Genomic DNA, 72089 nt, shown 5'->3' on the forward strand with positions numbered 1-72089 from the left:
AACTCCTGGAGTTCACTGAGACTCATGTCCATTGAGTCAGTTATGCCATCCAGCCATCTCATCCTCTGTCGTCCCCTTCTCCTCTTGCCCCCAATCCCTCTCAGCATCAGAGTCTTTTCCAATGAGTCAACTCTTGGCATGAGGTGGCCAAAGTACTGGAGTTTCAGCTTTAGCATCAGTCCTTCCAAAGAAATCCCAGGGCCGATCTCCTTCAGAATGGACTGGTTGGATCTCCTTGCAGTCCAAGGGACTCTCAAGAGTCTTCTCCAGTTCAAAAGCATCAATTCTTTGGCACTCAGCCTTCTTCACAGTCCAACTCTCACATCCATACATGACCACAGGAAAAACCATAGCCTTGACTAGATGAATCTTTGTTGGCAAAGTAACGCCTCTGCTTTTGAATATGCTATCTAGGTTGGTCATAACTTTCCTTCCAAGGAGTAAGCATCTTTTAATTTCATGGCTGCAGTCACCATCTGCAGTGATTTTGGATCCCCCCAAAATAAAGTCTGACACTGTTTCCACTGTTTCCCCATCTATTTCCCATGATGTGATGGGACCGGATGCCATGATCTTCGTTTTCTGAATGTTGAGCTTTAAGCCCACTTTTTCACTCTCCACTTTCACTTTCATCAAGAGGCTTTTGAGTTCCTCTTCACTTTCTGCCATAAGGGTGGTGTCATCTGCATATCTGAGGTTATTGATATTTCTCCCAGCAATCCTGATTCCAGCTTGTACTTCTTCCAGTCCAGCGTTTCTCATGATGTACTCTGCATAGAAGTTAAATAAACAGGGTAACAATATACAGCCTTGACGTACTACTTTTCCTATTTGGAACCAGTCTGTTGTTTCATGTCCAGTTCTAACTCTTGCTTTCTGACCTGCATACAAATTTCTCAAGAGGCAGATCAGGTGGTCTGGTATTTCCATCTCTTTCAGAATTTTCCACAGTTGATTGTGATCCACACAGTCAAAGGCTTTGGCATAGTCAAAGAAATAGATGTTTTTCTGGAACTCTCTTGCTTTTTCCATGATCCAGTGGATGTTTGCAATTTGATCTCTGGTTCCTCTTTCTTTTCTAAAACCAGCTTGAACATCAGGAAGTTCATGGTTCACATATTGCTGAAGCCTGGCTTGGAGAATTTTGAGCATTACTTTACTAGCATATGAGATGAGTGCAATTGTGCGGTAGTTTGAGCATCCTTTGGCATTGCCTTTCTTTGGGATTGGAATGAAAACTGACCTTTTCCAGTCCTGTGGCCACTGCTGAGCTTTCCAAATTTGCTGGCATATTGAGTGCAGCACTTTCACAGCATCGTCTTTCAGGATTTGAAATAGCTCAACTGGAATTCTATCACCTCCACTAGCTTTGTTCGTAGTGATGCTTTCTAAGGCCCACTTGACTTCACATTCCAGGATGTCTGGCTCTAGGTCAGTGATCACACCATTGTGATTATCTGGATCGTGAAGATCTTTTTCGTACAGTTCTTCTGTGTATTCTTGCCACCTCTTCTTAATATCTTCTGTTTCTGTTAGGTCCATACCATTTCTGTCCTTTATCTAGCCCATCTTTGCATGAAATGTTCCTTTGGTATCTCTGATTTTCTTGAAGAGATCCCTAGTCTTTCCCATTCTGTTGTTTTCCCTTATTTCTTTGCATTGATCACTGAAGAAGGCTTTCTTATCTCTTCTTGCTATTCTTTGGAACTCTGCATTCAGATGCTTATATCTTTCCTTTTCTCCTTTGCTTTTCACTTCTCTTCTTTTCACAGCTATTTGTAAGGCCTCCCCAGACAGCCATTTTGCTTTTTTGCATTTCTTTTCCATGGGGATGGTCTTGATCCCTGTCTCCTGTACAATGTCACGAACCTCATTCCATAGTTCATCAGGCACTCTATCTATCAGATCTAGGCCCTTAAATCTATTTCTCACTTCCACTGTATAATCATAAGGGATTTGATTTAGGTCATACCTGAATGGTTTAGTGGTTAGTTTATATTAATGTTTCTAACTTAGCCTCACATTGAAGTATGCCTACCTCCATTTTTTAATTCTTCATCCAAATTATATTTCTTTAATAATTCAGTGAAACATTATCACTCTAAGTAAAAATATTGGCTTCCTAACAAAGTTACTATAATCACTAATTCTTTTATCACTAATAATCACAACTTTTCTTTATTTCTTTTAAGCATAAAACAGTAATACAAAGAGTGAAACTACTACATAACATTTGAATTTTCTTTGCTTTTCTCTTTGAATACATCTCACTAAGGATGTCAACACCAATTGTTTTGCCACTCAGTAAGTCTTCATTTTGCATTTTTATATTATACTCACCAGTGTAGGGTCTGGTTCTTTCCTTTTGGTCCATCTGACTGCTTCAGTAGGCAGATGACTGACACTTCTGAGTTCTTGGATGAAGTGACTTTCAGCTTCTCACTTTTTCCTCTTGAGAAATTAGGATTTTTTTTTTCTCTTAATATATATTTCATTATAGTTCACTTACAATGCTTCAGATGCACAGCAAGATGATTGAGTTATATATATGCACATATGTTATTTTCTTGCCAACAAAGGTCTGTCTAGTCAAGGCAATGGTTTTTCCTGTGGTCATGTATGGATGTGAGAGTTGGACTGTGAAGAAAGCTGAGTGCTTAAGAATTGATGCTTTTGAACTGTGGTGTTGGAGAAGACTCTTGAGAGTCCCTTGGACTGCAAGGAGATCCAACCAGTCCATTCTGAAGGAGCTCAGCCCTGGGATTTCTTTGGAAGGAATGATGCTAAAGCTGAAACTCCAGTACTTTGGCCACCTCATGTGAAGACTTGACTCATTGGAAAAGACTCTGATGCTGGGAGGGATTGGGGGCAGGAGGAGAAGGGGACGACAGAGAATGAGATGGCTGGATGGCATCACTGACTCAATGGACATGAGTCTCAGTGAACTCTGGGAGTTGGTGATGGACAGGGAGGCCTGGCGTGCTGCAATTCATGGGGTCGCAAAGAGTCGGACACGACTGAGCGACTGAACTGAACTGAACTGATATGTTATTACAAGATATTTACTATAGCTCCCTGTGCTATACAGTAAACCTTTGTTGCTTGATGCAGATCTATTTTTTAATTATAAACCTAGCATTCTATTCATATGAAGTCAAACAAGTGGAATCAAAATATAATAAAATTTTTAGTTAGGCAAAAATACGTAAGTTTTCTAAAATATATATATTACATGTATGACTTCCCTGGTGGCTCAGACGGTAAAGCGTCTGTCTATAATACAGGAGACCTAGGTTCGATCCCTGGGTGGGGAAGATCTCCTGGAGAAGGAAATGGCACCCCACTCCAGTATTCTTGTCTGGAAAATCCCAAGGATGGAGGAGGCTGGTAGGCTACAGTCAATGGGGTCGAAAAAGTCAGACACAACTGAGTGACTTCTCAAGGCTTGATAAAGCCTTGAGAATATCAGAAAAAAGAAGAGATGGAGAAATTAGAAAACATAAACTAAATGAAATGAGAGCACTGAATATGAAATACAAAAAGTGAAACAAACCTGATAAAAATAAAAGATCATGATATACCCCACTGTTTTTAAACATGGCTGTTCATTAGAGACCTATCTGGAGCTCTGGAGGAAAAAAAAGCAATACCTGGGCTTTGGTATTTTTCAAAAAATTCAAGATAATTCTGATATGCATCTGGGCTTTAAAAAGTGATTACAGGTTTTCCTATTAAATCATAGTTTTGGTGATATCAGATCAGATCAGATCAGTCGCTCAGTCGTGTCTGACTCTTTATGACCCCGTGAATCACAGCACGCCAGGCCTCCCTGTCCATCACCAACTCCCGGAGTTCACCCAGACTCACGTCCATCGAGTCAGTTATGCCATCCAGCCATCTCATCCTCTGTCATCCCCTTCTCCTCTTGCCCCCAATCCCTCCCAGCATCAGAGTCTTTTCCAATGAGTCAACTCTTGGCATGAGGTGGCCAAAGTACTGGAGTTTCAGCTTTAGCATCAGTCCTTCCAAAGAAATCCCAGGGCTGATCTCCTTCAGAATGAACTGGTTGGATCTCCTTGCAGTCCAAGGGACTCTCAAGAGTCTTCTCCAACACCACAGTTCAAAAGCATCAACTCTTCGGTGCTCAGCCTTCTTCACAGTCCAACTCTCACATCCATACATGACCACAGGAAAAACCATAGCCTTGACTAGATGAATCTTTGTTGGCAAATGTCTCTGCTTTTGAATATGCTATCTAGGTAGGTTGGTCATAACTTTCCTTCCAAGGAGTAAGCGTCTTTTAATTTCATGGCTGCAGTCACCATCTGCAGTGATTTTGGATCCCCCCAAAATAAAATCTGACACTGTTTCCACTGTTTCCCCATCTATTTCCCATTAAGTGATGGGACTGGATGCCATGATCTTCGTTTTCTGAATGTTGAGCTTTAAGCCCACTTTTTCACTCTCCACTTTCACTTTCATCAAGAGGCTTTTGAGTTCCTCTTCACTTTCTGCCATAAGGGTGGTGTCATCTGCATATCTGAGGTTATTGTTATTTCTCCCGGCAATCTTGATTCCAGCTTGTGTTTCTTCCAGTCCAGCGTTTCTCATGATGTACTCTGCATAGAAGTTAAATAAACAGGGTGACAATATACAGCCTTGACATACTCCTTTTCCTATTTGGAACCAGTCTGTTGTTCCATGTCCAGTTCTAACTCTTGCTTCCTGACCTGCATACAGATTTCTCAAGAGGCAGGTCAGATGGTCTGGTATTTCCATCTCTTTCAGAATTTTCCACAGTTGATTGTGATCCACACAGTCAAAGGCTTTGGCATAGTCAATAAAGCAGAAATAGATGTTTTTCTGGAACTCTCTTGCTTTTTCCATGATCCAGTGGATGTTTGCAATTTGATCTCTGGTTCCTCTGCCTTTTCTAAAACCAGCTTGAACATCAGGAAGTTCACGGTTCACATATTGCTGAAGCCTGGCTTGGAGGATTTTGAGCATTACTTTACTAGCGTGTGAGATGAGTGCAATTGTGCGGTAGTTTGAGCATTCTTTGGCATTGCCTTTCTTTGGGATTGGAATGAAAACTGACCTTTTCCAGTCCTGTGGCCACTGATATAGATTATATTATATATAGATTATATTTCTTTGACCAACCATATACAATGGTGTTAAGTGAATAACAGGTACATAATCACAATATGAAAGATGTTTATCAGTTTTCACAATCAATAGCCAGACAAAAATTAAAAGATAATTGCAATTGCAAACCATAATGGGAACATGATTAACTTAACAATATAAAATAATTACATACAATTTCGGGGGGTCAAGCAGAGTGCAGTGGTAAGTGGAAGAGCATGCATGCTCATGTTTTCATCCTCCCAGCCAGTCTATGTCTTTTGGTTGCTGCATTTAATCCATTTACATTTAAGATATATATGATCCTATTACTGTTTTCTTAATTGTTTTGAGTTTATTTTCTGTAAAACTTTTCCTTCTTTTGTGTTTCCTGCCTAGAGAAATTCCTTTAGCATTTGTTGTAAAGCTGGTTTCATGGTGCTGAATTCTCTTAACTTTTGCTTGTCTGGAAAGCTTTTGATTTCTCCACCAAATTTGAATGAGAGTCTTACTGGGTAAAGTATTCTTGGTTGTAGGTTCTTCTCTTTCATCACTTTAAATGTATCATGCCACTTCCTTCTGGCTTGTAGTTTCCCTTGAGAAATCAGCCTGATGGGACTTCCCTTGTATATTTTTTGTCATTTTTTTTCCCCTACTGCTTTTAATATTTTATTTTTACCTTTAATTTTTGTCAGTGTGATTACTATGTGTCTCAGTGTGTTCCTCCTTGGGTTTATCCTGCCTGGGACTCTCTGTGCTTCCTGGACTTGATTGACTATTTTCTTTCCCATGTTAAGGAAGTTTTCAGTTATTATCCCTTCAAATATTTTCACAGGTCCTTACTCTCTCTCTTCTCCTGGATCCTTATAATGTGAATATTGGTGTCTTTAGTATTGTCCCAGAGGTCTCTTAGGCTGTCCTCATATCTTTTCATTCTTTTTTCTATACTCTGTTCTGTGGCAGTGATTTCCACCATCTGTCCTCCAGGTTATTTATCCATTCTTCTGCTTCAGTTATTCTGCTATTGTTTCCTTCTAGTGTATTATTCATCACTGTTTGTTTGTCCTTTAATTCTTGTAGGTATTTGGTAAACATTTCTTGCATCTTCGGACTTCCCTGGTGGCTCAGACAGTAAAGTGTCTTGCTTACAATGCGGGAGACCTGGGTTCAATCCCTGGGTCAGGAAGATCCTCTGGAGAAGGAAATGGCAACCCACTCCAGTACTCTTGCCTGGGAAATCCCATGGACAGAGGAGCGTGGTGGGCTACAGTCCACGGGGTTGCTCGTTGGACACGAGTGAGCGACTTCACTTACTACACTCACTCTTGCATCTTCACCATTGTTTTCCCAAGATCCTGGATCATCTTCACTATCATTAGTCTGAATTCTTTCTCTGGAACGCTACCTATCTCCATTTTATTCAGTTGTTTTTCTCGGATTTTATCCTGTCCCTTCTGTGATTGTGGTTTTCATTCTGTCTGCCCTCTGATGGATGAGGATAAGAGGCTTGTGCAACCTTTCTGATGGGAGGGACTAACTGTGGGGAAAACTGGGTCTTACTCTGGTGGGCAAGACCATGCTCAGTAAATCTTTAATCCAATTTTCTGCTGATTGGTGAGGCTGTTTTACTTCCCTGTGGTTTTACCTGAGGCCAAACTATAGTAGGGGTAATGGCAACCTCCTCCAAAAGGACTTATGCCAGCTGTGCCTCCCAGGACAGCTGCTTTCAGTGCCCCTGACCCCGCACTGACCCTGAAGCAGGGCATTGTTGACCCATGCCTCTACCAAAGACACCCAAACACTCACAGGCAAGTCTGGCTCAGTCTCTAACTCCTTTCTCCTGGGCCCTGGTGTGCACAACGTTTTGTTTATGCCCTCAAATAGTCTGTTTCCCCAGTCCTGTGGAAGTTCTGTAATTGCAAAATTCAGACTTGAATTAAAGAAAGTAGGGAAAATCACTAGGCCATTCAGATATGACCTAAATCAAATCCCTTATGGTTATACAGTGGAAGTGACAAAGAGGTTCAAGGGATTAGATCTGATACACAGAGGGCCTGCAGAACTATGGACAGAGGTTTGGAACATTGTACAGGAGGCAGTGATCAAAACCATACCCAAGAAAAAGAAATGCAGCAAGGCAAATGGTTGTCTGAGGAGGCCTTTAAAATAGCTGAGAAAAGAAGAGAAGCGAAAGGCAAAGGAGAAAAGGAAAGATATATCCATCTGAATGCAGAGTCCAAAGTATAGCAAATAGAGATAAGCCTTCTTAAGTAAACAATGCAAAGAAATAGAGGAACAGGATAAAATGGGAAATAAACCTATTTACCTCAGAATGGGACTTGAAACCACCTGGCTGGGACTGGAACCCAGGCAAACCCACGCTACCTGGTTTCAGGACCTAATGAAGCTCAGGTTCTTGATGTCTCATTGCAGAAAGAATTCAGTGAGAGACAAAGTAATAGGAAAATCTAAAGAAATGAATTTATTTAGATTCAGAGAGAAGCACACTCTACATACAGAGTGTGAGCCATGTAGCATGGTTAATTTTTATGGTTTGGGTAATATCATATGTTAATGAGTGGGAGAATTATTCCAACTATTTTGGGGGAAGGATGAAGATTTCCAGGAATTGGGCCACTTCCTACTCCTTGGTCTTTTGACAGTGCCTTGGAACTGTCATGGTTCCTCTGAGTGTGTCATTTAGCTTGTTGATTGAAGATTAAGGTCTAGTTAAAGCCATCTTCCAGGGCTTCCCTGGTGGCTCAGAGGTTAAAGTGTCTGCCTCCAATGCAGGAGACCTGGGTTCGATCCCTGGATTGGAAAGATCCCCTGGAGAAGGAAATGGTAACCCACTCCAGTATTCTTGCCTGGAGAATCCCATGGAAAGAGGAGCCTAGCGGGCTACAGTCCATGGGGTTGCAAAGAGTCGGACACAACTGAGCGACTTCACTTCACTTCATGTTAAAGCCATCTTGGACCCATTTGATTCTAATCTGTTTATGTTGTATCCCTGGGCTATGTCATTCTTTCAAAAGTTGTGCCCTGCCCCTTTCCCTCCTGTTACAGACAGACTAGCAGTCTCTTCAGGAAAATTAGAGATACCGAAGGAACTTTCACCCAAAGATGGGCACAATAAAGAACAGAAATGGTGTGGACCTAACAGAGCCAGAAGATATATAGAAGAGGTGGCAAGAGTACACAGAAGAACTGTACAGAAAAGGTCTTAATGACTTGGATAACCACAGTGGTGTGATCACTCACCTAGAGCCAGACATCCTGGAGTGTGAAGTCAAGTGGGCCTTAGGAAGCATTACTATAAACAAAGCTAGTGGAGGTGATGGAATTCCAGCTGAGTTATTTCAAATCCTGAAAGATGATGCTGTTAGAGTGCTGCACTCAATATGCCAGCAAATTTGAAAACCTCAGCAGTCCTGGCCACAGGACTGGAAAAGGTCAGTTTTCATTCCAATCCCAAAGAAGAGCAACGGCAAAGAATGTTCAAACTACTGCACAATTGTACTCATTTCTCATACTAGCAAGGTAATGCTCAAATTCCTTCAAGCTAGGCTTTAAAAGTATGTGAACAGAAAACTTCAAGATATACAAGCTGGATTTAGAAAAGGCAGAAGAACCAGAGATCCAACTGCCAACATCTGTTGGGTCCTAGAAAAAGCAAGGGAATTCCAGGAAAAAAACATCTATTTCTGCTTCATTGACTACGCTAAAGCCTTTGACTATGTGGATCATAACAAACTGTAGAAAATTCTTAAAGAGGTGGGAATACCAGACCAATTTACCTGCCTTCTGAGAAATCTGTATGCTGGTCAAGAAGCTACAGTTAAAACCAGACACGGAAAAATGGACTGGTTCCAAATTGGGAAAGGAGTATGTCAAGGCTGTATATTGTCACCCTGCTTATTTAACTTGTACGTAGAGTACATCATGAGAAACGCTGAGGTGGATGAAGCACAAACTGGAATCAAGATTGCCGGGAGAAATATCAATAACCTCAGATATGCAGATGACACCACCCTTCTGGTAGAAAGCAAAGAGGAACTAGAGAGCCTCTTGATGAAAGTGAAAGAGGAGAGTGAAAAAGCAGGCTTAAAACTCAACATTCAAAAAGTTAAGATCATGGCATCCAGTCTCATCACTTCATGGCAAATAGATGGGGAAAAAATGCAAACAGTGAAAGACTTTATTTTCTTGGGCTCCAAAATCACTGTGGATGGTGAATGAAGCCATGAAATTAAAAGATGCTTGCTCCTTGGAAGAAAAGCTATGACAAACCTAGACAGTGTATTAAAAAGCAGAGACATCACTTTGCTGACAAAGGTCTGTGTAGTCAAAGCTATGGTTTTTCCAGTAGTCATGTACAGATGTGATAGTTGAACCATAAAGAAGGCTAAGCATCAAAGAATTGATGCTTTTGAACTGTGGTGCTGGAGAAGACTCTTGAGAGTCCCTTGGACAGCAAGGAGATCCAACCGTAAACCTTAAAGGAAATAAACCCTGAAAATTTATTGGAAGGACTGATGCCAAAGCCAAATCTCCAATACTTTGGCCACCTGATGCAAAGAGCTGACTCACTGGAGAAGACCCTGATACTGGGAAAGATTGCAGGCAGGAGGAGAAGGGGGTGACAGAGGATAAGATGGTTGGATGGCATCATCAACTCAGTGGACATGAGTTTGAGCAAACTGCAAGAGATTGTGAAGGACAGGGAGGCCTGGCATGCTGCAGTCTGTGGATCCGCAGAATCAGACATGACTGAGCAATGAACAACAGCAATCTTGTCTCTTCATCTGGGACATAACTTTCTGCTTTTTTTATCGTGATTAACTTTCTGTAGTATGGTTTTTTAGTGGTGTGGGACTGTGCTTCTTGCTTCTTCAGTCTGGTCTCTGATGGATGAGGCTAAGAGGCTTGTGTAAGTTTCCTGATGGGAGGGACTGCCATGGGAAAAACTGGCTCTTGCTCTGGTGGGCAGGGCCTTACTCAGTAAAACTTGAATCCAATTATTTGCTGATGGGTAGGGTTGTGCTCCCTCCCAGTTGGTTGTTTGGCCTAAGGCAGCCCAGCCCCTGGGTCTAGGGACAGTGTTTTAAAATTATTAGTGAAAAGGAAATGATATGCTTGGGTAAATCTGAAGTAAGTCTAACCGGGTAAAAGTAGGTTTACAATCCAAATTATATAGAGATAGTTTTCCAAGTCAGAGACATAACTGGACAGGTACTTACATAACTTTGTCACTACAACATACACGTGAGGACATAGGCAGCTATCCATCACTTAGTGTAAACATATTTTTTTGCTTAACCTATGAAGGAACTCAAAGAATGATATCTATAAGGAAGTTGTTCATACCTGTTGTTTTCCTAGAAGAAGAAACAAAATAAACCAATGAACCACAGTTACAGGAGCTGTCTAATCATTAATGATACAGAACTGGAACTGATTATCTTCATTTAATCTGACAGGTAGGTCACCAGTGACTCAGGAGAGCAGCTGCAGTGCTCCGTCAGGGCCTGGCCCAGTGGACGTGGCACCAGCACTGAATGTGCTGCTAGTGGGCTGGCTCTGTGCTGACCTTCCCTGGGCCTCGCTTTGTTTCTCCCTTGAGCTGTGTGTTGAGTAAAGGAGCTTGCTAAATCGTGGCTGTTATTAAATTAGGAAAAGTCAGCCTGATTGCTTCTCTCATGTCCCTGGCCCCAAATGCCCAAAGCTGAGTTCAGTGTACCTGCCTGTGTACCCAGAATGCCCTGTGCTCACCTACTCCTACACCACTCACTGTGCTGCCTTGCAATTGGTAGCAATCGTGTCTGTCGGCCCAGTGGACTATATTACCTTCACGAAATATTTTACCATTAAAGAGTCTCCAGAAAATCTGCCTTTTCAGTTGGGAGATACTACATTCCCACTCTATTCATAGCAAGTGTGTTAGTCACTATGTTGTGTCCGACTCTTTGCAACCCTGTGGACTGTAGACTGCCAGGCTGATCTGCTCATGGGATTCTCCAGGCAAGAATACTGGAGTGGGTTGCCATTTCCTTCTCCAGGCGATCTTCCCAGTTCAGGGATCAAACCTGGATCTCCCACATTACAGATAGCAGATTCTTTACCATCTGAGCCACCAGGGAAGCAGTTCATAGCAAAGAGGCTTCTTACTGTTAAACTCTTGAGAGTCCCTTGGACTGCAAGGAGATCCAACCAGTCCATTTTAAAAGAGATCAGTCCTGGGTGTTCATTGGAAGGACTGATGCTGAACCTGAATCTCCAATACTTTGGCCATCTCGTGCGAAGAGTTGACTCGTTGGAAAAGACCCTGATGCTGAGAGGGATTGGGGGCAGGAGGAGAAGGGGAAGACAGAGGATGAGATGGCTGGATGGCATCACTGACTTGATGGATGTGAGTCTGGGTGAACTCCGGGAGTTGGTGACTGACAGGGAGGCCTGGCGTGCTGCGATTCATGGGGTCACAGAGAGTCGGACATGACTGAGCAACTGAACTGAACTGAACTGAGAGAGCAATAGTTTGAAAATTATTTATAAATCACTAAGGAAGTTCAGTGGGTTTCCCTGGTGGCTCAGGGGTGAAGAATTCGCCTGCAAAGGCAGGACAGGTGGGTTTGATCTCTGGATCAGGAAGATCCTCTGAGAAAGAAATGGCAACCCACTCCAGTATTCTTGCCTGGGAAATCCCATGGACAGAGGAACCTGATGGGCTACAGTCCATGGGGTCGCAGAGTTGGACACGACTTAGAAACAACAACAAGGAAGTTCAATAGTCAAGTTTTCTAGAGAACTTTTCAATCTATGCACTAAGCTTAAATAAATGTCTACACCAGAGTTGAATTAAATGATGTTAATGTCATTTTACATTATTTAAGGTAGAGAGTCTCTTCCCCATTTCTGTATCTACTGTGTTTCAAGGTTCTTAACATATCACTCAGTAAATATATGTTCAATGAATTAAGACATATGTAAATGTAGATCCAGTATAGTTCTCCTTTAGTCATTCACCAGAAACCTCAGTTTGAAAGTGACTTCAATCTACCTTTTTTAAAGAGCCCATGCATATTTGAGATATGTTGCCTAACAGCTACAAAACCATCAGTTTCTATAGAGTTGGTAAGCTTTATGCAGAGCCTTAAACAAGCATACACCGTAGGCCTAAATGAATATTTGGTTTGTAGTAAACAAAGGGATGAATTCTATAATTCAGTGTCCTTTATATAAAGATACATAATAATGATTTTTTAAGAGAGTCCCTTGGACACCAAGGAGATCAAACCAGTCAATCCTAAGGAAATCAACCCTGAATATTCATTGGAAGGACTGGACTGGTGCTGAAGCTGAAGCTCCAATACTTTGGCCATGATGCAAAGAGCTGACTCATTGGAAAAGACCCTAATGCTGGGAAAGATTGGGGACAGAAGGAGAAGGGGGTGACAGAGGATGAGATGGTTAGATGGCATCACCAACTCAATGGACATGAGTTTGAGCAAACTTCAGGAGATAGTGAAGGACAGGGAAGTCAGGGGGTTGCAAAGAGTCAGACACAAGTTAGCAGCTGAACAACAACAAGATTTATTACAGGAAAAAATTTGTATTCCTGAAAAAAACTTGTGTGCTTCTTTTCATTAGGCAGTAAGAACTTGTTTTCTTTGACTTCACTTCCTGGAAGAGCAAAGTGAGGCCATTCCAAGAATATCTTAATTGGTGTCCCTTTGTTTCTCCTCTTTCAAACCAATACTTCTACACTGTCACCAGAATTACTGATAATCCACAGATCACAGGACTAGATCCCATGCCCCAGTTTATTTTCCTAGGAATAAAGCCCCAATCTAGTTTCCAATATTTAAGCCCTAATCTATTCTTCTCTTTATGCCCCTCTCTTTCACTCTTTCGCTTGCCTTTACTGCAATTTGTGTGCCATGTTTCAACCATAAGATTTTCTCATACCCTCAGCACGTCTTGCTTATTCCGACCTCCATGACGTTCCTGATGTTATTTCCTCCACCTTACAATGCTCTTTCCTCTTTTTATTCCAAGTATTATTTCCCTTAATTCCCAGATCAAAGATTTTATCCTTTGATCTTGCACTACCTGTGTTTGAATCAAGGTTATTTGACTTCTTTAAGCCTTGGTTTCCTCATTGGCAATACTGTTGTTTCATATCTGATAGAGTTGTTGTGACGAGGCTTGTGAGTACTCAACAAATATTAGCTCTTAGAATTAATAAAATTTCTTCTATTTACCTGAAATATATTTTTGTCATTCTCTATAGCTTAATTTATGTACTTAGATTATTTGTGCCATGGTCCTAGAATAGAATCCATTTCAAAGTTCTCTTGATCCCCTCCTCACATAATCCACAACCTAGATAACTGACTTTAGTTTTGCTGTTGTTATTCATTTGACATTTAACACTGTCTTAATGTAGCCATTGTAATTTTCTGTTCTCCAGATTGGCTTAGGACAGTGATGGTCGTTTCTTTTGTGTGTCTGTATGTATACGTCTCTGTGTAATATTTCTGCCATGGATTTGAATTTAGAATCTGCCAAATTGATATGTGCTTGTATTTGCAAAACTAGGAACTGTTCAATCAATGGTAGCATTGTGCATTATATAATTTAAGCTTACATATCATACCCTATTCAGGTCTCACAATAATCCTATTAGATAGGTGGTGGTATGCCTGTTGTTATCATTATACCAAACAATGATACTGATTTAACTAACACAGATGGCTATGCCATCAGAAGAGCATTTTGTAAGAGACCTAAGTATGCTGAAATTTCTCTAAGTTTCTTATTCTCTTTCGCAATAAAGCCATTAATTATCCTTTTCTCCCAAGATTGTTTCTCTGCTTATGAGTCGATGTTTACGACTCTCAGTGGGTCTTTGTTTCAAGATCTGTATCTTTGTACTTGGCAGCCATTTGCTCAGAACTAATGTCATGTTATGTCATCTGACACACAATGTCAGAACCACTTTCAAACTCTTGTATAAATCCCTTTGTTCTTTTGATATGAGGAAAATATGTAATGTATATGGAAGGAAACATAAAATCTGAATGGGAAATCTTACAGGAAATATTTCTGATCATGAGCATGACAGATTACAAATTTGAGTAGGTACTATATTCCTCACCAACACAGCAGACCAATGAAGCAGTAGTTAATATTGTTAAACACTGTATAGCTTGGGTCTTATTGTGGACATTGTTTAGTATTTTTCTGTTTCAAGGAACATATATCATTTCTGTTTGTATGGAAAGTATATCCTTTCAGTTGGGAGGGGCTATTATATTCCTTTCTTATTCAGCTCAAATATATCTCTCAGTATTATCCAAAGATCTTATGAGGCCAGTCAACTTTAGTTTGTCATACACTACTTGAAATAAATTATTTTGGATATATTCCAAATATATCCTAGATATAGCCTGAAAATTATTTATAAATCTCTAGAAAGTCAAGGCTATGGTTTTTCCAGTGGTCATGTATGGATGTGAGAGTTGGACTGTGAAGAAAGCTGAGCGCTGAAGAATTGATGCTTTTGAACTGTGGTTTTGGAGAAGACTCTTGAGAGTCCCTTGGACTGCAAGGAGATCCAACTAGTCCATTCTAAAGGAGATCAGTCCTGGGTGTTCATTGGAAAGACTGATGCTGAAGCTGAAACTCTTAATACTTTGGCTACCTCATGTGAAGAGTTGACTCATTGGAAAAGACCCTGATGCTGGGAGGGATTGAGGACAGGAGGAGAAGGGGATGACAGAGGATGAGATGGCTGGATGGCATCACTGACTCAATGGACGTGAGTTTGAGTGAACTCCAGGAGTTGGTGATGGACAGGGAGGCCTGGCGTGCTGCGATTCATGGGGTCACAAAGAGTCGGACATGACTGAACAACTGAACTGAACTGAATGAGGTTCAAACAAACAAGTTCTCTGGAGAATTTTACATTTTATTTCCTAAGATTAAAAACAGGTTAATTGAATGATGTTGAGGCACCCACAGAGAGATGCTACACATATAAAGACATGATCCTGTCCCACAGCTTGCAATCTAAAATTAGATATACACAGGCAAGCTGGAAAAACATAGCATGCTTTTTTTTTAAGACCAAAAAGAAATGATGGGAGAGAAAAATGAGAGTGGTAAATCAAAAAATCAAAGGGAACTGACACATATTCTATCTTCTGCCTTTTATTTGTAGCCTTAATTATCTTTGTCAGAAATGATCACACTGTTGAAGTCAAAGAGGGAAGCTGTCTGATAGCCTCTAAAGGGTGACAGGACACTAATGGGATTGCTATGCACAGTGTCCTCTGCTTTGGAGGTCCCCGAACTCCTTTTATCCCTGATTTGTCCCTGAGTGGCTGACTCTGGGGTACTCAAATTTACCTTCAAGCTTAGTACTGGAGATGAGCACCAAGCCACTATGTTAGGAAACACTCCCTCCAGTTGCCTGCAGAATTTGGGAGTAGTGCACTGTGGCAGGCCAAGAGGTCTGGACTTGAACCCAGCCATAGCTTCCCACGTGAACTTCAGACTGAGAGCTCACTATTAACCCCCAACCTATGTGGTTAGTCTATAAGTCTGTCTGGCCTTCTCCCTGAAGTCAGGTTAAAAAAGAAAAAAGCACCTCCAATGTGCCAGGCTTCATGCCCATGTTAGGAATACAGATAAATAGAATCTAGACTTCCCCCCCCCCGCTACCACTCCAGTATTCTTGCCTGGAGAATCCCATGAACGGAGAAGTCTTGCAGGCTACAGTCCATAGGGTCTCAGAGTCGGAAACACCTAGCATGTAGACTCTCTTTTGGAGCTTATAACTTATTTTGGAGAGACAGCTTCAGTTCAGTTCAGTTCAGTCGCTCAGTCGAGTCCTACTGTTTGCAACCCCATGAATCCCAGCACCCCAGGCCTCCCTGTCCATCACCAACTCCCAGAGTTCACCCAGACTCACGTCCATTGAGTCAGTGATGCCATGCAGCCATCTCATCCTCTGTCGTCCCCTTCTCCTCCGCCCCCAATCCCTCTCAGCAATAGAGTCTTTTCCAATGAGTCAACTCTTCGCATGAGGTGGCCAAAGTACTGGAGTTTCAGCTTTAGCATCATTCCTTCCAAAGGAATCCCAGGGCTGATCTCCTTCAGAATGGACTGGTTGGATCTCCTTGCAGTCCAAGGGACTCTCAAGAGTCTTCTCCAACACCACAGTTCAAAAGCATCAACTCTTCGGTGCTCAGCCTTCTTCACAGTCCAACTCTCACATCCATACATGACCACAGGAAAAACCATAGCCTTGACTAGACGGACCTTTGTTGGCAAAGTAATGTCTCTGCTTTTGAATATGATATCTAGGTTGGTCATAACTTTCCTTCCAAGGAGTAAGTGTCTTTTAATTTCTTGGCTGCAGTCACCATCTGCAGTGATTTTGGAGCCCAGAAAAATAAAATCTGACACTGTTTCCACTGTTTCCCCATCTATTTCCCATGAAGTGATGGGACCAGATGCCATGATCTTCGTTTTCTGAATATTAAGCTTTAAGCCCACTTTTTCACTCTCCACTTTCACTTTCATCAAGAGGCTTTTGAGTTCCTCTTCACTTTCTGCCATAAGGGTGGTGTCATCTGCATATCTGAGGTTATTGATATTTCTCCCGGCAATCTTGATTCCAGTTTGTGTTTCCTCCAGTCCAGAGTTTCTCATGATGTACTCAGCATATGTTAAATAAGCAAGGTGACAATATACAGGCTTGACGTACTCCTTTTCCTATTTGGAACCAGTCTGTTGTTCCATGTCCAGTTCTAACTGTTGCTTCCTGACCTGCATACAGATTTCTCAAGAGGCAGGTCAGGTGGTCTGGTATTCCCATCTCTTTCAGAATTTTCCACAGTTGATTGTGATCCACACAGTCAAAAGCCTTGGCATAGTCAATAAAGCAGAAATAGATGTGTTTCTGGAACTCTCTTGCTTTTTCCATGATCCAGTGGATGTTTGCAATTTGATCTCTGGTTCCTCTGCCTTTTCTAAAACCAGCTTGAACATTAGGAAGTTCACAGTTCACATATTGCTGAAACCTGGCTTGGAGAATTTTGAGCATTACTTTACTAGTGTGTGAGATGAGTGCAATTGAGCGGTAGTTTGAACATTCTTTGGCATTGCCTTTCTTTGGGATTGGAATGAAAACTGACCTTTTCCAGTCCTGTGGCCACTGCTGAGTTTTCCAAATTTGCTGGCATATTGAGTGCAGCACTTTCACAGCATCATCTTCCAGGATTTGAAAGAGCTCAATTGGAATTCCATCACCTCCACTAGCTTTGTTCGTAGTGATGCTTTCTAAGGCCCACTTGACTTCACATTCCAGGATGTCTGGCTCTAGGTCAGTGATCACACCATTGTGATTATCTGGGTCGTGAAGATCTTTCTTGTACAGTTCTTCTGTGTATTCTTGCCACCTCTTCTTAATATCTTCTGCTTCTGTTAGGTCCATACCATTTCTGTCCTTTATCGAGCCCGTCTTTGCATGAAATGTTCCTTGGTATCTCTGATTTTCTTGAAGAGATCTCTAGTCTTTCCCATTCTGTTGTTTTCCTCTATTTCTTTGCATTGATCGCTGAAGAAGGCTTTCTTATCTCTTCTTGCTATTCTTTGGAACTCTGCATTCAGATGCTTATATCTTTCCTTTTCTCCTTTGCTTTTTGCTTCTCTTTTCACAGCTGTTTGTAAGCTTAAGAACAAACTATGTTGTTCAATAACATAACGTGGTAAATGTAGTAGCAGAGGAGTGGTGAGGGTGAAGGCCAGAAGAAGAGTATCCAGCCCAATGTGGTGCTTGGGGGTTGGGGACAAGGAGACAGGGGGTAAGTCTGAGAGCAGGACAGAAACCAGGAGAGTTACCTCCCTGAAGCCAAGAGAGTGTGTTGAAAAAAAAGAGAGAGAGAGGAGGAAAACAGAGTCGGATCCTTCAGCTATTGAACAGTATGGACAAGAAAGTCCATTGGATTGACAGATGGAGGTCATTGGTGACTGTTGATAGGGCAATAATTGGGGAGGTGCAGGTGTGGAAAGTCAATATAGTACTCATGCTGAGGAATTAAAGGGAAGTGGAAATAAAAATCTTTGCTGTGAAAAGAGTAAGTTGGAAATCTGTCATTGAGGGAAAATTTGTCTTGACTTTTAATCAGAAAAACAGGTTTCTAATTGGAGAGAAATGAGCTGGTTGAAAATAAAGAGGTGAATGATGGATCAAGGGAACAGGTTTTTGATTCCAGTTCCAGATCCCACTCTTCTTCCTCCTAAGGTGGCCTCTGTCTCCTCCTGATTCTATTAGCTCCCTCCTCTCACAGATGGACTTTGCTTCTAGTCTCCCTTGTACAGACTCAGCTGTAGCTCCCTAAAACATGACAGTGACACCAACTGAATGTCAAGAACCATGGCTGCACGGGAATCCTGACCAACTTGATTCTCACAGTATTTACTAATCTACAAAGAACTGATACACCTTTCCAATGACAAAAATTACTTTTGTCTACCACCTAGAGCATCTTTTCCTGGGTCAAAGTGCCTGGGGGTTCAACTAGTAATTGGGAGGTTGTTTGTTCAAAATGGATTATAACAAAGAGGTCATTTGTGAGTTATTTAATCCAGCAGCTAGGCAATGGCAACCCACTCCAGTACTCTTGACTGGAGAATCCCACGGGTGGAGGAGCCTGATAGGCTGCAGTCCATGGGGTCCCTGAGGGTCGGACTGAGCGACTTCACTTTCACTTTTCACTTTCATGTGTTGGAGAAGGAAATGGCAACCCACTCCAGTGTTCTTGCCTGGAAAATCCCATGGACGGAGGAGCCTGGTGGGCTGCAGTCCATGGGGTTGCACAGAGTCAGACATGACTGATGCGACTTAGCAGCAGCAGCAGCGAAACCTGAGAGTAAGCCCTTTCTAGTGACTGGAGGACCCACATCCACTTTAGAGCACTTGCCAAAGTTTCTGCTGACAAAATTTTCTAGATTCAAAGCAGACCATTTTTTCCCCACCTTTATTACTTACAATGATGTTTCAGTGAGCTCCATCAGAAATTGCACCCTCATCTTTCTCTACCAGCAGTGTGGATATTCTTAGCAATAATATGATTTTTGGTAGTTTCAGCTCTTGGTGTGATAGAATTTCCAAGTTATAGAAGGTGATTTCCTTTCACATTTCTTCTAATGAGTGTACCTCTTCTTTCATTCGTCTGATTTCTTTTTTATACTCAATTCAGTAATTTAATGAAAATACTAAAATGAAATATTTTCTTTTAAACAATGGAATTTCCATCCTCATTTTTTTTAAGAGAACAAATTTAGAATCTAATAGAAAATCATCACAGCCAGATAAAACACTGGGATTGGATATTTACTGTACTCACTGTAATGCTTATGTTTATATGATTAGCAGAGAACTCATTAGAAGCCTCTTGAGGAAAGAAATGTGTCTCTCAAGTATCTTCCTCACATCCAGATGCACTTGGTATGTATTCAATAAACGTATGGATGGACTGACTTTAACTAGAGAGTTCTATTAGAGTGAATGGTGGTTTGTCGTCTAGGATAAGATCTGTCTTCCTAACACACAGTCCTCAGTCCCCAGTCTTGCTCTTTTGCCTAATGAACTACATAAGGCAACTTGTTTTCCAAAATATCAATATTATTCTCTTCCTACCAAGATAGGGGCAAAATGGCACTTATGTGGGATTCTGCAGGTTTAAATTTGAATTAAATGAGAATAAAGTACCCAGTCCACAACCAAAAATATATTTAACATGCCTTAAAGTTTACTGAATTAAAGAATGAATTGGACAATCATTTGAGACTGTTCTATTGACTGTGGTTCAGACCATGAACTCCTTATTGCCAAATTCAGACTTAAATTGAAGAAAGTAGGGAAAACCACTAGACCATTCAGGAATGACCTAAATCAAATTCCTTATGATTATACAGTGGAAGTGAGAAATAGATTTAAGGGCCTAGATCTGATAGATAGAGTGCCTGATGAACTATGGAATGAGGTTCGTAACATTGTACAGGAAACAGGGATCAAGACCATTCCCATAGAAAAGAAATGCAAAAAAGCAAAATGGCTGTCTGGGGAGGCCTTACAAATAGCTGTGAAAAGAAGAGAAGTGAAAAGCAAAGTAGAAAAGGAAATATATAAACATCTGAATGCAGAGTTCCAAAGAATAGCAAGAAGAGATAAGAAAGCCTTCTTCAGCGATCAATGCAAAGAAATAGAGGAAAACAACAGAATGGGAAAGACTAGAGATCTCTTCAAGAAAATCAGAGATACCAAGGAACATTTCATGCAAAGACGGGCTCGATAAAGGACAGAAATGGTATGGACCTAACAGAAGCAGAAGATATTAAGAAGAGGTGGCAAGAATACACAGAAGAACTGTACAAAAAAGATCTTCACGACCCAGATAATCACGATGGTGTGATCACTCACCTAGATCCAGACATCCTGGAATGTGAAGTCAAGTGGGCCTTAGAAAGCATCACTACGAACAAAGCTAGTGGAGGTGATGGAATTCCAATTGAGCTATTCCAAATCCTGAAAGATGATGCTGTGAAAGTGCTGCACTCAATATGCCAGGAAATTTGGAAAACTCAGCAGTGGCCACAGGACTGGAAAAGGTCAGTTTTCATTCCAATCCCAAAGAAAGGCAATGCCAAAGAATGCTCAAACTACCGCACAATTGCACTCATCTCACACACAAGTAAAGTAATGCTCAAAATTCTCCAAGCCAGGCTTCAGCAATACATGAACCGTGAACTTTCTGATGTTCAAGCTGCTTTTAGAAAAGGTAGAGGAACCAGAGGTCAAATTGCCAACATCTGCTGGATCATGGAAAAAGTAAGAGAGTTCCAGAAACACATCTATTTCTGCTTTATTGACTATGCCAAAGCCTTTGACTGTGTGGATCACAATCAACTGTGGAAAATTCTGAAAGAGATGGGAATACCAGACCACCTGATCTGCCTCTTGAGAAATTTGTATGCAGGTCAGGAAGCAAGAGTTAGAACTGGACATGGGAACAACAGACTGGTTCCAAATAGGAAAAGGAGTTCGTCAAGGCCGTATATTGTCAACCTGTTTATTTAACTTATATGCTGAGTACATCATGAGAAACGCTGGACTGGAAGAAACACAAGCTGGAATCAAGACTGCCGGGAGAAATATCAATAACCTCAGATAGGCAGTGACACTCAAAGCCTCTTGATGAAAGTGAAAGTGGAGAGTGAAAAAGTGGGCATGAAGCTCAACATTCAGAAAATGAAGATCATGGCATCCGGTCCCACTACTTCATGGGAAATAGATGGGGAAACAGTGGAAACAGTGTCAGACTTCATTTTTCTGGGCTCCAAAATCACTGCAGATGGTGACCACAGCCATGAAATTAAAAGACGCTTACTCCTTGGAAGGAAACTTATGACCAACCTAGATAGCATATTCAAAAGCAGAGAAATTACTTTGCCAACAAAGGTTCGTCTAGTCAAGGCTATGGTTTTTCCTGTGGTCATGTATGGATGTGAGAGTTGGACTGTGAAGAAAGCTGAGCACCGAAAAATTGATGCTTTTGAACTGTGGTGTTGGAGAAGACTCTTGAGAGTCCCATAAACTGCAAGGAGATCCAACCAGTCCATTCTGAAGGAGATCAGCCCTAGGATTTCTTTGGAAGGAATGATGCTAAAGCTGAAACTCCAGTACTTTGGCCACCTCATGTGAAGAGTTGACTCATTGGAAAAGACAGTGATGCTGGGAGGGATTGGGGGCAGGAGGAGAAGGGGACGACAGAGGATGAGATGGCTGGATGGCATCACTGACTCGACGGACGTGAGTCTCAGTGAACTCCGGGAGTTGGTGATGGACAGGGAGGCCTGGCTTGCTGTGCTTCATGGGGTGGCAAAGAGTCCGACACGACTGAGCGACTGATCTGATCTGAACAGTAAAATAAAATTAGTACTTCTCGCTCCACCTTCCACACAAGATTGCTGTAGAGAATAAAAGATGCTAAAGCTTTAAAAATTGTACAGTACTACTTTGAAGTGGGATTTGTATGTTGATTTAATGTCTTTCCTATCAACTGGTATTTTTGCAATTGATTCATTACAGCTGGCCTTCCTATTAAAGCCCCCAACTAACTCCACAACTGTTGTACACATTTTTAATACTGCGTTTAGACTATTTCTGATTTTGCCTGGTTGCAAGTCTGTGGAGCCATGTACGACTGTGACAGACTCGCACTTTGCAGGAAAACATTTTTCTGGAGTCCTGTTCTGTTTCAAATTGCTGGCAGAAGTAGCACGAAATCAGTGACTCCACCCTAGCCTCTTAAGTGAATTGTGATCACGATACTTTAAAAAGGGAAGCGGACAAAGATCTCAAAATAGTTTGCCCAAATTAAAATCACGCTGACCAACGACAGCGCCCAGATGGGATACCCGGGAAGACTCGTAAGGGCTCGGAAAGGAGAGGACCGGGAGTCCGAAGGCCCCTCCGCTCCCCGGTCCTCTATTGGAAGCACGACCCGGGTCCAGCGCTGGAACGGTTGCGAGAGGCGGGGGTGGGTGAGTCCCCGAGCGGGCGGCCAAGACCCGCGGCCGGTTGGGGGTCAGCGAGCGCCGCGGCCGTTGAGGACTCCAGCTCCCAGCAGGCACCGCTTCCGCGGTCGAGGCGCGTGGCGGCGCTGCCCGCTGGGACTCGTAGTGCGGTCTGGTAGGAGAACCGGGGAGCCAGCCTGGGCTCCTTTTCGCCCACGTTGCGGAAACTGGGCCTGGGGAAAATCACGCCGGCCCACTCTCGCCCGGCGGCCCTAGAGGGCGGGGGTGGGGGCGAGTGGAACACGACTGGCTGCGGCGGGAAGAGGGTCCTTGGGGGCCGCGCACGTGGGGGGTAGTTAAGCGCCGAGAAACCCGGAAGCCCCGCGCACCGCCCACCGCCCTGGTGACGGCTCAACGCCTCTCCCGGGTGGAGGTGGGGCGGGGTGTGTGGGAGGAGGGGCCGGCCCACCCGACTCCCGAGAGAGCCGCCAGCGAGCCGGTCCTCCGCTCCCCTCCCCTCCCCCACGGGCCCTACGCCGCGCGGGGCCCGCCCACACTCCCCCACCCCGACCCCGGCGCGTGCGCAGAAGCCCCGCCCCTCCGCCCCAGCCCCACCCCCACCCCCCCACACCCGCAGCAGCCGCCGCCACCGCCGCCACCTCCTCTCCCTTCCTCTCTGCTCTTTTCCTCCTCCTGTTTTTCTCTTCCCTCCTCCCTCTCCGCCTCCTTGTCGCCTCCCCCTCCGGCGCTGACGCTCGCGTAGGGCCCTGGCGTCAGACGCGCGGGGGGCGGGGCGAGTGCGGCGGGGGGTATAAGTAGAGGGTGCAGGAGGAGGTGCTTCCCCTTCTCCCCGGCGGTTAGTGCTGAGAGTGCGGAGTGTGTGCTCCGGGCTCGGAACACACATTTATTATTAAAAAAATCCAAAAAAAATCTAAAAAAATCTTTTAAAAAACCCAAAAAAAAAATTTACAAAAAAATCCGCGTCTCCCCCGCCGGAGACTTTTATTTTTTTTTTCCTTCCTCTTTTATAAAATAACCCGGTGAAGCAGCCGAGACCGACCCGCCCGCCCGCGGCCCCGCAGCAGCTCCAAGAAGGAACCAAGAGACCGAGGCCTTCTCCCGCTGCCCGGACCCGAGACCGCCACCCTCGCTCCCCAGCCGGCAGCCAACAGCCAAGCCTCCAGCGGCAGCGGATCGACCCGGTTCTGCGGCCGTTGAGTAGTTCCCGATTCCGGTTGATTTTTGTCCCTCTGCGCTTGCCCCCGCTCCCCTCCCCCCGGCTCCGGCCCCCCGGCCCCGGCACTCGCTCCCCTTTTCTGACGGGAAAGGTCGCGCGGCCTGTGGCCCTGCAGGCAGCCGTGCCGAGATGAACCCCAGCGCCCCCAGCTACCCCATGGCCTCGCTCTACGTGGGAGACCTACACCCCGACGTGACCGAGGCGATGCTCTATGAGAAGTTCAGCCCGGCCGGGCCCATCCTCTCCATCCGGGTCTGCAGGGACATGATCACCCGCCGCTCCTTGGGCTACGCGTATGTGAACTTCCAGCAGCCGGCGGACGGTGAGAGCCGGGCCCGGCGGGCGGGCGGGCGGGCGGCCATGAGGCTCAGGCGGCGGCGGGCGGGCTAGGCCGGCGGGCCCGGGGGGGAGGGGGCGGGAGGGCATGTCACCCCACCCGAGGCCAGAGGGCCGAGGCTGGGGCTTCAGGACCCCGGATCCCCGCGCCGGCCGGGGCCCGCGCCGCCGGCAGCCGCACGCCCCTTGCACGCCGGGCCACTTCCTTCTCCGCGACCATTTTCTCGGCCTCAGCAGCGCTCAAACTTTAGGGTGATGACGCGCCCGGACGGTGGGTGAGGTTGGGTTCTAACACCACGCGGCGCCCCCCCCCCCCCCCCCCCCCCGTTAGCGGCGAGATCCTGGGGGGTGTAGAGAGCCGAGACCCCTTCTCCGGTAGTCGGTGGAGGCGCTCCCACCACCCCCAGGCTGCTGCCGGCGCCCCAGGACAGGGAGGAAGTGCATTTCGTTGCTCGAAAAATACCACGTGTTGAACCCGGTAACCTCCCAGGCCCTAGGCCTCTATCCTGCCGCGGGGCCAGTCGCCTGGGAGAGTCGCGGGGACTTTGAATAAAGTTAATCTGGTGCTCTGGTGGTCGTCCTCAGGTTTCTGCTACCATTCTCACTAACGTGTGAGTGACTGACGGCTCCAAAAGTGTAAATTACCACCGAGACGTTGCTTTGGGGGTTCAGACAGTTCTTGTAACAGCAAGTTAGGAGAGAAGGGATGTAGAAGATGACCCATCGTTTTCTCAGGCAATTTAGTTAGTTTTGATTTTTTAAATCTAGTAGTTTCGTAGTACTGGTAATTCGGGTTTTTTTTCTTTTTTCTTTTACCTCCTGAAATCGTCTCTGGTTTTGAAGGATTTTGCTTAAAAATGTCATCCCCAATTTTGACTGTAAAATGTTGCTTGTGAGTGTAGTGTGTACTAGACCATTATACTTACGAGGTATTCTAGTGGTGATTTCCTTATAAAAGTGGTCCAGATTGTTCATACATCATGGGGAATGATTGACTGAAAAGTAAGGGATTAATTAGTTTGAATGTATGAGAAAAAAGATGGAATTAACCTTATATTTTTAAACAGTTCACAGAAATTCGAATATTTGGCAAATAGGTATGTGGCCTGATGAGTTGCCGGGATTTTTCTTTATAGCTGAAATCAATTGACTTGAAAAAGTCATTTTCACTTAATTTTATGATCCATTTTTGCCCTTTTTTCCCTTGGCTACTTGAATATATGTCAAGTATTATAAAATATAAGGAATTAATTTTTGTAGGAAAGGCCTGGAAGGTGGAATTTAAAACTTTTATCTCGTTAAGGAATTATTTTGTGGTCAGTTTTTCACTAGGTAAAGTGAATACTGAGATTTGGGGTAGACAGGCTGTTGAGCCACACCAAGTTGTAAAACTGCACTGCAGGTTTTCTGCCCTTTGCTCTGCAGGCAGTAGTTCCAAATGCCTCTCTGTAAGGATTCTTCCCAACTCTGATCAAGTTTATCACTAAATGGAAGATCAGGGAAGGTAATTTGGGTGCAGATAATCACAAACTGAAGGGTTGATAGAGAAAACTTGAACGAACAAATTCTAGAAATGTGAACTTTTGAAACTGACTGTTAACATAGTTTCTAAACTTAACAATTTTAAATCAGGAAAAAAATTTAATTTCTTAGGATTTGAAAAGTTGAACTTCAGGTTACCATGGTTACAGTACACTCACTGTATTATTCTCTTTACCAGTAGACTTGTACTGTCCCTGCTGAAAAGAAGGTAGCATTTTTCCATCTTCAGTTTATTTTATTCCTGTATGTATACAAATTATTCTCTTTCCAAATAATTAAGTGATTTTCCTTCTACTCCCCTCTTATTTTGCAACATCGGTGTACTTGTAGAATAGCTGCTGAAAGTGATCAGTTTCCAATTTAACAGGAAAATGTGACTCATTCAAAAGAAGCTCAAGCAAAGTCAGCTAAAAAACTAGGGGAGCTGAGTAGGTGTGGCCAGTTGATAAATGAGCTGACAGCTGATTGTCACTATCTTCTAGAAACTGAAATTTTCATGTATAGAAAGAAGTGGCCGGAAAATTTGTTTTCTCACTTTACAGTTAACACTAGCATGGCATTTGTGAAAATTGATGTTTCAGAACTTCAAATGGATTGTGTGTGTCCCTTGTTTAGGAACTAGTCTTTTCTACTTAAGAGGATATATTTTTCCATTTAGAGTCCAAACTTCTTTAATAAGTGTTTCTTTAATGGTACAGGTGCACATAATTTGATCCTTCATAGACTCTGAACTCAGATTTTGAAATTTTCTAGCACTATCCAGAAGTAACTAATCAGTTACTAAGTAAATGATCTAAGATAAAACTGGTTTTATATGTATTAATAGTGAGTTGGACTATTGTAAACCAGGTTATTTAAAAAATTTTTGTTAATAGCTAAATATGCTCAACTTCACATTAGTTTTTGAAGGCATGACTCAAATGATTCTGAACGGATAAAACCTTTCATTTTTTCTAACATGGTAGCAGGAAGTTGTGCCGTGAGTCACTGAAATCCCCCCAATACGTCAGGAACTTTTTTTTAGAAGATGAGCTAGTTTTTGTGTAATACTGACAGGAATAAGCAATAAAACATTTTTAACAAGTAGCAGGGAATAAGTTAAAATGCTTGAAAATCCGTAAACTGCTCTGCTTGTGGATAACCTATAGTTGCTTTTGGTGTCTTGTTATATTGTTTATCAAGCAGATTGTGAAGGGGAAATCTGTTTTTATAGTTAACTAGGAACAAAAAAGCGCTTTTAAATTTCATGGCAAAGGAAGAGATTGCTTCAGAAATATATTAGTTCTAAACAATATGTCATCTGTTAACGTGGGAAATTTGGGATTTCTTGATACTTGTCTTTGTGTTGTATGATATAAATGTAGACTGACAGGTATAAGGTCCAGCCATCTTCGGCTTAAAGAGGTAGAGGGGCTCAATTATTCTCTCCACAATAGATTATATTAAGTAGACTGTAAAAGTTTTGAATAATATTTACTTTGAAAATGTCCTTTCTTGCAGCGGAGCGTGCTTTGGACACCATGAATTTTGATGTGATAAAGGGCAAGCCAGTACGCATCATGTGGTCTCAGCGCGATCCATCACTTCGCAAAAGTGGAGTGGGCAACATATTCATTAAAAATTTGGATAAATCCATTGATAATAAAGCACTGTATGATACATTTTCTGCTTTTGGTAACATCCTTTCATGTAAGGTAAGCAAAAATGTGATAAGTAAACATAATTTACTGTTCATGGGGTTCTCAAGGCAAGAATGTTGAAGTGGTTTGCCATTCCCTTTTCCAGTGGACCATGATTTGTCAGAACTCTCCATCATGACCCATCTTGGGTGGCCCTGTGAGCTACAGCATGGCTCAGTTTCATTGAGTTAGACAAGGCTGTGGTCCATGTGATCAGATTGGTTAGTTTTCTGTTCTGTGATTGTGGTTTTCAGTCTGTCAGCCCTCTGATGGAGAAGGATAAGAGGCTTATGGAAGCTTCCTGATGGGAGAGACTGACTGAGGGGGAAACTGGGTCTTGTTCTGATGGGCAGGGCCATGCTCAGTAAATCTTAATCCAATTTTCTGTCATTGAGCAGGGCTGTGTTCCCTCTCTATTGTTTGACCTGAGGCCAAACTATGATGGAGGTAATGAAGATAAAGGGCAACGTCCTTCAAAAGGTCCCATGCACGCTCACACTCATGCACTGCTGGACTGCCCCCAACCCTCCAGCAGGCCACCACTGACCCACACCTCCACGGGATACTCCTGGACGCTCATGCGCAAGTCTGGGTCAGTCTCTTGTGGAGTCACTGCTCCTTTCTCCTGGTCCTGGTGTGCACAAGGTTTTGTGTGGGCCCTCTCAGAGTCTGTTTACCCAGTCCTGTGTAGGTTCTGCTGGCTCTGTGGTGGGGTTAATGGTGACCTCCTCCAAAATGGCTTATTGCACCCAGAGCCCCTGCCCCACAGCAGTCCACTGCTGACCCGTACTTCCGCAGGAGACACTCAAACACAGTTCTGGCTCAGTCTCTGGGTCCTGGTGCGCACAGTTTCGCCCTTCCTACCATCTTGCTGGGCTTCTCCTTTGCCCTTGGATGTGGGGTATCTTTTTGGTGGGATCTAACATTCTCCTGTTAACTCCTGTCAGAGCCTAAATAGGCCCCAAAGATGAAAGTTGGATAAGACAAGGTGCTTGCTCTTACTGAGCACACAGTCATCTTTAACTAGATTATCAGAAACCAAATTTGGAAAATAATTGGGAACGCTGGTGTAGGTCAGAGAACCCTATGCGAAATACTTGGTTCAAAACAACAAACTATCCATGGTGGAGTTTGTCTCGTAATAGAAGGTTATAAAAATGAAAATTAAGTAATAAAAAATTTTTTAAGTGATAATAGTAAAAATATATCTAGGAGTTTCTCTGGAGCTGTTGTGGGTAGTGTGAGCAACTGAACTGAACACTTATGACCGTGTTGTAGCCGTGTGCTTAGTCGACTGCTCAGTCTTGTCCGACACTTTGCAGTCCTTCGGACTGTAGCCTGCCAGGCTTCTCTGTTCGTGGGGTTTTTCAGGCAAGAATAGTGGAGTGGGTTGCCAACTCTTTCTCCAGGAATCTTCCTAATATAAAGACCAAACCCCCATCTCCTGTACCTCTTGCATTGCAGGCACACTGAGCCATGGGGAAGCTACTTGTTTATTCCTTAAGATAGCAGCTGTGCTTTCTGTTAATAGATATCTTTATTTCCCAAATACTGAGGTTAGGTAGCTGACAAGTTATCTGAACATTGGAAAAATCCTAAATCAATAGTGACAAGTTATCTGAACATTGGAAAAATCCTAAATCAATAGTAAGTAATGAAAAATTGGTATACATTTTTCCCTAGGTGGTTTGTGATGAAAATGGTTCCAAGGGTTATGGGTTTGTGCATTTTGAGACACAAGAAGCAGCTGAAAGAGCTATTGAAAAAATGAATGGGATGCTTCTAAATGATCGCAAAGTGTAAGTATAAATATGAAGTTAATAATACTTCAAATCTGTTTTTAATAGTTAAAATCATTTCATCCATTTTACAAGAAATGTATTTGTGCTCAAAAGAGATAACAGTGAAAATTAATAAACCATATCTTGGTAGATTTTATAATTGTCTTTTCTCCATATTTACTGTAACATACAAATAACAGTGAGTTAATACAACTGGTCAGCATTCAAACCGAAAAGAGAAAGGAGAAGCTAGGTATGCTGAAATATAAAGCTTTCCCAGAAATAAGTGCATAGTTGGAAAACTAAGAAATCCAGGCAGAAACTTAGTCATAATTCTTAAGGTAATAATTAGCCCATTTTACATTCAAAACTGGGGCTAAAATGATTTGCCTATGTTTTACATGCTGGTACAACGGATAAACTGGGATACAAATCTGGTGGATAAATTCAGAGCCCAGGGTAGCTCTTTACTGGCCTTGTTAGTCGCTCAGTTGTGTCCTAACTCTGTGGCCCCCCATGGACTGTCACCTGCCAGGCTCCTCTGTTCAGTGGAGTTCTCTGGGCAAGAATACTGGATTAGGTTGCCATTTCCTTCTTCAGGGGATCTTCATGACCCAGGGATCGAACCCCGGTCTCTTGCTTGGCAGGCAGATTCTTTACTCTCTGAGCCACCAGGGATTGTTTACCCTACTCCTACAACGATTATTGTAATTGTGACAGTTTGGCTCCCTTTTCCCTGTAAAGATAAATCAGAAGTCTTCATGGTTTATCTTTTCTGAAATAGACTTGTTCTTAAAAGTTGGAAAGTTTAAAAATGATGATACTGATAAAACCTCTGTAAGACTTTCTGCTACAGCTTGTAAAAATACAGATTTTTATGAGCCCAAAGAAATTACAAATCTTCTATGCCAGTGGATTTTTCTTATCTGGGCAGATTCAGCCTTGAGGTCATCTTGTAAGTGATCTGTGAGTTCATGTTGCCATGTAAACTGGGGTAATGGCACACAAATTGAGTCTGGTTCTTAGAAGTCAGCTACATCACTCTTAAATCTGTGTCAGGTGGCATGGTCAGTCTGTTCATGGAGGACTCATCCACATGGTGTTAGCTGTTTGAGTTCTGTCAACTGCATGGTTAAGGAAAAGAACCTCATATGTCTAAAAAAACCAGCAACTTCTCAGTGTGAACAATGTTTACAAAGGATAATTCTTAAAGTTAGTATACATCTTTAGATGAGAAAAATGTTCAGCATTACTAGCATTTACAGATGAAAATGTCTTTGGCATGCCAGCAATGGTTTAGAGGAGAAAATGGCTACCACTGGTGACGGCCTAGATTAAAATAAGAACTTGATTTATTGCTGTTTTCTGAGTATAAAATGGTATAACCCTGTTTTGGAAAGCAGTTTGTAGGTATAAACTTAAGGTCATTTATATAACCTTTGAACTGCCGTGATTTCTACAGTGCTATCCTAAGAACAAGTAACAGTCTGGTAAAGTTAAGGCATTATTTATAAAAGCAAAAAGTTGTGCTAGCCACAATGGAATAATGTTCCCATTGAGAACATGTATAAAACTAATTGCATGGAGAAGCACCACTGTTGGGAGGAGGGAGATGAGGGGGGTTCTAAGAGAATAAAATCATAGGTATCTTCTCTGAAAAGAAATTGTGCTAGATAGACTTAAACACAGAAAACAAAAAGATGCACTAATCTCAGTCGTGTTCCAGGTGCAATTACCTGATGGATCTTTACTTCGATGTTTATTCGCGTATTCTGCAGTGACACACTACTGTTACACTGCGCAAAGCCTTGTTTTAAAAACACTTTTGTTGATAACGTCACAAAGAAATTCGTCCCATGCTCTTGGGTGTGTGAGGACAGAATTCAGTAGCGTAAATTTCTGTTGTGGAAGAAGCCATGTTGCAACAGCAGTGATGAAAGTTCTGTCTCTTCACTGGCCTGCTCCATGTGTACTTCCATTCCTTGCGTTTCTGGATAGAATCTTAACCCAGGTTAGCTAGAAGGACAGCAAAGGAGTATATTAGGAAGAACATCTTTTTTTGTGGTTATAGTTGGGAGGTTTGTTACATTTGGTGCTTTTATTTTTTCACTTAAGACCCTATTTCTGTTTTATAGTGTGTCCTTTTTATTAGAGATTCTGAAATTAGCAGTGACTATTACAGAATCACCTATCAGGCTTAATTAACCTGAACTTCATAAAGTAGAACCTAATTTTATAGTTCTTACATATTTTATTAGATTTGTTGGAAGATTTAAGTCTCGTAAAGAACGAGAAGCAGAACTTGGAGCTAGGGCAAAAGAGTTCACCAATGTTTACATCAAGAATTTTGGAGAAGACATGGATGATGAGCGCCTTAAGGATCTCTTTGGCAAGTTTGGTAATGTGTCTGAATTAAATTTTTATATTCACATTGTTAATTTTGGATAATATTTTATACTAAAAATAAATGAGACTTATCATGGTACTTAAATTTTGTAGTTAATTTGGATTAAGCTACTGATAGTCCATTATACTAGCATATCAGTAAAATTCTATCCAGTTTAAAGGTCAATAGCCTTGCGTTAGCACAGTAAGTTGTGATTGTAATTGGAACAGACTTTAAAAGGTTTTGCCATGTTACGAAATTGTGCTGGATTTATGCACTAACAGATCCCATCTCAACAGAGGCATTGCATGTGACACAGCCAACTTAGGTTGGAATGTAGTCTTTAATTATGGGTTAGGAAAGCTGGCCAGCTTTAGGATATTTGGCCAGTCTCAGCATCATGTTTGAGGAATTCAAAATAATAACTTCAACTATCCAGATTTTCCAGTGAAGTGTAACCAGTCTCACTTTAGACAGTTGTGTAGCTGATCAGAAGATGAACCTGACATTGTACTCTTGCGGATGATTTGCTTGCCCCTTAACTTTGCTTCCCCTTCTGGTTAACTTAAACAGGTGTCCTGTTTTTTTAAGAGTATTTCAAATCATAAAGAATCAGGAAACGTAATCCTTTATTATTGCCAAGCTGTCATGCCACATTGAACCCTCTAAACAGTCGTATCTGTGCCCATAAATCTTGCAGATTCTCTGTAATTAGATGTGATTTTTTTTTTTTTAACCTTTTCCCCCACCTACCTAAAATAATACCCAGTTCAGTTAAGTCTATTTTATTGAGGGGTTAGTGGGGGAGAAGTGTGTCTTCAGAAACATGCCATCTCCAGGTACTTCTGTTTTGTCTTCCCCAAAGGTCAAACCCTTTGTTTCCTCTACTCCCTGTTGAAAATCAAGTGGGCCAAGGCTTAAGGAATTCTTAAGAAAATCAAGTTGTTTTAGAACAATGCATCTGTTTTGTACTAAATGCTAAGAATAAATTAACTCTGTCATTTACATTTGTCTGAAACATAGCGTCTTAAATGGAAGAAGGAATATTTCAGAGAAAGAGTTTACTTAGCTTCTTAGAAGAAATAAAGGGTCTTTGAAGAGAATGTTTAGTGCCCATGATAGGAGAGAGGGTAATTAGAGGAGGAATAAATTTCTGGAGGTTTGGGATTTTTTTTAATCCCCATTTTTATATTCTTTTCTGCACAGCTTTTTTGAAACTTAAAAACATATAAACTTAAATGTATGGGATATATTTGAATCATTAAATTTTTTTTCAGGACCTGCCTTAAGTGTGAAAGTAATGACTGATGAGAGTGGAAAATCCAAAGGCTTTGGATTTGTAAGCTTTGAAAGGCATGAAGATGCACAAAAAGTAAGACTTAATATTAATTATCAGGCAATGTGGGTTTTCTGTATTTTATAAGAAGTGGGGGATATAAAGTTGAGTTGCTCTTGCATCGAAATACACAAGCATACGGCTGGCTATTGTACATGTTGTATTTCATATGTATTGTTTTGAATTACTTGCATTTGGTGTATTAGTTTTGAGAGTATAAATTGGAAACTTATATTATGTCTTAAGACTTCCCTGGTGGCTCAGATGGTAAGGCGTCTTCCTACAATGTGGGAGGCCCGGGTTCAATCCCTGGGTTGGGAAGATCTGGAGAAGGAAATGCCACCCCACTCCAGTATTCTTGCCTGGAAAATCCCATGGATGGAGCAGCCTGGTGGGCTGCAGTCCATGGGGTCTCAAATAGTCAGACACAACTGAGCAACTTCACTTCCCTTCACTTCTTCATTATGTCTTAAAACCTCAAAGTTTAGTTTTTGTGGTGGGTCCATTTTTAGCTTTTATAATCTAACCGATTTTCTTTATTGTTAAAAAATGAACTTATTAGTGCAAGTTAGTAATTAAAATTTTGTGTTTTTGGTTTCTTGTGGTAAGGCTGTGGATGAGATGAATGGAAAAGAGCTCAATGGAAAACAAATTTATGTTGGTCGAGCCCAGAAAAAAGTGGAACGACAGACAGAACTTAAGCGCAAATTTGAACAGATGAAGCAAGACAGGATCACCAGATACCAGGTTCATTTTTTAACTGAACAAGTAAAACTAAGGAGTGAGGAAACCTATTCTATGTTCATTTCAGTTACTGCCAGGTAACTGGAGGGTTTGAGAGGGGAAAAGGAGAGGAAACATGGGATAAGCTAATAGGAAGTATGTTTAAGTACCACTGTGGTTTTCTTTTTCCAAATTTTTTTTTTTATTTTAAGGGTGTTAACCTTTATGTGAAAAATCTTGACGATGGTATTGATGATGAACGTCTCCGGAAGGAGTTTTCTCCATTTGGCACAATCACCAGTGCAAAGGTAAAGCATATGGTGCATATCTTTTTTTAAGATTTGAGAAAAATATGTGCCCATGGATGTATGTATATAAATTTGATATTTCATACTGGAGTGTTGTAAGAGAACTTGGAGTATGATAGTATTTATTCCTGAATGTGTTTATCCTTTATGTTCCCTGAAAAGCATTTAAATGGAGATTTATTTTGAATGTATGAAGAAGCATGCATGTTTTACAAAGGAGAGTCTTTATAAAAAGTCCTTTTTAAAAAGAAGTCCTTTGTGGATCACTATATCACTGTTGGCAAGGAGATAAAAAGTTTGGCAAGAATTTATTCTGAGAGAGGAGGTCATTATGTTAATTTGGTAACACTTGCTGAAAAACATTGATCAAGACAGAAGGGTGACAACTCCGTGCTGAAGTCTGGTAAAGGGCTTGGGTGGCCGTCCAGATACTTCATGCTTGTATACTCCCCGTATGCGTATAAACTTCTTATAAAACAGAGTCATAGTGTACCTGTTCTGCAGTTTGTCTTTTTATTTACAGATCTGGGTACATATCTATCTCAGGCATTTTCTCATTTTTCACTAAAGGCTGGCTGTCCATGGTATAAGTGTACCGTAATTTATTCTGCTGTGCCCATATCGTTGGACATTTGGGTTACTTGCGTGTTAACAGTATTAGACCTGCCACTCTAACATCCTCATATGTCTTTGCATGTATACATACCAGTATTTCTGAAGTCCTAGAGTTGGAATAGCTGGTTAGTGGATATGTATATTTAACATTAATATGACAGAATTGTCCAGAAAGGCTGAACAAATTAAATTACTACTAGTCTTGTCAAGTTAATAGAAAGAGATACACATCTTTTTAAATGAGACATGCTATTTACGTGTTTACTTGTTTAGCCTGTTCTTTGCCTGTTTTCACATTGCATTGTTTATTGATTTCATAGGGAGAATTTCATGTCAGCTCTTTGTTTTATATTGCAAATATTTTTTCCAAGTCTTCCATTTAAGACTTGGGGGTCTTGTATCATCTTAGGTTTTCCCTGTATTTTGCATTTTTTGTTGAGTCAGAATCTATCTGGCAATTGGAATTGTTTCAATATGATGTGACTATAAGCTCTACGTTAATTCAGAATTATCCCATTGTATCATATACTAGATAGTCCAAAGTCCATCTTTTACCCACTGTTCTAAAATGTAAGCTTAACATCCCAAGTTCCCGTACTTGCATGGGTATATTTCTAGACTCTTGTTGAGATGTAATTGACATAAAACATACTCAAGTGTACAACATTGATATTTGTGTATACTGCAGAGTGATCACCACGATAAGTGTAGATAACATTTATTACCATAGATTAAAAATATTTTTTTCTTGTAATGGTAACTTTAAAGATCCATTCTCTGCAACTGTCAGATGAGTAACACATATTAACTGTAGTCCCCACACTGTCCCTGTACATCCTGTTTGTTGCGTCCCTAGTCATTGCTTCCCTGTGACTTTATGCCAGAGTTTGTACTTTTTAACCACCTTCGTCCGTTTCCCCAAGCCCCCTGCCTCTCTGGCAGCCACCAATCTGTTCTCTGTGTCCTTGAGGCCAGTTTTTTGTTTTGTTTTGATTCCACATGTATGTAAGACCATGAATCTGGTTTATGGCTCTTTTGTTTGTTCCTGTGTCACCAGCATGATGTTTAATACAGATGTATAGCATGCGTACATGTAGGTCTACTGAGTAGTTCATTTCCTTACTGCTTGTTTAAAAAATCTTTGGAGTTATTGTGAAGTTTCCTGAATGTTGTTTATACCCCAATATTTATGGCCCTGTGGTTATGAATGTGAAATTTTAACTTTAAAATGAGACTCAACTGCTTCCCCCACCCCAAAGAGTAATAAAGCATCTTGTCAGCTTGACTTGTTAGATTTTAATTGTGCATTTTTCTAAATTTTTTACTAAAATTTAGTAGGCTTTGAATGTATTTAGAAATTGAACCTTAATATTGAAAATCTAAAAACCTTAAAGTTTCTGTTGTGTCTCCGCCCCTTTACTTCCGCTTGGCTAGGATAATGCATGCATGTAGTTTACCCTTAGTATTTGGATATTAACGGGAAAATTGTGGGGAAAGGATGAAAGTATTGACAGGGTTAAGTGTGAGGTGGTGGCTCTAGTTGATACTGTCTTTGTGCCTCATCCTTCTATGGCATTAATTGTGTGGTTTTTTAATTTTCTTTCAATAGGTTATGATGGAGGGTGGTCGCAGCAAAGGTTTTGGTTTTGTATGTTTCTCCTCCCCAGAAGAAGCCACTAAAGCAGTTACGGAAATGAACGGTAGAATTGTGGCCACCAAGCCATTGTATGTAGCTTTAGCTCAGCGCAAAGAAGAGCGCCAGGCTCACCTCACTAACCAGTATATGCAGAGGATGGCAAGTGTAAGAGCTGTGCCCAACCCCGTAATCAACCCCTACCAGCCAGCACCTCCTTCAGGTTACTTCATGGCAGCTATCCCACAGGTAGGTTCTAGAAAAGGACAAAAACCTCATGAAGGTTTTCCTGTTAGGTCACCTTCCTTTAATGTTTTGTCATCCCCCCCCACCCCACCCCCCAAAAAAAGAGAATAAAGTCTTAAGATGAAAACATTGAGATGTGAATTATGATTGCATTTGAAAAATGCTTAAGAGTGTGCATGCTATGTACTAAGTCACTTCAGTCGTGTCTGACTTTGCGACCCTATGGACTGTTGTAGCCCCCCAGGCTCTTCTGTCCATGGGATTCTCCAGGCAAGAATATGGGAGTAGGTTGCTGTGCCCTCCTCCTGGGGATCTTTCCTGGAGTGTGAGGACCTGTTAACTATTTTGAACATGCATAATGTGTTGTATTATCTGCTTTTTCTATGACTGATACGTTTGCTTGCTTCCAACAGACTCAGAACCGTGCTGCATACTATCCTCCTAGTCAAATTGCTCAACTAAGACCAAGTCCTCGCTGGACTGCTCAGGGTGCCAGACCTCATCGTAAGCTTTTTTTTTTTTTAAGTTGCAAAGTATTTGAACTAAAAAACATAAATGAGGCAAATTAGCTGTTATATCCGTATATATAACAGCTAATATATATATAACCGTATAATATCCAATGGTATATTAGCTGTTGCTTTCCGTAATTTATAGTTAACGGGTGTTCATTTTGGGCATCTTTAGCATTTTGTTCTTTAAAAAGAATCTTAAAATGCTAGTAATATGTATGCTGGTTTGATTCTTTTTGTTTTTCCTTTTTATCACAAGTTTGGGAATGCATCCAACTCCATTTCATATTTTTATGCTCTGATGAGAAATGGCATAAAAGTCTGAAGAAAATGGCAGATAGAAGCCTAAGCTTTTAAAAAAAATACACTTATTTATATTTGGTCATTTTTAGTCTTTTGTGCAAATCTCAGCTCTGAAAAAGCAAGATGAACACTGAGTTTTTCCCAGTTAATGTGCGTTCATGTCTTTAAACATAGCATTCCAAAATATGCCCGGTGCTATCCGCCCAGCCGCTCCTAGACCACCATTTAGTACTATGAGACCAGCTTCTTCACAGGTTCCACGAGTCATGTCGACACAGCGTGTTGGTGAGTCTTAACCCTTCTCGTAAAAATTGGTCTCCAATGGAAATACGAAGATAAATACAAAAAATGTTTTATTTTTTTAGCTAACACATCAACACAAACGATGGGTCCACGTCCCGCAGCTGCTGCAGCTGCAGCTACTCCTGCTGTTCGCACCGTTCCACAGTACAAATACGCTGCGGGAGTTCGCAATCCTCAACAGCATCTGAATGCACAGCCGCAGGTCACCATGCAGCAGGTGTGGGTTTGATGGCTTCTTTATGATGACAGTCCTTGACTGCAAGGACTTTGAGGACAGCCATATGATGTGTGAGAGCTTAAGCTATCTAGAACATTTTGTTGAAGTCCCACTAATGGCTAATATGTAAAAATACGTGCTATACTCCAGGAACTAGAGCAGCGTTTCCCTTCCTGAGTTGCTTATGTGGTTTGAGAGTTTTATTTGGCATAGTTGTAAGAAAGGGTGAAATAAAGTTTAGTTTGTGAGATTTGGCTTACTGTTTTTTGGTTTTTTTGACCCCTGGGACCAAAATTGTGGTTGATTATACTAGAAGTATGGTTCCAAAGACTACTCCAGATAAAGAAAATTCAACACCCCTGTGCTTATAATACTTGAGCACTTAGGTGTTAATAGCTGCCTTAGGCTGCATTTTCTGGTTCACTCAGCTTCTCCTGTTTGTTTAGATTATAGTCTTTATTCAGTTATTTTCCAGTGATGACTGTATTTGTGCTTGCCATTACTTCTGTACTTAGGAATTTTCCCATTTTCTTTCTAGCCCGCTGTTCATGTACAAGGTCAGGAGCCTCTGACTGCTTCCATGTTGGCATCTGCCCCTCCTCAAGAGCAGAAGCAAATGTTGGGTGAGTACCTTTGTCCGACCTGCTCAGTTACAGTGAGAGACTAGAAAATAAGAGGACACTTAGACTGCCTTTGCACCTAAAAATGACAGCTAGGGTGGCGGGATCGGATTGGAATGAATGAGCACCATGGCAGTTTGTCTGCCGAACTCATTAAAAGCCTGGAAAGCTATTAAGACGTTGCCTTTGATGGACAGGGTAATGGCATGACTTGCCAGGTATCCTACCACATTTTCTGAAGGAGGAGTTTGAAATTTGAACCAAATGAGTACGCCACTTTGATTTTGACTGAATACAGATTTAACACGTAGCTTCATTTCATCTTTTTTTGGCAAACTGATGCTTTCAAGAATTAGTTGCCTTGTGGTAGATCTTAATCCATTTTATACTGATCATCTCATGAAAGATACTAAAATGGTGGATTATGGGTTCGCATTTATTTGCTGTATACGAAGGGTTCATAAACCCCAGTTTTACTATAGTAGATGCCTTAAAAATTTTTTTTTGATTGAAGGAGTTTTTGAATGTTTTTGTTCCTAGGTGAACGGCTCTTTCCTCTAATTCAAGCCATGCACCCTACTCTTGCTGGTAAAATCACTGGCATGTTGTTGGAGATTGATAATTCAGAACTTCTTCATATGCTTGAGTCTCCAGAGTCTCTCCGTTCTAAAGTAATTTAAATTTATCATTTACCTACCAGCTTCTTATACTACATATTCCAGGATGTTTTGTAGAACATTTATAAGTGCTTTGTACAAGTCACGCACAGTTCTAAGAGCTTTATAAATATTAATTGAAAATCCTAATAACCTATGGTGCTGTTATCCCTATTTTATAGACAGGGAACCTGAAGTATAGAGAGATTAAATAATTTGCCCAGTTGCTCACAAAGCAGCTAGTGAATGGCAGAGCTTGGTTTCAGATCCAGTCACTGTAACTCCAGCGTCCATTAACTCTTAACTGCTCATCTGTATTGAAGAAAGGGATATTTGCTGATATTTCTGAACTTTGGGGGATTTTTGGTGGGGAGAAAGTAGGAGGTACAAGAGGTTAATAATTCCAACACAGTGGTGGAATAGAGCCCAAGGGATACAGATGTATAGTTGGAATGTGTTTTTTCCATAACAGTCATGAGCACCTGCATCTGAGGAAAGGAGTTTGCCTTTGTTGGACGTTTGTAGGTTGGCGGTTTGAAGCTGTGTTCTAATTATTGTTTTTCAGAACCAGTTTGTTTTCGTTTTTTCAGGTTGATGAAGCTGTAGCTGTACTCCAAGCCCACCAAGCAAAAGAGGCTGCCCAGAAAGCAGTTAACAGTGCCACTGGGGTTCCGACTGTTTAAAGTGAGCCTGCCTCCTGTTTCTTATTCTCACAGTTTGAGCGTGTATTGAAACATAGCAAAAACTCATTTTATCACTAATCCAAATGCATTGCCAGTTTTTCAAAGAGAAGTAAAGATACAGAGGAATTAACTACATATTACCCTGGTATAGACTTGAATTTTTGAGATCAAGACCCCTTCAGACGTTTTGCGTAGTAATTTGTGTTAAATAGCTGTAACATGGATTGGCCCTGTGTAGATCGCTGAAGGACTTTCATAGCTTAATACATTTTCTTGGGTGGCAGTTGTTTTTTGGCCTTTAATACTGCCTTTCATTACCCCCAAGAAATAGGGTGATGTAGCTTTGTAGCCAGAGCCAGGCGTGTGTACAAAGCTTTCCTATAAAATAGGAAATAGCTGGGGCTGTGCGGGGTGTGTTCCGTGTTGAAGCTCCTCTGCTCCGCTGTCACCCTGTGAGAGCGGCCGCGCAGCTTGTGAACCAGCAGGGGTGGCTGTGGTTCATAGAGCTTTACAGAGACAGGCTCTCGGCAGGCTGAACCTGGCTGAGGGCTTTCACACCCACAAGTGCCAGTGTTGGTCCTCTTACTTTTGTTTTTAGTAAAATACTTGACATAACAACATTGTGTAAATTTAAGGTATGTAACGTGTAAATTGGATACATTTGTATATTGTAAGGAGAAGGCAATGGTACCCCACTCCAGTACTCTTGCCTGGAAAATCCCATGGACGGAGGAGCCTGGTAGGCTGCAGTCCATGGGGTCGCGAAGAGTCGGACACGACTGAGCGACTTCACTTTCACTTTTCACTTTCATGGAGAAGGCAATGGCAACCCACTCCAGTGTTATTGCCTGGAGAATCCCAGGGACGGCAGAGCCTGGTGGGCTGCCATCTATGGGTCGCACAGAGTTGGACACGACTGAAGCGACTTAGCAGCAGCAGCATATATTGTAAAATACGACTGTCATTATAGCTATAATTAGCACTTCTGTCACTTAGGTAAAGGTCCTTTCTTTTTAGTGGTTGGAATCATTATGTTCTGTGTCTTAAATTTGATGATCATAATCTCTTTTTCCCCCACATTTACAGATGATCAGGGACCATGAAAAGAAACTCGTGCTTCACCGAAGAAAAATACCTAAACATCGAAAAACTTAAATACTATGGAAAAAAAAACATTGCAAAATAGAAAATAAATAAAAAAAGGAAAGGAAACTTTGAACCTTATGTACCGAGCAAATGCCAGGTCTAGCAAACATAATGCTAGTCCTAGATTACTTATTGATTTAAAAACAACAAAAAACACAAAAAAATAGTAAAATATAAAAACAAATTAATGTTTTATAGACCGTGGGAAAAAGAATTTTCAGCAAAGTACAAAAATTTAAAGCATTCCTTTCTTTAATTTTGTAATTCTTTACTGTGGAATAGCTCAGAATGTCACTTCTGTTTTAAATAACAGAATTGATAACTGAGCAAGGAAACGTAATTTGGATTATAAAATTCTTGCTTTAATAAAAATTCCTTAAACAGTGCATAGTGATGTTATGCTATTTTATTTCTCTTTGTAATTGACTTCGGAAAATAGGTGATAGTTGAAACTGACGTTAAGAGCCTCTTTCAGAACAAAGGTATGATTGTTTTTCAGAAGTTTATTAGGTCTATGGAAGAAACATAAAACAATGCCTCTAATGCACTTTATGAAGTCAGATTTCTATGTGAGTTCTTTTGAGATGATTTCAATATATGATACATTAAGGTTTCTAGGCTGGGAGATAGCTTTTAAACTATCACTTATGTGGTATAAAACAGTAATAACTACTGTGTTTGCTGGACAGGAGAGTGTAGATAATATTAAAATTATACCAAAAACTAGTTACATTAAGTGTATTTAGGATTAGTTTTAAGCCTTAATTTTAGAGACGTGTAATTTGACTTATTGATTGTGACTTAACTCAGAATAATACTTTATCATCGAAAGTACTTTTAAATAATGAAGATAATAGGGCTTCTACATTGAGAGGAATGGATTTAAAACACCAGGATTGGGGCCCAGGGCATACACATTAAACAGGTATCCCTGACAGTTTCAGTGTGCTTTAGAGAATGATCTAGTTTTAACTCGACTTCATTCTCTACACACTACTGCCAGAGTTTGCTTTGTGAGTTGCATATCTGATTATCACCATGCTAGAATTACCTCAACTATCTTGCCTTTGGGAGCAAATAAGTCTGTCTAAAGCCTTAGCTATGACAGTGCCAGCTCTCCCTGCATATTGAAGCCTTATGCGTTTCACTGTATTCTGAAACTCAAGATACACAAACCCCACTTCCTGCCCCATGGCTTATTATCATGCACCTAGTAGGCATTATTAACAGTGATGATTTTGTATTTTGCCTGGCTGCAGTCCTACCCTGACTGTTGAGAGGAAAACAACTTTTATGAATCATGAAAGCTTTATCAGGGATATATCTCAGTTTGAATACAGAATGGTTCAATCTTCACGTTTTAAAGGAGCAGCTTCTAAGACGTCTCAAGCTCAAGTTCTCACAGTTGAAACCGTCCCAGATCTAGAGTTGCAGTTGGTGTTCTCAGACAGTTTGCTTTGTGTGTTGGATAGCTAGAAGTCAGTATTTCTTGTGTGATCCAAAGATAAATCATTTGATTTTGAAATGTCTGTTTTCTTGGAGGAGACAACAAAACAGGTAGATGTCTGTAATCTTGTAGGAATTGACATAGGAAAAAAATCTTCATTGTTTGTGTAAGTTCACCTGCTCAACCAGAAATTACTTGTCACCCACAAAGTCTTTGTGCAAACAGATTTCAATCATCTGTGGATAGCACAGAAAAATGAGTCACCTGAAATCCACGTGTTCCCAGCAGAACTAAAAAATAATGTCTTGTTTCAGCTTTCAAAAACAAGTGTCCTTTTCAAGGCCTGTTTGTGCCTCACTTTGACATTCTCGTGCTGTGTGTGTCTATGAGTGAGTGTGTGTATAATTTTACTGTTTAAATGGCCCCTCTGGAGAAAATGTAAATTTCATTTGGGCATAAGTTACAGAGAGCTGTCAGCTGTGGGTTCAGTGTTCAGGCAGAAACACAAAACTGTGTGTCAACTGATGAAAATGTGATAGGCTCACTGGTACCTAACTTATTTCCCCTAGGAGCAATGACTTACTTACCAGTTTCAATGTTAGCAAGACTTCACAAAACAATCTTCATAGATGATAACTGACTAGTGTCTGATAAATGTATGGCTGGGCTTTCCTGGTGGCTCAAACAGTAAAGAATTTGCCTGTAATGTGGGAAACCTGGGTTCAATCCCTGGGTTGGGACCATCCCCTGGGTAGGGAGGGCATGGCAACCCACTCCAGTATTGCCTGGAGAGCCTCTAGGCTACAGTCCACGGGGTTGCAAAGAGTTGGACATGACTGAGCACACCCAACTTCATGTAGGAATTGAAGCACAGGGAAGGACACTACCGTATCTTACAAGGCTTACTTAACAGCTGCCTCTTGGCAGTAGGAGATGATAATGGCTACTTGGAAACTGCTTGTTCAGCCTAGAATCTCCTTTTCTGTAGCATGCACACTAAGTTGCATGGCTAAAACAAGCTAATGTATCTTGTTTACAGGATGCTACCTTTGATTATACCTCTACCAAACTAATGGATCACAAATGAGTGAAATTTTAGAGAGTACTTTGAAATTTTCTTACTCTTGATGTAAAATCATGGTCCCTGTTCATTTGCAGTGAGTAAATGAGGACCTGGATAGCTGTGCTTAATAAATGCATTCTCCGTGTAAGACCAGTTCTCATGGAAATGATCAGGTTCGGTTTTCTGTCTACAATTTTAAGTTTGGGGGCAGGGTTGGGGGAGAATTTGTCTATTCAACAAAGATAGTGGTGGTGATGGTAGTTTAGTTGCTAAGACTTGTGACTCCATGATCTGTAGTCCATTAAGACCTGTACATGATCTGTAGTCAATGGAATTTTCCAGGCAAGAATACTGAAGTGGGTTGCCATGCCCTCCTCCAGTTATCTTGCCCAGGGATTGAATCCAGGTCTCCTGCATTGCAGGTAGATTTCTTTACTGACTGAGCCACCAGGAAAGCCCTAACAAAGTTAGAAAAGCATGCAATTTACTTTGTTACTGAAAACATCCCCAGAAAGTCTGAAACACTTGATTCATTTATTAGCCTAACCTAACATACTCCCTTTAGAGAAGAAGCTCTTGATGTTGGAAGGCAAGAATATTTTTTTAGATCCCACAAAATACGTAGCAACAATTGATAAGGTATATATGAGCAGGTGGATATGTGACTGGTGATGATAAGGTTTTGTTTCTATGTAGTCCCAACCTGAAGTAAGAAAAATATGTTGTACTTGGAATATTTTATTCTGATATTCAAATCTCTTAAGTAAACATGCCAGACTGACATCCAAAAAGTCTTTCATCATCCCCCAAATGTTAATATTTCCCAAACCATTGAAATCAATCTAAGATACTTTGACCATTTTTTTTAAGTAACAGCATAAAAAGTTCTAAAAAATGTAAAAAAATGAATCAGATGCTTAATTGTATGCTAGACACAGTTTTTAAATGTTATAGATCTCATTTTTTGTAAGTAATCACTTAAGAAATGTTGGTGATTATTTACAATACCGATTATGATACAGTGATAATTTGGTGGAACAGTAATTATGAGCAACAACAAAAATTGTGAAATGAGTGAGGAATGGAGATCGTGTGCACTAAGCAGTTATGGGCACCTGTGTAGAGCAGGGACTCTTAAGATGGGTGGAGCATTTGAAAAATCAGAATTTTTTTTAAACACTGAAAAGCTTGCTTTTGAATATTGAGCAAGTGCTACCTGTTGACTTATCAAATGAACTCTACATGTACTGTCTCATTCAGTTCTTAAAACTATCCCTAAGTTAGATTCAGTCATATATTCTCATTCTACAGGTGAAGAAACTAAAGCTTAAAGAAGTTTCATGATTTTCCCAAAGCACATAGTAAGTGGTAGTGAAGCTTGGATTTGAATCCAGATCTACAGGCTCTGCAGTGCTGTTAGGGTGTGCTCTTAGGGTCTGTGTAAACTGCCTATGAACTATGAAAAAGTGAAGGTCCATAAAATCTCAGATGCTTAGGCTACCTTCAGCCTGGGAGACAGGAGGTGAGGAGGTGATGGGAGATATCAATGCTTGAGAGTAAGGTGAAACAAAGATGCTTTTCTGTTGTCACATATTAGGGCAGTCAAAAAAGAGAAAGTCATTATTTAGTATAATGAAAAAGGACATCTTTGACCAAGCTGAGCATAATTCCAAATCAATCCTTTCTTTAGAGCATCTTGGACTGCCTGGGAACATCAGACATTTCTTTTAGCAACCCTGTGATCATTTTTCTGAGTTTGTTCGTATTCTCATTCTAGGTTTCCTTGGAATTCTAAATGGACTTAACCAAAACCTTTTAATTACCCTAAGAGTTCATAAAACTTGTGGAACTAACCTTCTGACCCTGTATTTTATTTCTGTGCCGTGCACGAATGCCAAATCACTTCAGTCATGTCCGACTCTTTGTGATCCTATGGCCTATATCCTGCCAGACTGTCCATGGGATTCTCCAGGCAAGACTGCTGGAGTGGGTTGCCATTTACTCCCCCAGGGGATCTTCCTGGCCCAACAATCGAACTCCTATACATCTGCATTGGCAGGCAGGTTCTTTTTTATTTTTTTTTAATACTTATTTTTATTTATTTGGCTGTGTAGAGTCTTAGTTGTGGCACGTGGGAACTAGTTCCCTGACCAGGGATCGAACCCACCCCCCCTGTTTTGGGAGCACAGAGTCTTAGCCCCCGGACCACCAGGGAATTCCCTGGCAGGCAGATTCTTCACCACTGAGCCACCTGGGAACATACCAATCTTTTCTCAACAGTTATTAGCAAATAGATAAAACGCTGCTGCTAAAGAAGTTTCCAACAAAATGGGTATGTTTTATTTAAGTAACCTTCTGTTAGTAAGTAGCAAAACCAAATCTAGAACTCCAGGATCTCTGACTCGAGTCTGTGCTATTAACTATCATTTTAGTTTAGCGGTTATTTCTCTTGCTATTCCTTTATGCTGAAAAAAATTCAACAGACAAGAATTCTTTGTACTTCCTTTCCCAATTACTTTAATGGATAACAACTTTTAAAAACAGAGTCAGAGATCACTGAAGTGATGTCAGAATCATGATCAGAGTCCTTCTTTTCTCTATCCTTTTGAACAACTAAGCAGACCACAAGAGAACAGAAGTGCCTCCGCACATTACACCAAAGGACACACCAGCCCGCCTGTGCAGAGATGACAGGTTTTTAGTAGGCTGTGCCTCCAAGGGGTATGGTGAACCTACCCTGCCCGCCACCACTTGCCATGGATTGGGGGTAAAAGAGCCTGGAGGGTGAAAAACCAGGTGGATGGTGGGTATCCACCAGCAAGAGAGAGCTTGTGGAAGTCTAGCCTGCCTCGGGAGATTCCAGCCTGCCATCAAAGCAGCATAGACACAGAGAGAAGTTTGGGAGAGGGAAGAACTCACACGGGCGGCCCCTTTCCCAAGGAGGGCACAGCAAGGGGCTGGGCTTTTTTTGTGACAGCAGTGGTCGCCTCTAAGGCAGAGGAGGTGGAAAGTCATGACCTCACTCATGGAGGAGGTAGGTGGAGAGCAAAAGTGATGAATGAATGCCCGGCTACCACAGTTGTGCAGGGTTTAGCTGGAGAAACCCATGTCTCCAGCAGCACCAGATTGCTGAAGACGGACCTCCATGACTGGAGAGGGAAGAGAAAGGTAAGGATATGAAAGAGTTAAAGAAATGCACTTCCTGTCTGTTTAAGGACTTCAGCAGGTCTACCCACAAACCTCTGAGAGTATTCCACTCAAGGCTCCCTCCACCAGGCTGTGGGTACACTCATTGCTCCAAGTGCCAAACCCGCCTACACCCCAGTCTACTGCCAACTCCTTGTCCACATTCCTGAATCCATCGCAGGACCCAGCTCCAGTACACACACAGGTGCCCAGATACAGGTCAAGTTCAGTGAGCAAGAAAGAAAGTCACAAACTTGAGCTTTAGAGCCACAGTCTGAAATACAAAAGAAAGGACTAATAGCCAGCCTGTTGAACTCCAAAAACCAAAGAGAACATAAAAGCTTGGTTAAGAATGTAGGTGGTGCTCCATCACTCTGTCATGTCTCTTTGCAACCCTATGGAGTGTAGACCACCAGGCTCTTCTGTCCCTGGAATTTTCCAGGCAAGAATGCTAGAGTGGGTTGCCATTTCCTCCTCCAGGAGATCTTCCCAACCCAGGGATCAAACTTGTTTCTCTTATGTCCCCTACATTGGCAGGCAGATTCTTTAACCACTGTGTACCTGGAAAGCTAAGAAGGTAGCTGCTGCTTCAATTGCAAAAGCAAGAGCACATACCTACAAACGTGAATACTTAAGTCTGGTATCACACAAAAAAATAATTCACCAACTGAACACAAGACACACAAGATTGCAATCTAACTGATAATTTAAAATCGCTTTAATGAAGAAATTCAATGAGCTACAAGAAAAGGGGCTTCCATGGTGGTTCAGTGGTTAAAAGTCTGCCTTGCCCTGCAGGGGACACCGGTTGGATCCCTAGTCTGTAAAGGTCCCACATGCTGCTGAGCACCTAAGCCCAAACACCACGACTACTGAGCCTGGACTCTAAAGCCTGCAAACTGCAACTACTGAGCCCATGTGCTGGAGCTCCTGAAGGCTGTGTGCCCTAGAGCCCATGTTCCCCCTCAAGAGAAGCCACTGCGATGAGAAGTTTGCGCACTGCAACTAGAGAGGAGCCCTTGCTCACTGCAACAAAAGAAAACCTGTGTGCAGCTACGAAGACCCAACACAGCCAAAAATAACTAAAATTATATATATACACATATGGAAACTCAGATAATTCAATGAAATCAGGAATAAAATTAATGAACAGCAGTTTTTAAAATTTTTATATTTTTGTTATATTTTTTATATTTTAAATTTATTTTTTATTTTAAAATATAATTTTATTTTTATTTTATATTTTTTATTTTTATTTTATAATTGTATAGTTGATTTACAGTGTTGTATTAGTTTCATGTGTACAGCAAAGTGGTTCAATTACAGAAGGAATTCTTTAACAAAGAGGTTTAAATTATAAGAAAGAACCAAACGAATTCTGGAGCTGAAGAATTAAATAGGTGAAGAATGCAATAGAGAGTATCAGTAATAGGACAGACCAGACAGAAGAGAGAATAAGTGACTTGGAGAATAAAAATATAAAAATAATTCAGTTAAAAGAGAGAACTTAGATCTAAAAAGAGTAAAAAAAAAAAAAAAAAAAAAAAAAGACCCTGTGAGAGCTATTGAATTCAATATGAAAGGTAAGATTAACTGGTGTACCAGAAAGAGGAGAGAGAGAGAAGACATTATTTAAAGAAAAGGTGAGAACTTCCCAGAATTTGGACAAACATACCACAAAGCTAATAGAACAGCCTATTACTTCAATGCAAAAAGACCTTCCCCAACACACATTACACTGAAACTTAAAAATCAACTATAAAGAATCTTAAAGGCAGTCTGAGAGGAGAAAAAGGTAACCAACAAAGGAACCCCCATTAGACTAGCCGTGGATTTCTCAGCAAAACTCTACAGGCCAAGAGTGAGTGAAATGACATATTCAACATGAAAGATAAAAAATGCCATCCAAGAATACTTCATCAAGCAAAGTTATCCTTCAGATATGAAGAGAAATACTGTCCTACACAAAAGCTGAGGGAGTTTACCACCACCAGACCCACCTTGCAAGAAATGCTGAAAAGAGTTAAGTTGAAATTAATATGCTAATTAGAAACATCAAAACATACAAAGTATACAATATTCTGGTAAAGGTGAAAAAGAATTAGAAAACTCAGTATTAGAATGGTGTGTTAGCCATTTAGCTATAGTATAAACATTAAAGGAAGAGAATATTTTAAAATAGCTACTATAATTAGTTAATGAATATATAGCATAAAAAAGCCAAATTATAACATCAAAAATATAAGAGGAGAGGAGCATATAGACATACAAAGGTAATTGCTATCAGTATAAAATGGCCTATTTTATCTATGCAGTGTTTTAAGTGAGCCTTATGGTCAAGGCTATGGTTTTTCCAGTGGTCATGTATGGATGTGAGAGTTGGACTGAAGAAAGCCAAGCGCTGAAGAATTGATGCTTTTGAACTGTGGTGTTGGAGAAGACTCTTGAGAGTCCCTTGGACTGCAAGGAGATCCAACCAGTTCATTCTGAAGGAGATCAGCCCTGGGATTTCTTTGGAAGGACTGATGCTAAAGCTGAAACTCCAGTACTTTGGCCACCTCATGCCAAGAGTTGACTCATTGGAAAAGACCCTGATGCTGGGAGAGATCAGGGGCAAGACGAGAAGGGGATGACAGAGGATGAGATGGCTGGATGGCATTACCGACTCGATGGCATCACCAAGTCGATGGATGTGAGTTTGAGTGAACTCCGGGAGATGGTGATAGACAGGGAGGCCTGGCGTGCTGTGATTCATGGGGTTGCAAAGAGTCGGACATGACTGAGCTACCGAAAAAAAAAAAAAAAAATGGTAAACACAAAGCAAAAAATCTGGTGTAGATTCAGGAAACAAAAGGAGAGAGGACACCACCATGGAAAATCACCAGTTGACAAATGCAGGCAGAAAGGGAGGGGAAAAGAAACAATGGAGATACAAAATAGCCAGAAGTCTAATAATAAGATGGCAGTAGTAGGTCTTTATATATCAATAATTCCTCTAAATATAAGTGTGCTGAATTCACCAATTAAAAGGCCAAATGGCTGGATAAATTAAAAAAAAAAAAAAACAAGACCCAAATATGTTTACTGCCTGAAGAAGATTCATCTTCAGCTGTAAAGACACGGGCTCAAAGTGAAGGGATGGAGAAAGAGATTTCGTGTAAGTGGAGACCAAAAGAAAACAAGGGTAGTCACATTTATATCAGACAAAACAGACATTAAATCAAAGCCAGTAATGAGCAGACTCAAATAAAATTATAAATAAAAAAGGAGATGTTATAGCTGATTGCTATAGAAATACACAGGATCATGAGAGACTACTATGAAAAGTGATATGTCAACCAATTAGACAACCTAGAAGAACTGGATAAACTTCTTTAAATACACAGCCTATTGAGACTGAATCAGAAGTAGAAAATCTGAACAAATAATAATAAGTAAAGAGATTGAATTGATAATCAAAACCTCCCAACACAGAAAACCCCAGAACCAGAGAGCTTCACTGCCAAATTCTACCAAACATTTAAAGAAGAATTTATGTCAATCATTTTCAAACTCTTTCAAAACATGAAGAGGAGGGAATGCTTCCAAACTCATCCTCCAAGGCCAGCTTTACGCTGACACCAAAGCCAGATAAGAACACTATAAGAAAACTCTTAGGTCAATATTCTTGATAAACATAGATGCAAAAATTCTCAACAAAATAATCAGCAAACTGATTTCACGAACATATTAAAAGGATTAACATGAGCAAGTAGGATTTATCACTGAGATGCAAGAATGTTTCAACATATGTAAAACAATAAGTAACACATCATATTAAAAGAATGAATGATAAAAATCACTTGTTCATCCCCCTAAAGAAAAAAACACTTGACAAAATACACATCCTTTCAAGACAAAAATCCCATGACGCAGCAATTCCACTTCTGAGTATATACCAGCTGAGAGGCACTGAGACGTCCTGTGATAAAGCTTTATTTGCCTACCTTGAAGCACTGACTTGAGGGGCAGGCACCTGTTGGGGTTCTCTCTGGGAATGGACATGGGTGGGTGTCATCTTTGCTCTCTTCTGCCTCACATCAGCTTGCTGGAATCTCTGGGAAAGGAGCTTGTCCCCTCCTTGAATGTTGCTTTTTATGGCTGCCACCAGGGACACCTTTGAGGTTGGCTGGCTTTGGTGACCCGTCAGGCTTACACTGGCAGGTCCCATTGGCATGTAACCCATGGAGAAAGTGTTCTTAATTGGCTGCCACTCCCTGGGCACAAGAAGCAACAGACCAAGGCATCGAGTCCTACTATGAAAGCAGCCTACTAGCTTATCTTGATAGCGGTGTCCTAAAGGGCAGGCTTCTAATGAAACACACACATGTGAGGGTCCACTGTAATCCTCTGCAGAGACTCCAAGTGTGGGCACTGTCTTCATGCTGTCCCTCTGCCATGCTCCAGAGTGCCAGTATCTCCTGGAGAGTAATGTGCACACGTATCTGGTGCCCTGGCTTTTTGTGGCTGCTGCCCAGAGGCTGCCATTGATCACTGAGCTCTGATGGCCAGTGGGGCTTGTGTTCCTTGTCCCCTGCTAATGCTAAGTCGCTTCAGTCGTGTCCGACTCTGTGCGACCCCATAGACGGCAGCCCACCAGGCTCCGCCATCCCTGGGATTCTCCAGGCAAGAATACTGGAGTGGGTTGCCATTTCCTTCTCCAATGCATGAAAGAGAAAAGTGAAAGTGAAGTCGCTCAGTCGTGTCCGACTCTTATCGACCACATGGACTGCAGCCCACCAGGCTCCTCCGTCCATGGGATTTTCCAGGCAAGAGTACTGGAGTGGGGTGCCATTGCCTTCTCTGTCCTCGTCCCCTGGGACTGTAACAAATGGCGAGACAGTTCTGGGCTGGCTACCATGCCCAGGGCACTAAGCAGACAAGCAGTCTGAAACACACTCCCACACTTTCTGTGAAAGAGACCTATTTGCTTATCCTGGAGCTTCAACCTTACAGGCAGGCTTCGAGTTTGACACACATTTAGGAGCCTGCTCGGGCTCTAGGGATGAGGTCAGCGGATAGTATTTTTCATGCTCTTTACCCTGCTCCAGGCTACCAGTATCTCCTGAAAGGAACTAGCATACTCCTCTGTTGCCTTGGTTTTTGTGACTACCACCAGAGAACATCTCCAGATCACCTGGATCTGGTGGCCAGTGGGACTTATGTGTGCAGTTCCACAGGTCTGTATATGTCTGCATACTTTAGAAGCTGCTACTTGGGGGTCTAGCTTTCAATCATCCTGAATCTAGGTACCAAATAAGACCTGTCCCTTTGGAGTACTGACAGGTCTTGACATACGCTCAACTACTGGGAGCTACAAAAAATAAAATAGGCTGCTTGGACAATCACAAAGTTTTGAGAGACAACTAAAAGAGGGCAAAGTCAAATGATAAGGCTCATCCACTACACAAGATTATTCCAAGACAAAGAGAGGTGGGGTCTTTTATCTAATACATAGAAACTAACACAGAAGGTCAAGGAAAATGAAAAACCAGAAAAAAGTTCCAAAAGAAAGAACCAGATAAAACCTCAGAAAAAGCCATTAATGAAATAAGAAAAGTGATTTATCTTATAAAGAGTTCAAAATAATGATCATAAAGGTGCTTACCAAATTCTTGAGAAGAATGGATGAATACAGTGAGAATGTCAACAAAGAGATAGAAAATATAGCTTTCAGCTCTAGAGTCATAAGAACTAAGTGGAAGAAGCAGCAAATGTGCATGCTGAAGTGCCAAAGAAGAAAGATGCAGAGGTTCAAGTACATGTGTACACCTATGGAAGCCACAGGAGCAGAAACAAGGGAAGCCAGAGGCCAGGGCTGCTGGTACAAATTGTTGGACTGCAATGCCTACTGTCTAGAATTTGTCTTAAAGGATCTAGAACACCTATGGCCACCCCAATTACCTAGACCACCTTTGAGAGGCCCACCTTGCTCATATCAAACTGGCTCAAATCAAAGGACATTTTGGTCCTTTGTCCTGGACCTGTGACATTCTGGACTAGTTCTGTTCTCAGCCGTGGCTGAATGTAATATGTGTATAATAGGTCATCTCTTTTGAAAAAATAAAAAATTATTTTTAAAGAATATGTAAGATAGAACCAAATATAAATTATGGGGCTGAAGAATGTAATAACTCGACTGAAAAATACACTAGAGGTGGAGGTGTTCAACAGCAGACTAGATGAAGAAGAATCAACGAACTCAAAGACAAGAAAGTGGAACTTACCCAAGCAAAGGGGAAAAAACGATAGCGTAAGATTAAGGGACTTATGGGACAATATCAATCAGACCAATGTGTATATTATAGGGATCCCAGAAGAACGGGAGAGAAAAGGGAGAAGAAAACGTATTTGAAGAAATAATAGCTGAAAACTTCCCATGCCTGGAAAAGGAAACAGAAATCTAGATTCAGGAAGCTCAGAGAGTTCCAAAAATGATGAGCCCTAGAGAGCAACACCAAGATGTATTATAATTAAATTATCAAAGTTAAACAAAGTAACAAAGATAGAGTCTTAAAATAAGCAAGAGAAAAACAACTTGTCATATTCAAGGGAACCCCTACAAGATCATCAGTAGATTTTAACAGAAGCTGGAGGGCCAAAAAGAATGGCCTAATATATTTAAGTGCTGAAAGAGAAAAAAAAAAAAAAGAACTTGCCAACTAGTAATACTTTACTTGGCAGAGTTGTCACTCAGAACTAAAGGAAAAGTAAAAATTCCTCCAGGAAAGCAAAACCTAAAGGAACTTATCATTACTACAAAGTCCTTCATCTTCATCACTAAGATGAAGCAACTGGTGCTAAAGAGCAAGAGGAAAATACATCAAAGTGTAAATCTCACGGTAAAGGTGAATATACAGTAATATTCAGAATAATCTAATGTTGTAAAGGTGGTAGGTTAGTTACTAACAAAGCTAGTATGAAGGTTAAAAGACAAAAGTAGTAAAAATTACTGTAACTACAATATTTTTTAAAGAGAAATACAAGATAAACAATGTAAAATGTGACATCAAAAGTAAAAGACGGGGGCCGGGGAGGTATAGAATAAGAATGTAGACCTCCAGAATGTGTTCAAACTTAAGTTGCTATCAGCTTAAAAAAGACTGTTGTAAGCTGTTATTTGTAGGCATAACAGTAGTCACAAAGCAAAAACTTATAGTAAATACGCAAAGGAGAAAAAATCTAAGCATACCACTACAGAAAAACCATCAAATCACAAAAGAAAGCAAGAGAAGAAAGGAACAGCAACAAAACAGTTAATAAAATGGAAACAAATACATACCTATCAATAGTTAAATGTAAATGATTGAATTCTCCAATCATAAAACAGAACGGCTGAATGGACAATTTACAATTGCGTCAAAAATAATAAAATAACTAGGAATAAATTTAACTAAGGTAGTGAAAGACACGTACACCAAAAATGACAAGACATAGAGAAAAAAATTGAAGAAGACACAAATAATTATCCTTTTAAGATGTCTATACTACCCAAAGCAACCTACAGATTCAATGCAATCCCTATAAAAATTTTAATGGCATTTTTCACAGAAATAGAAGAAACAGTTCAAAAACTTTTATGGAGCTAACACACACACACATGCACCAAATCGTCAAAGCAATCTCGAGAAACAACAAAACTAGCGATAGCCTGTGCTCTGACTTCAAAGGATCACAAAGACCTATAGTCAACACATTATGTGTCTATGTTTATGCCAAAACCAAAGATCAACAGAACAGAACTGAGAGCCCAGAAATAAACCCAGGTGTATATGGCCAATCTATGTAGGGCAATGGAGACAAGAGTATACAGGGGGGAAAGGACAGTGTCTTCTATAAATAGTATTGGGAAAACTGAACCGTTCCACGCAAAAGAATAAAACTGGACCATAAGACTGAAACCGTAAAATTCCTACTGGAAATCAGGTGGTAAGCTCCTTGACTTTGGTCTTCCTTCAATATGGCAAAGGAGACAATTAACAAGATGAAAAGGAAACCTATAAAGTGGGAGAAAATATTTGTAAATCATATCTGATAAGAGGTTACCACTCAAAATATATAAAGAATTCATATATGCATACAAGTGGAAATTTGCACATGTATATAAAAATACAGAAAGTATTATAATAAATCAAATGTTCCCATCACCCACTTTCAACACTTACTGACACTTAGTCAATTTTGTGTCCTCTACCTTTCCCTGAAACCTGAAATAAAATCAGATTATTTTGAAGCAAACTTTTTTTTACTTTTAAAAATTTATTTATTTTTAACTGGAGGATAATTGCTTTACAATATTGTGTTGGTTTCTGCCATATATCAACATGAATCAGCCATAGGCATATATATTTGAAGCACACTTCTAACAGTATATCACTTTACCTGTAATTATTTCAGAGGGTATCTATAAAAAAGACTCTTAAAATAACCACAATGCCATCATCCAGCTAAAAGAAATGAACATTAATTCTTTAATACATAAAATATCCAGTCAGTATTCTTGTTTCTCCAATTGTTGAACTTTTATTTGTGTGTGTGTGTGGGTTTGAGTTTGCTTTTGTTTGTCTTTTGGTAACAGCTTGTCTGTCTGAATCAGGATTTAAATAAGTTCAATTTATTGGTCTTGGGTGACATGTCTCTGACACATCTCTTACTGTCCTTAGTTGCTCAGTCACGTCTGACTCTTTGTGATCCCATGGGCTATAGCCCACCAGGCTGCTCTGTCCATGGGGATTCTCCAGGCAAGAATACTGGAGTGGGTTGCCATGCCCTCCTACAGCGGGCCTTCCCAACCCTGGGATAGAGAACCCATGTCTCCTTCATTGCAGGCGGATTCTTTACCAAAGTCGTTCAGTCGTGTCCAACTCTTAGCGACCCCATGGACTGTATAGTCCCATGGAATTCTCCAGGCCAGTATTCTGGAGTAGGTAGCCTATCCCTTCTCCAGGGGATCTTCCCAACACAGGGATTGAATCCAGGTCTCTTGTTTTGCAGGCGGATTCTTTACCAGCTAAGCCACAAAGGAAGCTCAAGAATACTGGAGTGGGTAGCCTATCCCTTCTCCAGTGGATCTTCCAGACCCAGGATTTGTATCTCTTAAGCCCCTCTGAATTTAAAGTTGCCTCCTACTGACCACTTGTGATACTAGGCACTTTTTCCTTGCTTATTCACCACTCCTGTGTGTATCTTATTTTGTGAAATATCTGTTCAAGTCTTTTGCCCAAGTTTTTAAAAACTGGGTTTCTCACCTTTTTATTGAGATACAGAAGTTCCTTATTTAGTCTGAACACAAGCCCTATGTATGTGTGTGTGAAATATTTTCTCGAGTTCTGTGACTTATCTATTCATTCTCTTGAAAGTGAAAGTGAAGTCACTCAGTCGTGTCTGACTCTTTGTGACCCCATGGACTGTCGCCTATCAGGCTCCTCCGTCCAGGCAAGAGTACTGAGTGGTTGCCATTACCTTCTCTAGGGGATCTTCCCGACCTAGGGATCAAACCCGGGTCTCCCGCATTGTAGGCAGATGTTTTTACCGTCTGAGCCACCAGGGAAGTCCATGAAGTTCAATATATAAAGTTTTTCTTTCTTCATGCTATCTGGGTCCTTCTCTGTACTCAGTAAAGGTATTATATTTAATATTACTAAATTCCTTTATGATTGTTGGAGCAGGGTGATGAAGGTCACTGATTAGCAAAGTCTTAGAGGCTAAGATGGTAAATTATGGCATTTAAAAAATAGAGGTGTAGTTAACACATTAGTTTTAAGTGTACAATGATTCAATATTTGTATATACTGAGAATTGAGCACAATTGTTGCTAGTTAACATCCATCACCACAGGTAGTTATAATTTTTCTTGCGACAAGAACTGAGATCTTCTCTCTTAGCAACTTTCAAGTATATAATACACTGTTGTTAACTGCAGTCACTATTGTATACATCTCCATGACTTATTTTATCACTAGAAATTTGTACCTTTCGATTCTGTTCACTCGTCTTGCCTGTGGCATGTTTTCAAAAAATGTCTGTATTATTTTGTCCTCTCACTTATTCTAAAAATAACAGCTCCTCTTAAAAATGATTCAAAATAAAGCAGAAAGTAAAAGTCCTTCATTACTGGGTGTGTGTGGGGGGTTGGTATTGGGGATGAGGAGCTATGAAGTAAAACTTAGAAATATCTATTACATCCTAAACGAATGATTTTTTACACTTTCAAGCAAAAAATCTTGACCTGATCAAATCAAAACAATCACGCCCATGTTCAAGGCCCCAAATCAAAATACGCCCGACCGTGGAGCACCTAGATTTAAATGTCCCGTTACTCTGCTGAGTGTACTGGTTTTTAAGCTTTTTACTTGGAAACAATCACAAGTTAAAGAAAAGTTAAAAATGTAATATGAAGAAAACATTTTTCTAAACCATGTATGAGTTGGTTGCCAACCTGATTGCCCCTTTCCATAAAGCTGCTGCTGCTGCTGCTAAGTCGCTTCAGTCGTGTCTGACTCCGTGCGACCCCAGAGACGGCAGCCCACCCGTCCCTGTGATTCTCCAGGCAAGAACCCTGGAGTGGGTTGCCATTTCCTTCTCCAATGCATGAAAATGAAAAGTGAAAGTGAAGTCACTCAGTCGTGTCCGACTCTTAGTGACCCCATGGACTGCAGCCTACCAGGCTCCTCCGTCCATGGGATTTTCCAGGCAAGAGTACTGGAGTGGGGTGCCATCGCCTTCTCTGTTCTGTAAAGCAGTTCCTGTTTTCTATGAAAGGACATTTTCCTACAGAAGTGTAATATCACTATCTGTAGTATTGATGCATTATGGCCATCCAGCCCTCAGATCCCATGTAAGTTTCTCCAATTGTTTCACTGACGTCCTTTATAGCAGAGGATCTAGTTTAAAAGCATGTGTTACATTGAGTTGTCATGCCCTTTTGTCTTCTTCAACTTGGGGCAGTTTCTCAGTCTGTTCTCAGCTTTCCTGACCTGGATGCTTTGGGACCCGACAGCATAGCCCTCAAATCAGATGTATCTGAGGTCTCCTTTCTGTGAGATTGAGAGTGTATGTATTTTTGGTGGGATTGTCACAGAACTGGCACTGCTTTCTTCCCATCACATCCTGCCACTTGGCCCCAGTTTCCATTTGTCCCATGACTGATGATGTGCAGTTTCAACACCTAAGTTGGTATCTGACTCTCTAAAGTTGCTATTTTCCCCTTTGTATTTAATAATATTTTGTAAGAAGCATTTTGAAACTATGTACATACCCGATTTCTCCTCACACGTTCCATTTATTCACTGACTCATTCTTATCTGTGTGCAGACATGGTTCCCTACTTTATTCAACAGGTTGTAATCTGTTAGTCTCATTATTAATTATTATATGCCAACTGTCTATCACGTGACCAGAGGCAGTCCCTTCAAGCTGGCTTATGTATCCTTTTGTTCCCGTTATTTTTTGAGCACTTTCTTGGTTGGGGAAGGTTTTCTTATCTTCTGTTCCAGCCCTAAATTGAGCCTTTTTCTCTAAAGAACCCTGGTTTCTTTTAGTGGAAAACAGCATTTATAAACCGAGACTTGGGTGTATATATTATATATATGCTTGTATATTTTAAGAGGGCTTCTGCTCTTAAGCTGTCTCAGTGAAAAGTGCAAGGGAATATACCGAAGGCCTGTGAATTAGAGTATGCATTTTTAACAAAACCCCTGGCTGATTCATGCGTGCATTAAAGTTTCAGGAGCACTGCCCACCAACCGAGTAATGACTGCCGTGTCCTAACCAGCTGTTGGCGTGCCAGCTGTCACAGCTCCATCTAAGGCATCAGGAAGGAGGAAGGAGGCAGAAGGACTCACCCCCTGTTGCCTCACTTTCCTTTAATCCCAGAAAACCCTTGTGGCAATGCTGCTAACTTCTTGCTTAGAACTTAGTCACATGGTTGCATGCAAGGGAGCAGGAAAATCTAGTTTTTCAATTGGGCCCAGTGTCACCTGGGATAAAACTAGTGATCTGTTTCTAGGGATGGAAGATGAACGATGGGTACTGGGGAGGTTACAGGAACCTGCCCCTCTGGCTGATTTGGTTGTCTCTCTGTGTGCTCTCAGCATGAGGGGAAGGCGTTGGTAGCAGGAGCTGACACTGGGCACAGCTGCCCATCACCCACTTGTGGACAGCAAGGAGGTCATCATGGCCAACTCAGAGACAAAGCACAAAGGTAAAATCAGTCTTTTATTTACCACTGAACCACTGGGGAAGCCAAGTCTTTATTTAGGCTCGGCTTCCCCAGTGGCTCAGTGGTAAAGTATCTGCCTGCAATACAGGAGGCACAGGTTTGATCTCTGGGTCGGGAAGATCCCCTGGAGAAGGAAATGGCAACCCACTCGAGTATTCCTGCCTGGGAAATCCCATGGACAGAGGAGCCTGGCGGGCTACAGTCCAGGGGGTTGTAAGAGTCAAACATGACTTAGTGACTAAACAGTAACGATAGTAACCATCGCGTCTGTTCACCTCACCTTCTGCCTGGCCCCAGGATGGAGCGAGGGGCAGATTTCAGGGACCAGCAAGGTAAACCAGAAAGCATGGGCTGCAGAGTTTAGCACAGAGTCTTAGCTGGGAGACTCTAGAAACCAAACCCCTAGATTCAAACCCCGGCAACAGCACTTACCAGCTGTTGGGCTTTCAGTAAGTTACATCTCCTTGCTAGACCTCAACGGCCTCCTCTTAAAAAGAATGAGCACAGACCAACCTCACAGGTTCTTGTAACAATGTGATGGAAAAACCCACAATAACAATAATGATAATAATAATGCACAGCTCTTGGAGTGCCTGGCCCACATGAACTCTACACGAACAAAAGTTATTATTACTGAGCAGAACTACCACGAGCAAAGACGTGACCTTCCTGAAGACAGCTGCCAAGTCTGACGGTGGATTTGGGTCCAGAGGCCTGCCACACAGGAAGTAAGAAAACCACCACTTGGAACTGCTGGTTATTTACTTAATACTGTCATCCAATATTCCCACCAGCTTAGAGAAGGCAACCAGCTTCACTGACTATTTAACACCCTTGTGACAAATCCCCAGGACTTTCCTGCCTGTTGTTATTTTATGGCGCAGTATCTTTTCTTTCCATGAGCTTGGTTTCCCTTCTTGACTATTAGAACTGCATTTTTTTTTTTTTGGAACAACACTTAAGCAAACAAAAAACCAACGTGCTAGATAGAGCGTTTGGCCTTACACTCATCTTCTCCACAGCAAAGCCTGCAGCCGCCACTGTCCCTTCACAAGGACTTAGTGAACGCTGGCAAATCCACATTTGTCACTGGATACGTGAAAAGGGACACTATCATTTTCTTAGACAAACATCCTGGGCAATCTGGTTTCTTTTACTTTGTCATTAACAACCGGTTTTGCTGAGGGCCTTAGGGGACCTTGAATGACCAGTTATTATTTCAACCTCCTCACTAGCTTATCATTTGGATTTGTCATTCTAACATATTTGCCAATGGCTTCCAGGTATCATTGAAAGAAATTCCTAAGATAAACAAAGAGCATTTTTTTTCTTTTCTTTTCTGAGACCTGCGTCTCCATAATAGGGAGTTGAAGAATGTCAACAAGTTTTGTGAGCAGGTGTTTATGCAAAGCTAGGACTCAATGTCCCCGGCAGCCTCTGTTGAGCCCTTTTGGCCACTTCCCAGTTTGGCAGAAACAGTTGCAAGTAATCCCTTTGCCTCTTTAACCTATGATTTATTTAAACTGAGACCTAAATGACACCTGGTTGGCCACCTCATGGACCAGAGAAGTGAGAAGAGTAACAGCGCCCCCTACAGGTGTGTGCCCGTGACAGTGAACTGCTGCTGCTGCTAAGTCGCTTCAGCCGTGTCTGACTCTGTGCGACCCCATAGACGGCAGCCCACCAGGCTCCTCTGTCCCTGGGATTCTCCAGGCAAGAATGCTGGAGTGGGTTGCCATTTCCTTCTCCGTGACAGTGAACTAGAAACCTCTCCTAGGGCCCCTTGAAGCAACAGGGTTCTGTCCCCTGTATCTGGCCTGATGGCAAGTGCAAACTGGTGATTAATGGTGACAGTAAGTGTGGTACTGATTGCCAGCGTCTCCAGGAGCCGGGAGACTGGGCGCTCCATGCTATCTCTGTGGTGGGCTGTGGCAGCTACAGCTGGGGTCTTTCCAGCCAGTTTCCCCCCTCCTCTTCCCCGTTCCCTCCTCCTCCACTGCAGATGAATCTAGCGGGTTTGACACCCTGTCCACAGGGTAGAGTTATGACCCAGCCAGGGCAGTCTTGGATCTGCCTCCCTTTGGCCATGGTTGAGCAAGCTGGAAATCTGTATGTCATCTATAATACCAACCGCCTGCTCACCAGCTATATCAAAGCTGTCAAGGCCTGCCAAACTCACCGCCGACATTTCTTTCTTGCCCATCTCTCTGGTCATCCTAATCCCAGCTGTCACTGTCTCTCTCCCAAACCACTGTCTAGCTTCTAACTGAAGTTCCCACATCCATCTGGGCCACCTCCATCTAGTCTACGGCAGCTAGAGTCTTTCTTTCAAAGGTCAAATATGGGACTTCCCAGGTGGTCCAGAGGTTAAGAACTCGCCTGCCGATTCGGGGACATGGGTTTGATCCCTGGTCCAGGAAGATGCCACATGCTGCCGGGCAAGTAAGCTTGGGCACCACAACTACTGAGCCCAGGTGCTGTCGAGCCCCACAACAAGAGGAGCCACCGTAATGAGAAGGCCACACACCACAGCTGGAGGGTAGCCCCTGCTCATGACAACTAGAGAAAGCCCATGCTCAGCAAGGAAGACCCCGCAAAACAAAAATAAAATATGTAAACAAAGAAAAGGACAAATATGATTGTGTCACTCCACCCATATCCTGTGTCTATCCTGGCTTCCCATGGCTTTAGGACAGAGATAAAAAAATTTTTTTTTTAAATACTTATTTGGCTACATCAGGTCTTAGTTGTAGCATGCGGGGTCTTTCTTGGACCATGCGTGATTGGTCCTAGTTACGGAGTGGGGGCTCCAGACCTTACGGGCTCCAGTAGTTGCCGTGTGCAAGCTTCGTTGCTCCACAGCACGTGAGATCTTCCCCTAACAAGGGCTGAACCTGAGTCCCCTGCCTGGCAAGGCAGATTCTTAACCACTGGACCACAGGGAAGTTCTGACAAAATGTTCCTAGTGTCATCCACAAGGGACTCCACAGACCGCTCCCTCCCCGTTTTTCCTGTCTTACTTGAACTGCTCTCTGCAGGGTATTGTTCCAGCCACTCAGGACTTCCTGCAGCCCCAGGCCTTCGTATTAAAACACAGCTTTGCATCAACAGCAGTATAACAAGCTGCTCCTTCTACCCTACATACCCTGCAACCTAACTCTTCACCTAGGCTACTCATCCTTTTGATCTTAGCTCGAACATCATTTACTTAGGAAAGCTTTCCCTGACCTCCAATTGGGGTCAAGGCCTCTCGTACAATCTCATAATACCACCGATCTCTTCCTCAACTCCCTGGCCACAGTGCCATCTTGCCCTTGTGGCCGTTCATTTATATTTGTCTCCTCCTCCTGGTGTTGGAGAAGACTCTTGAGAGTCCCTTGGACTGCAAAGAGATCCAACCAGTCCATCCTAAAGGAAATCAGTCCTGAATATTCATTGGAAGAACTGATGCTGAAGTTGAAACTCCAATACTTTGGCTACCTGATGTGAGGAACTGACTCACTGGAAAAGACCCTGATGCTGGGAAAGATTGAAGGCAGGAGGAGAAAGGGGACGACAGAGGATGAGATGATTGGATGGCATCACCGACTCTATGGATATGAGTTTGAGTAAACTCCGGGAGTTGGTGATGGACAGGGAGGCCCGGCGTGCTGCAGTCCTTGGGGTTGCAAGGAGTTGGACACAACTGAGTGACTGAAGTGACTGACTGATCTTGAGCTTCATGACTATGGTGTCATTTTATTCATATTTATTAAATGACTGACAATAAATTGGTCCAAGTGGTGAGCAACCAGGATAGGCTGGGCTGACTGGAGCTTTTCCCTAGATTTCCCAAGTCAAAGGTGGAGGAGAATGGTTCTCTTTTATTTTGGGCTCAGGAGTTACCAGGAGGCAGGCTCTAGGTTGCAGATGACCATCTTCCCTGCCTTATCTGTCTGCAAGATGGAACTTGGCAAGTGGAGAGGAGACACGGTCCTGCCAGCATGGCGTCCCTCGCTCCATCCTCAGGCCCCAAGCTCAGGAATTCTCCCCCTAGTTCTTCAAGCCTCCCCAAGTCATTCCCAGTGGTGAAAGCCAGTAAAACCCCAGGTTGTAAAAGCTGGTTGGGGTTTTGTGACTTGCAACAGAAAGATCTTTGGCTCAGGCAAGTTAACCTGCTGGCGTGAGCCAAGAGACTGAAGAGACATTAAATTAGGATTTTAACAATCAGCCTAAATGCAAGTTAAAATTGTATTCGACATGGCAAATTTTGCCTGCTACAGTTAGATGGCCTGAATCCCCACAGTCATCTGCCATAGGGAAGGTGGCCCTAACCTGCCAGCAAGCTTCTGGGGAGCGGTTCAAGTATTTCATCTAAAAGCTGAGTCCATCTCTGCAGCAAGTGAGCAGCCAATCTAACCAGCCATCCGTTCCTGCAACACACATGTGTTGCGTACCTACTATGCGCACCAGAGATTCGGCAGGGAACACAGGATGGATAGGATCCAGCCTTCTTGAGAGACTTACAGTGTGGTCTGTTATGGGGTGGGGCACGGATGTGGACAGGATAGAAAGTTCTCAGAACTATGGTCACGTAGCCAGCTTCCGACAGGCGGCATGAAGGGTGGGGCAGCAGCGTGCCGGTTAGAGTCAGAAAGCCCAGGCTACGGATTTTGGCTCTTCTGCTCACTGACACAGAGCCTCACTTAGCTTCCCCTGCTGTTAATAGGGATAATAATACCGCTGCAGGTTATAAGGAGGATTAAAACAGAAAACAAGAAGCGCCAAGCTGAAAGGCTTTCAGCAAATTGGAGTTAATGTTGTTATATGTCCAGATGTCACCAGGGAAGATCCCCTGACCAAATTACCCCTCCACACATCAGCCAGAACACCCGAAATCCTAGCATGAGGGATTCGGGTTTGAGTTTACGGTTTGATTGCTATAAGGTCCCTGTGAAAATGCACATGTATTGCTTGAAAGTGCTAACACAATGAGTCAATGGAAGGGATGAATGAAGTCAGCAAAGAACACGCTAGGACTGGAGAATAAGGCAAAGCATACTATGACCCAGCTACATGCAGGCGCTGTGCAGCCTGTGTTTTTCACACCCAATTTCCCTCAGATAATTGACCTAAGCTCCTGGTGGCTCAGCGTCCTCATCTGAAGACTCTAACAATAACAGCATCTCTCTCATAGGATTGTTTTTAGAGGTAATTAAGATATTACAGGAAAAGCACAGCCACCATGCCTGGGCACGCCAAAACTGGGGGCCCAAGCCTGTCTGAATGGTTAGGAAGCATGTGGAGCCACAGTCCATCTAGTAGGAAGATCAGTTCAGTTCAGTTCAGTCTCTCAGTCATGTCCGACTCTTCGCGACCCCATGAATTGCAGCATGCCAGGCCTCCCTGTCCATCACCAACTCCCGGAGTTCACTGAGACTCATGTCCATCGAGTCAGTGATGCCATCCAGCCATCTCATCCTCTGTCGTCCCCTTCTCCTGCCCCCAGTCCCTCCCAGCATCAGAATCTTCTCCAATGAGTCAACTCTTTGCATGAGGTAGCCAAAGTATTGGAGTTTCAGCTTTAGCATCATTCCTTCCAAAGAACACCCAGGACTGATTTCCTTTAGAATGGACTGGTTGGATCTCCTTGCAGTCCAAGAGACTCTCAAGAGTCTTCTCCAACACCACAGTTCAAGAGCATCAATTCTTCGGTGCTCAGTTTTCTTTACAGTCCAACTCTCACATCCATACATGACCACTGGAAAAACCATAGTCTTGGCTAGACAGACCTTTGTTGGCAAAGTAATGTCTCTGCTTTTCAATATGCTATCTAGGTTGGTCATAACTTTCCTTCCAAGGAGTAAGCGTCTTTTAATTTCATGGCTGCAATCACCATCTGCAGTGATTTTGGAGCCCAGAAAAATAAAGTCTGACACTGTTTCCATTGTTTCCCCATCTATATCCCATGATGGGACCATATGCCATGATCTTAGTTTTCTGAATGTTGAGCTTTAAGCCCACTTTTTCACTCTCCACTTTTACTTTCATCAAGAGGCTTTTTAGTTCCTCTTCACTTTCTGCCATAAGGGTGGTGTCATCTGCATATCTGAAGTTATTGATATTTCTCCTGGCAATCTTGATTCCAGCTTGGGTTTCTTCCAGCCCAGCGTTTCTCATGATGTACTCTGCATAGGAGTTAAATAAGCAGGGTGACAATATACAGCCTTGACGGACTCCTTTTCCTATTTGGAACCAGTCTGTTGTTCCATGTCCACTTCTAACTCTTGCTTCCTGACCTGCATATAGGTTTTTCAAGAGGCAGGTCAGGTGCTCTGGTATTCCCATCTCTTTCAGAATTTTCCACAGTTGATTGTGATCCACACAGTCAAAGGCTTTGGCATAGTCAACAAAACAGAAATAGATGTTTTTCTGGAACTCTCTTGCTTTTTTTCTGGAACTCTCTTGCTTTTTCCATGATCCAGCGGATGTTGGCAATTTGATCTCTGGTTCCTCTGCCTTTTCTAAAACCAGTTGGAACATCTGGAAGTTCATGGTTCACGTATTGCTGAAGCCTGGCTTGGAGAATTTTGAGCATTACTTTACTAGCGTGTGAGATGAGTGCAATTGTGCAGTAGTTTGGGCATTCTTTGGCATTGCCTTTCTTTGGGATTGGAATGAAAACTGACCTTTTCCAGTCCTGTGGCCACTGCTGAGTTTTCCAAATTTGCTGGCATATTGAGGGCAGCACTTTCACAGCATCATCTTTCAGGATTTGAAAGAGCTCAACTGGAATTCCATCACCTCCACTAGCTTTGTTCATAGTGATGCTTTCTAAGGCCCACTTGACTTCACATTCCAGGACGTCTGGCTCTAGGTCAGTGATCACACCATCGTGGTTATCTTGGTCATGAAGATCTTTTTTGTACAGTTCTTCTGTGTGTTCTTGTCACCTCTTCTTAATATCTTCTGCTTCTGTTAGGTCCATACCATTTCTGTCCTTTATGGAGCCTGTCTTTGCATGAAATGTTCCCTTGGTATGTCTAATTTTCTTGAAGAGATCTCTAGTCTTTCCCATTCTGTTGTTTTCCTCTATTTCTTTGCACTGATCACTGAGGAAGGCATCTCTTCTTGCTATTCTTTGGAACTCAGCATTCAGATGCTTATATCTTTCCTTTTCTCCTTTGCTTTTCGCTTCTCTTCTTTTCACAGCTATTTGTAAGGCCTCCCCAGACAGCCATTTTGCTTTTTTGCATTTGTTTTCCATGGGGATGGTCTTGATCCCTGTCTCCTGTACAATGTCACGAACCTCCGTCCATAGTTCATCAGGCACTCTATCTATCAGATCTAGGCCCTTAAATCTATTTCTCACTTCCACTGTATAATCATAAGGAATTTGATTTAGGTCATACCTGAATGGTCTAGTGGTTTTCCCTACTTTTTTCAATTTAAGTCTGAATTTGGCAATAAGGAGCTCATGATCTGAGCCACAGTCAGGTCCCGGTCTTGTGTAGGAAGAGAGACAGCAAAAGGGGAGGAGGGAGCCCTCAAGTTCATCTGTGGCCAGAGCACTTACGACGCCGTAGTAATACGACCACAGAGCATGGCTTCACCAACTCTTTTCCCTGGATACAGGCCCAGGAGTGAGATTGCTGTATCATATGATAGTTCTAGCTTTTGAGGAACCTTCATAATTTTTCTATAATGACTTGACCAACTGACATTCTCATCAGTGACGTTATAAGGGTTCCCTTCCCTCTATATCCTCACCAACATTTGTTACCACCAACTGAAAATGGTCAGTGAAGGGATGAGGAAAGGCTGATGCAGCTGGATCCTTTTGTGATGGCAACAGGAAAGATGACATTGTTACCAGATCTCTCTGACCTTGAGAAAATCTGTTCCTGATATTCCACTAGTTCTGTAAATGCCACCTTTTAAGGTGCGTTCTCTCTTCTTGTATTTCTAAGGACTAAAATGTGCTCCATGTGTACTATTTTAAGACAGGGGAACTGATAATAAGATGGTGCCGGCTAAAAGATCTGAAAGAAATGTAAACACTGAGACTTCTTGTTGCAATAGTCCACAGGGGGGCATTGCATGACAAATCATAATTTATGGAATTTTCTATTTCACCACTAGACACCTGAAGATCACAAAGTCCTACACACAAATGACAACTCTGTTATTCTCTCAGTGGGAATTGATTCTCTCTTGTCTTTATTAACTCGACTCTTCTTCTGATGGGAAGGGTTGATTTTTTTCAATAAAAGGTCAAAGGCAACAAAAGCAAAAAAAAAAAAGGTGGGACTACATTAAACTAAAACACTTCTGCACAGCATAGGAAAACCATCAACAAAGTGAAAAAGGCAACCTGACCATGGGAGAAAATATTTGCAAATCATATATCTGATAAGGAGTTAATATTCAAAATATAGAAAGAACTCATACAACTCAATGCTTTCCTGATAGCTCAGTTGGTAAAGAATTAGCCTGCAATGCAGGAGACCCTGGTTCAATTCCTGGGTTGGGAAGATCCCCTGGAGAAGTGATAGGCTACCCACTCCAGTATTCTTGGGCTTCTTTTGTGGCTCAGCTAGTAAAGAATCCACCTGTAATGTGGGAAAACTGGGTTTGATATCTGGGTTGGGAAGATCCCCTGGAGAAGGAAAAGGCTACCCACTCCAATATTCTGGCCTGGAGAACTTCATGGACTATATAGTTCATGGGGTCGAAAAGAGTCAGACACCACTGAGTGACTTTCACTTTCACTCCCATACAACTCAATAAACAATCTGATTTTTTAAATAGGCAGAGGATTTGAATAAACATTTTCCCAAAGAAGACATACAGATGGCTAACAGGTACATGAGAAGGTAATCAACATCACTAACTGACAGGGAAATGCAAATCAAAACCACAGTGAAGTTCCAGTCACAACCAGGCTCCCAGTGGACAATCACAACTTAAATTTTGTGGAATTTCTAAAAAACACACAAAGCACACTAATTAAAAAATTGAGCTCACGGGTACAGAGAACAAATTGGTAGTTAACAGAAGTAGGGGAATAGGGAGTGGGGAAATGGGTGAAGGGAGTTAAACAGTACAAACTCTTCTAAAATAAATGAGTCTCAGGCATGTGATATGCAGCACAGTGATTACAGTTAATAATGTGTGTGTGTGCTCAGTCATGTCTGATTCTTCGTGACCCCTTGGAGTGTAGCCTGCCAGCCCCCTCTGTCCATAGAATTTTCCAGGCAAGAATATAGGAGTGGGGTGCCATTTCTTCCTCCAGAAGATCTTCCCAACCCAAGGACTGTACCCACATCTCTTGTGTCTCCTGTATTGACAGGCAGATTGTTTTTTTTTACTGCTGTGCTGCCTGAGAAGCCCCCATAATTAATGAGTGTATCCTATATCTGAAACTTGCTAAATGAGTAGATCTTAAAAGTTCTCTTTACAAAGAAAAAAACATTGTGTGTGATGATGGATGTTCACTAGCCTTATGGTGATCCTTTCACAATACATATGTTTACTGAATCGTTATGTCCATACCTGAAACTAATGAAAGGCTCTGCGGCAGTTAAATCTTGATATAAAAATATGCATCAACTTTGGAAACAGAAAAGATGGGGGAGAGATCAAGATGGCAGAGTAGAAGAACGTGGAGCTCGCCTCCCACCAATGAACACATCAAAAATACATCTAACGTGTGGGACAATTCTCACAGAGTACCAGTTGAAAGCTGGCAGAAGATCTCCTATACAACCAAAGCGGCAAGAAAGATCCCCACATAACCAGGTAGGATGAAAAAGAAAAGAAAAAAAGAAAAATCAGGATGGAACCTAAGCCCCTGGGAGGAAGCAGTGAAAGAGGAAAGTTTCCACAGCCCCAGGAAGCTCCTTTGCAGCAGCTGGGTGCTGAAGCTTGGGCTACAGCTAGCAGAACTGGGGAGAGGACTCTGGCTGTGCCTGTGGTGTGGTCTGAGCTGTCATTATGAATACAAGCAGGACAGAGCAAGGGTCCACCAGAGAAGCGCCTTTATGCCTACATGAAGGGCAGGGTACAGGTCTGCCATTACACGCCTCACCGCCAGCATGTTCATGGCCCAGCTGGGTTCCAGCCACCTGGGGCTTTGAGAGGGCTTGTGCCCGAGGGGGAGCTGACCTCAGGGCCCATTAGAGGTACTTCCACAGCAGGCGGGCTTCAGTGGACTGGAGGACCTCAGGTTGGCCAGAGGTGAGACTGATGTCTGAGCTGATTACTAGCGCTCCTCCAGAGGGGTTGGGTCTGGGGGCAGTTCCAGCAGCAGAAACTTTGTGGACACACACACCAGGTGGTGGGGGTTGTCACAGAGTCACACCTCCTGGTGGACAGCTAAAGGAATTAAGAAAGACTGTTGACAGAAATGCAGATGACTGTAACAAGGAATTAGAAACTAGAAAGAGGAAGCAATCAAAATTAGACAACTCAGTTGCCAAGAAAAAACTGAGGTAAAGGCAATGACTAGCAGATGAAAGAATACAGAAGAATGAATAAGTGATATGGAAAACAGAATAATGGAAATCACCCAATCAGAGCAGTGGATAGACAAATGAAAAAAAAATCAAAGCAACAGATGAGATCTCTGGGATAATATTAATAAAAAGCATGCCAGCCTACACATAATAGGGGTTCCAGAAAGGGGAGAAAGAGAAAAGGGGATGGAAATATATCTGAAGACTTTATGGCTGTAGACTTTCCAAACTTTCAAAAGGAAACATTCAGAGAGCCCGAAACAAGATGAACCCACAGAGACCTGCACCAAGGCATATTGTAAGTAAGATGGCAAAAGTTAAAGGGAGGATTCTAAGGCAGCAGGAGAAAAACAAGAGAGTCAGTTTCTAGGGGACCCCCATAATGCTATCAGCTGATTTCTCTACAGAACTTGGTAGGCCAGAACGGAGTGGCAAGACATATTTAAAGTCCTGAAAGGGAAAAATATTCGACCTAGGATACTCTACCCAGTAAGATCATCATTTAGAATAGAACGAGATAAAGAATTTCTCAGACAAGCAAAAACTAAAACAATACAGCAATATTAAACCTAAACTATAAGAAATTAAAAAGTCTTCTCTAAATAGAAGAGAAACAAGAATCTATAGGAAAGGGAAAAACAACAAAGGAAAGGCAAATATATAAAAAGATTGAAGATCACTTAAATAAGCCAGTATATAGATTAAAAAAGTTTTCCTGGAAGCGATCATAATTACAATGAGCAGCAAAATGATGGGTATGAAGATATAAAATAGAACATCTAAATCACAAAATGTGAGGGTGGGGAGCAAGAAAATGTAGATCATTTAAAATCTGTTTGGACTTACATGACTATCAGTCTAAAAGTAAGTAGATAGAGTTATTACGTTAGCATACTTGAAAACCAGGGTGACCCTAGAGGAAAGGAACTCAAGCATAACACAAAAGAAATCCATCAAATCACAAAAGGAAAAACAAGAAGAAGAAAGGAAAAAAGAACTACAAAATCAACTGGAAAGCAAGAATTGAAGTGGCAATAAACATGTACTTATAATTACTTTAAATGTCAATAGACTAAGCGCACTAATAAAAAGACATAGAATGGCAGATTGGATAACAAAACAAGAACCTACTACAAATAATAAATGCTGGAAAGGGTATGGAGAAAAGGGAGCCCTGGTGGGAATGCAAATTTTTGCAACCACTGTGGAGAACAGTATGATGTTCCTTAAAAAACTAAAAATAGAGTTACCATATGATCCTGCAATCCCACTCCTGGGTGAAAAGATGAAAACTCTAATTTGAAAAGATATATTCACCCCAATGTTCACAGCTGCGCTATTTACAACAGCCAAGACATGGAAGCAAGCTAAATGTCCATGAACAGATAAACGGATAAAGAACATGTGGTATACACACACACACACAAGACTATTACTCAGCTATAAAAAATGACATTGGCAGGAACATGGATGGACCTAGAGATGATCATATTAAGTGAAGCAAGTCAGACAAAGAAAAACAAATATCTTATGAGATCACTTGTATGTGGAATCTGAAAAGATGCACACCAGGGCACATTTGGCAATGTGGGGAGGTATTTCTGGTTGTCACGCCTGGAGGAACATGGAGTGGGAGAGATCAGAGATTGGGATGTTGCTAAACATCCTAAAAGGCACAAAGCTGCCCCGCAACACAGGAATTTCCTATCAAAGTGTCAGCAGTTCCAAGGTGGAGAAGCCTTGCCTGAGGGATTTAACAGAGGACGTGGAGGACATTTGGGAAGTGAAGTGCTGGGATTCCGTCTTCTCCCTTTTCCCAACTGAACCACGTCTGGATAGTTTCAAACTTCCACAACTCAGCCTTTCCCAAAATATCTTCAAAGAAAAGGGACCCACATTGTCTCAGAATTCTTCCCAGAGTCTGAGATTTAGTTTATATTAGAGGTTCTTATCCCAGGATCCAGAGCTATAGGGAATTTATGAGCCGCCTGAAATGGTTTACAAAACCAACACAGTGGGGGAAAGAGGGGGGCAAACAGAGAGAGTGAAAGTGAAAGTGAAGTCGCTCAGTCGTGTCCGACTCTTTGCGACCCTATGGACTGTAGCCTACCAGGCTCCTCTGTCCATGGAATTTTCCAGGCAAGAGTACCGGAGTGGGTTGCTTTTTCCTTCTCCAGGGGATCTTCCCGACCCAGGGATCAAACCCAGGTCTCCCGCATTGCGGGCATACGCTTTACCCTCTGAGCCACCAGGGAAGCCCCCAGACTGAGAGAGTAGCACTGACATATCAAAATAGCTAGCTAGCGGGAAGCTGCTATAGAGAACAGAGAGCGCAGCTCTGCACTCTGAGGACCTAGAGGAGGGGATATAAACAAAGAAATACACACACATACACATATGGCTGATTCATGATACTGTACAGCAAAAACTATATAAAGCAGCAATTATTATTATTTTTAAAGTGTGTGCATGTCAATTTTTTCTGGAAAAAGTGTCATTTCTAAGTGTGTTCATGAGCCAAATCCTTTAGATCTTCTAACCTATTTTTCCTCCTATTCAGTTTTCTGTGGTATCTCTTCATAGGCAGAAAATTCTGTTATCTGATGTCAATCAAGACCAAATAGCCAAAGCGATCTTGAGAAAGAAGAATGGAACTGGAG

At 41.9% G+C, this 72089-nt stretch overlaps 1 protein-coding gene and 1 non-coding gene across 2 annotated transcripts; both read left to right on the plus strand.

The window, feature by feature from the left end:
* Positions 1 to 3242: 3242 nt before the first annotated feature.
* On the plus strand, positions 3243 to 3314 carry TRNAY-AUA. Its single transcript has one exon. It is a non-coding gene; the product is annotated as a tRNA-Tyr (tRNA).
* Positions 3315 to 23555: 20241 nt separating this feature from the next.
* On the plus strand, positions 23556 to 41364 carry PABPC1 (poly(A) binding protein cytoplasmic 1). The gene is made up of 15 exons (XM_027561425.1): positions 23556 to 24275; positions 27332 to 27525; positions 29194 to 29309; positions 31550 to 31689; positions 32955 to 33049; positions 33623 to 33760; positions 33949 to 34044; positions 36269 to 36541; positions 36952 to 37042; positions 37528 to 37638; positions 37719 to 37873; positions 38412 to 38496; positions 39034 to 39164; positions 39740 to 39833; positions 40919 to 41364. Exons 1-14 carry the CDS (start codon positions 24083 to 24085, stop codon positions 39830 to 39832), a joined length of 1911 nt encoding a protein of 636 aa, XP_027417226.1. The 5' UTR covers positions 23556 to 24082; the 3' UTR covers position 39833; positions 40919 to 41364.
* The last annotated feature ends 30725 nt before the right edge of the window (positions 41365 to 72089 follow it).

Source organism: Bos indicus x Bos taurus, chromosome 14, assembly GCF_003369695.1.
Source record: "Bos indicus x Bos taurus breed Angus x Brahman F1 hybrid chromosome 14, Bos_hybrid_MaternalHap_v2.0, whole genome shotgun sequence".
Taxonomy (NCBI): Eukaryota; Metazoa; Chordata; class Mammalia; order Artiodactyla; family Bovidae; genus Bos; species Bos indicus x Bos taurus.

Bases quoted from the DNA above. Each gene is read 5' to 3' on its own strand.
- PABPC1 (XM_027561425.1), top strand. From the start codon at position 24,083: ATGAACCCCAGCGCCCCCAGCTACCCCATGGCCTCGCTCTACGTGGGA. The intron at 27,526-29,193 runs GTAAGCAAAAAT...ATTTTTCCCTAG, and splicing joins GTAACATCCTTTCATGTAAG to GTGGTTTGTGATGAAAATGG. The intron at 29,310-31,549 runs GTAAGTATAAAT...ATATTTTATTAG, and splicing joins CTTCTAAATGATCGCAAAGT to ATTTGTTGGAAGATTTAAGT.